The sequence below is a fragment of the Sphaeramia orbicularis genome, chromosome 21 (assembly GCF_902148855.1).
Source record: "Sphaeramia orbicularis chromosome 21, fSphaOr1.1, whole genome shotgun sequence".
In the NCBI taxonomy this organism is placed as follows: Eukaryota; Metazoa; Chordata; class Actinopteri; order Kurtiformes; family Apogonidae; genus Sphaeramia; species Sphaeramia orbicularis.
The window spans coordinates 30,477,147-30,529,247 of NC_043977.1; the positions used below are offsets into that span (position 1 = coordinate 30,477,147).

Consider the following 52,101-nt stretch of genomic DNA (forward strand, 5'->3'; position numbering starts at 1 on the left):
AATGCCCGGTGGAGTGGGAATTGAAACCTTGTTATTGCAATCATGTGAATCCTTTGCTGGCTGACAGTAACATTCATCCAGATTGTGTTATAATAAAGTACTCTCCAGGATGTGCTGGGTATTGTCTTATATGTGCAACTTCTGCTCAGAGACTGCACATAATGTATGATCTAAAGACAATAACAAAGCAAGGTGGTATTGACCAAAAGAATGTGGGTTTTTTTGTACTTATTGATGTTTTAGTATGCAGGCTGACATATTGTACATACTATAAAAAAGGAGATTTATGATTCTTTTGAGTCTTCTGTAGTGATCACATGTACCATGTCCAAGCTACTGCTGTATATCAGTTATCCCCTATACCAAGATTGGGTTTCTGAATGCCAGTGAATGTGAGTGTAGTGCTCATATGTCTAAGTGACATAGAAATACCACATACCATCTCAGTCATAGATAGCAACAGCTCCATAACAACGTGTTACATACAAAATGCAACTTTATTAACCTTCATGCCTCCATTCATATTAATATACATGTATATTTTTGAACTTATTTTAATTTCACAGCTCCATCCATATGAAAATACAGAGAAAAAAGGCAAAACACTGACTGGATACTTAAACAACTCTTGGAGAAAAGAAAAGCGTAACAGAAAAGGACACCTGTTCTTAAAATTTTGAAAAATATCAGGACTAAAAATTTCTTTTACAGATGTGAAACTCCATGAGCAGAATCTCCCTTTTGAAGCAATGCTGAGCAATATCACAATTTTTTTTAACGGTAAGAATGAAAAGATCTGAATATATTTACACTACACTCACTTTACATAAATACAGGAACAACGATTACTGTACGCAATATCAGCAAACTTGAAACATAGGCATTGGCTTCACTACTTAAATCTTCAAAACCAGGAAAGGAAATCAAAAGCAGATGTTACACAGAAAGTAAAATAGATATTGAACTGAGAAGCTTAACATCAGTACTCATTAACAAAGGCGTCAGTCTACAGCTGGAATCCTGATCACAGTGTTTTCCTGTGAGTAAGATTCCTCATTATATTCCACGGAACCGCAATGTTGAATTAATATGATGAAGCTGAAACATCAAGAGGCCTTTGTAACTCAGTTTTGTTCCCCTTAGAGGAAGTGACTTATTGCAAGCAAAGTAATAATGCATGCTATAAACAGCGTGTGAAAATGTTATGGGAGAATGCTGCATTTGACACAATGGCATAAGGCTCAGTGCGAAAACAAAGTTAAACATTAGAGGTCCAACTTGCATAATGTTGTCTGTGCTTTTTCCAAAATTCAGGTTTCTCATTTGAATTTTATTAATTTGAGCACACGTGTTGAAATCGAAACTCTGCACAGAGCAGATTATATTACAAGTTTGTGATATGAGGCACTATTTCATTATTATTGCATAACTTTGACCCTGGTTACCGTTACAAAATTATGCTTTAAAATGAGGAAAGAGATGCTGAAGGGAAATACAATACACCCTGTCCTGTGGAGACACCATCTTCAAGTCTAATTGAGCTTTTAAAAAAAAATGTTGGTTTAAGGCATGCAAAGTCATATACTGAATATGCAAGTACATGTGTTCTTGATATGTGCTTGATCAATATAATTTTTAGTCCAGGTAAAGCAAAATAGCAACACAGGGAATCGAGTACCTTAATATAATCAATGTACTGTATATAAATAATTTGTTAATTATAGCAAACACTGATTCAGCCTTGGGAAAAAACTGATTTGATCATTATCTTACCTAACCATAAACTAAAAAGAGCAAACTGTATGACATCGCATATGATAATTTACATATGATGAATACCATTAGCCCCGTTTTACTGTATATCAAATTAGATAAATTACAGTCTCTGAAAAAGACTTTACATGTATAAATGTATTTCCTGCATCTACTAATCAAAAGCCCTATTTTTCCAATGTATATACAGGCTGTAGAACTTTGTAATAACTTTTATCTTCACTATCACATATATTACAACATTTAAAAAGATCCTTTTTACAGAAAAAAAGTTATATGCAATAACGAAGTGCCCCTCAATCATAAAATGTTCTTATACATATCAATGATAAAATATGATGATGATTATTTGTTTATAAATTGACATCTGAAATAAAATTATTTGAAAATCATACTAATAAACAAACAAGGTGCAGATATGCTTTTGCAAAAAAAAAAAAAAGAAAAAAAAGAAAAAAGATAATACAACCGGGCATAATGACATGTGCACAAACAATATACATCAGTAATGATAACATGTTGTTATCATTATCCATTACACCAAAACGAGTGACACATAATGGTGCATGTGTGGAAATGACTTCCTGGATTTGGCTACTTACTGAGAGTGAGGAGGCTGTATACAAGTGTGCATGTGTGTGCATGTGCAGTGTGTATTATGTGTATGAGAGTATGGTTTTCAAGGTGCTATTATCAAAAAGGTTACCATTTCCTTTTACTGGCTTCAGTCCAAGAAATGCATTTAGCAAGTGCTATCAAATGATATGGGTTGCCCTGATGCTCTAGGGTTTATGTCTGCAGCTCTTACACAGGAAGAGAAAATAATTCAATATATAAATGTCTTTTAATATAACTATAAAATTTTTAAAATAAAGTTCCTGGATAATGCTAAGTGATTTTCTTTTAGGGATATTCCTGTTAGCCAATAACTGCATCTTCTAAAATGTAACCTTACTGCATATACAGGACCACTGCTTACACATGTATATACATATACTGTATAGTACTTGTACACCTTTGTATGTATGTGTGCACATGTGTGAATCCTCAATTTTTCAGCATTTGTAGAACCAAATCTCAGGTAAATTAGATAATAATCTTAACATATATCTGGTCTGAGGTGAGAATGTTTCAAGTGACTTTCTGTATTTGAGATACAAAAAAGGAAAAACAAAAAAAGAGGAAAAGGAGCAAATCACAAACTGCTTGCAGGTTCAAAACAAGACACACATCAAACTAGAGCTTTGTGCTGGAGCTACAAATCAGCCAGTAACAGAAGGGGTTGTGTTACAGAGTGAGGAGATGGCCCAACAAGAAACTTCTCTGCAACGGGCGAACCCTTAGATATTGACATCAGCAAACCGAACAAAGAGGAGGTTGGCGTTCCTTCTTATCAGTTTGTTCAAAATGTATTGCTCTTCTACAGTACATTGTACATTAGATACCACAATGTCCCTGCAACACGGCAGCCGGTGTCAACGTCAGCTTCTAGTCAAGTGCCGCTGTGCAAAACTACAATGCAGATACCTTTCTAAACCAGCTGAGAAAACAGAGCTGAATAGTAAAACAGACAGAATGAAAGCATGAGTCTGTAAGGTGCCTCTTTTTTCACATACTGGAAATCTCCTCTGATTGTTTTAAAGTTCACTGTACATGAGGGGTTGTATTTTTCTGTGTCAAACATAAGCAAAGCAGGCAATTAAAAAAAGAAAAAAAGCAAGAGTCAAAAACAAAACATCATATTGAAAGTATATTAATCCTTTAAGATTGCACTTTACTGATTGCTAATCACAGCACAAAATCCACCAAAGAATTTTTTTTTTTTTAAAGAAAATGCTTTCAAGAGGCTCAACATAAAAGATAGCACTGATGAGATTTGGGGTAATCCGGCCCTGTAATAGGGTAATCAATGGTGAGTTCCTTTGCTGGTGTGATGATATGCATGCCCAGTTTCCACTGTTTGAAAAAACAAAAAAAAACAATGAACAGCTGAAACTAGATGTGTTGATGAGGTGGATCCATCCTGGTTGTGGTTACTTGAATCAATCCCATTAATGTTTGCTGGCTATGGGATAGGTCAAAGTCCAGCCCTCTTTCAGCTTCAACATAGGATGCCTCGGATTTAACAGCAGGCTCCGGCAGGCAAAGGAAACCATACGTGGTGAAACAGTTCCCTCTGCTGGTAACAAATTACAAACAGGGAGGCACGGTGCAACAATACTGCCTGTAGCTCCAACTAAGCCCAAGTCCTTTCCTGTGGTCCATTCCAGGTCCTCTCTCTGCTTCAACAGAGCTCATACAGGAAATCCATTCCACAAAATGGGGTCTTTCACATTATGAATGCTGGAAAAGCAGCGATTTGAACAATAATGAAAAGAAAAGATACCAAAAGAGACAGTTGCGATTGCATTATTTTTTTTCTTTTGTCCAAATGAAGAGTGCGAATTAATCTTAAAAATCTAAGAGAAATATTTACGAACAGTGCTGTAAAAGACAGTTCCCTATTATACTCCGAACAATGACAATAAAAGATCCTGCCGTCTATTCCTTCCAACCCACTGAGGATCCAGAAGTGACCCTGTTTTGTGCTCCACAAGCTCTGTGCACCTCTTCATCTTCTCTCCTTACAACAGATGAGAGTGTGTATGTGTGAGAATGTATGTGCATGTCCAGGCCAGCTGAATAACATTCACAGGGAGATCCCGCTCCCCCGGCTGCCTGTGTAGGTGTGTCTGTTCCACTGATCTTTCTTTCCTTATCCCTCCGTGTGATTCACACCAGCATATGTCTCCGTCGGTGCAGGGCCAAGTGGTCAGATCTGGAGAAGCTGCGGTCACAGTCTGCACACTTGAAAGGTTTGACCCCCGTGTGTTTTCTGTAATGCCTCGTCAGCTCATCAGAACGAGCGAACTTCCACGTGCAGCCGTCCCAGGTGCATTTGTATGGCTTTTCCCCTGGAGAGGAAGACAGCGCAAGGTCAATAGATGGTAGATCACATTGTCAGTGCTGTCACTGGCTCATTTACATATTCACAATAACACAGCCAGTGGCCATACGTCGGCCTCGATACAAATGATAATAAGATGTCCAAGTAATAACAGGCTGTCCCCTCAAAAAGCCAGCACCTTTAAGGTAAACCTAATGTCTATGCACCATAATGCAATGAAAGAATAATTATAATTATAAGGAGTTATGGAAATATATGAATATTTTAAAACAAATACATCATGCATATAAGATAAGATAAGATAAGATAAGATAAGATAAGATAAGATAAGATAAGATAAGATAAGATAAGATAAGATAAGATAAGATAAGATATGTCTTTATTAGTCCCACAAGGGGAAATTCCAGATTTACAGCAGCAAAGCACAAAAGCATATAAGAGCAAAAGAAGTGCAAAATCAAAAATAAAGACAAAAAATAAAAAAATAAAAAAAAGCTATATAGACTATTTACAGCTGTGCACATGCTGATCATACTACAGGTTGGATAGAGAATATTTTGGGATATTTTGCATTTTGGGGTGTGTTTGGAAGATTCGAGGCTTCCAGTAATTTTCGCTCATTTCCTTAAGAGGTGCATGCAGTTTTATAGGTAAATTGAATAATATAAGACTTAAAAGTTAATTGGGTTTTGCCATCCATCATAATAAATAAGTCTGAATTAGTGAATAATTGTGTAATAATGTTTAGTATATTTCACTGGATGCATTTCCTGTGGGATCATTTATGCATTGCTTATACAATGTCACGATAAATGTCATTACATTTATTTCCATTCCTGCCCATGCCATCAAGGAAGAAAAGAAAATCCATCACACTGTTACATTATGTCTTCTCCACCATGTACCAATGGGTGATTCTTAAATAGAGATTCTCAATGGGATTAATGTCTGCACTCTGTGGTGCCCAATCCATATATAAAAATGATGTTTAATGCTCTGTGAACCATTCTTTGACTCTTGTGAATGTTGGTATCGGCGTCTTTTATTGTCTGTGTCATTAGTGCCTAGTCATTCAGTATATTCAGGATCAGCTGACTTAATTTTTGGACATGTAACGTTACTGAACGGAGACCTGACCAACTGAAGCATTGTCAGATCATAACATTGCTCCCACAGGCTTGTACTGTAGGCACTAGGCATGATGGGTAACCACTTCGGCCTCCTCTGTTCTCACCCTGATGCGCAATTACTCTGGAACAGGGTCAATTTGGACTCATCAAACCACATGACCTTTTTTCATTTTAAATACATTATTTACTGCTGTAATTATCCAATGGAGGAATCTGAACTATTTCTTTCTATCCAGGTGGTGACTTTTTTTGGCCGAGTTGTGTATTACACTACTGGTATTCCTATTATTTCCTAATAAAGAGAATCTGAAATAAATGACTTTTTTTATGTGAAATGTGAAACACAAACATGCCATAATGACTGATTTTATTTTTTGTTTAGGAGAGTTTAAGACCGAGTTGGGACACAGTGTAATACACTGGTATTCATGCTTGTAATTTCTCTTTGTCATTTTTATATACTGAGCTGTTAAACTGAGATAACACTGAGCAAATAATTTGTGACTTCTCAATTTGACTTGAGTTCCTCTTTGCTGTTTTTGTTCTACTACAGTTTGAGTTGGACTGCGGTCAACAAGTAATATTATAGGTCTATTTGAGTCACAAAACATCCTATAATTAAAATGAAGCATAAGAAATGCCTTAACACAACATTGCTTATTCATAGAATCTGAAAACATGATGTGTTAAGAGCGACCACGAATAATGATTTAATACTAATACTGCTAATATGTTCAAATAAAACATTATGAAGCTTGTCAGATGTGTTCAGCAACCTTTTTTGTAGGATAGTGTATGCATTTTAATGTAATTTGTATTGATAATGTATGTACAGCCTCAGATCAGAAAAAGCTGGGACAATTGTGAAAATGCAAGTTAAATCTACTCTTACTTATATTTCATTGTAGACAGTATGAACACAATATATTTCATGTTTGCTACAGCTAATAATGACTTAAAACTAAATCACATAAGAATATTATTAAGAACTGGTGATGACCATGATTTGGACTAAAACTAGCTTTAAAATCTAGTTCTTTAAGAGCAAAGACAGGCTGAGGATCACCAGTTTGTCAACACATACCAGACAAAATTAATTAAAAATATATAATAATAATAATAATAGTAATAGTAATAATATTAATAGTAATAACAATAATAATAATAATAATAATAATAATAATAATAATAATAATAATAATAATAGAATTAAAAGATTCAAACAATCTGAGTTTCTTTTAGTGCATAAAGGACACGGGTGCAAACTCACAATGATCCTCAATGATCCTGCACATGACACCATATCACAAACTGTCATTGAGCTATAGCTGATAGAACCACATGGACTCAGGATTACTGAGACAAACCTGTGTAAAGCGCTACAATACAGCGACAAAATCAATTTCAAACTTTTCTGAGCCGAAAAGAAGCCTCAAGTGTGTCTAGAACAATCATTGATTTCTCTGAGCTCTGAAGCATCACTTATGGACCAGTGTATACTATGTCCTCCAGACCAAAGACCAATGCAAGTATCGACATCAGCAAGTCCAGAAGCCAGGGTCTGTCGTGGTCTGGGGTTGTGTCAGTGTGTTGAGCAAAGGTCATTTGCACTTTGGTGAAACATGATTAATGTTGAAAATATATTGATATTTTGGAGCAATGTATGCCCTCTTTATAACAACTTTTCCCAGGGTTGGCCATGCATATTTTAATAAAATTATGCAAAATAATGCACATTCTGCACACATCATCAAGGCATGGCTAAGTAGGAAAAGGGTGCATGTGCTGGACTGGCCTAATGCAGTCCCTGGGTTGAGGGATAATGTGTGGTAATAAATATTCCATACTACTGCATATTGTAAGGTTTGAGTGCAGAAAGAGTGGGACAAAAAAAGTTTCTTTCTTTAGTGTTTTCTGTCCCTAAATGTCCTTTAACTACTTTATATCCCCAAGTATTTTTGGGATAGTGATTTAAGTTGTTTATACCAAAAAAGCAATTAATTTTATGAGGTGAAATGTCAAAAGATGTTTAATTACTGTTTTCTGCTTTAATTTATCATACCACCCCAACTTTTTTCTGATTCAAGATAGCAAAGATATTTATAACTACAGACTTTTGAGAAAATATACCAAATATTAGGCTTCTTTGAGTGTCATGATTTTAGCAAAGCTTATAAATGAATTCATGGCGATCATTTTTCTATCCAACTGTGGTATGGGAAAACATTTCTGCATATCACAGATAAAAATAATATCTAATTTAGTAGCTTGGATGTGATCAGAGAATTTTTTTTGGGGGGTGGGGGGGGTGGGGGGGGGTTGTGTCTGGGTATAACAGGCACTTTGTGCACATAATAGATTTTGTTTGAATGTATATAATATTATGAGAACATAAATGTAATCACTGTTGGATAAGTGTAGACAGATACATTTACAGTGTATAAGTACATATACTTAATGTCACTAACCTGTATGTGTCCTCCGGTGGGCTTTTAAGTGGGAGCTTTTAGTGTACACCTTATTGCAGCCCTCGAAGTCACATCTGTGGATTCTTCTTTTTTTAGAATCTGGTGACTCCGACCTCCGGGGGCGACGTATGCTGTCAATACTGAATGGGGACATGGAACTGCAACAAGATAAAAACACAACAGAGAAAACATTTTACAGACTGTGACAATGACTGAATGATAGTGTTCAGTGACCCTCTCAAATGGCAGGACGGTGTTTTGCCAGCAGATGGCAGTGCAACACAGTTCCACAGCGACTGAGGAAGTATATGAGGTAAGAAAGCTGGTATTCATACTGTTCTCACATTTTCATCAATCAAATGTGGAGACTGTTTTATTTCTCAATGCTGATCAATAACATTAATAACTGTTTAGTTATTTGTTGCATCAGTGCATTTTGGCTTAACATTTCCTCTTCAATAAATAGTCGATATAACTGTAAATTATGTAATTTGTCACCTTAGACTAAAGCCCTGTAGCAAAGAATGCATGTACTTTTGTATTCTTGACAGACAGGTCAGTACTCATGGATTATCAGACTTCAGAACTGCATAATGTCTTTGAATAGATTTGCTCTAAACAAACACTCAAGAAAAGCAATACAGGAAGTAATAAAATGAGGGTAGGGGTGTAAAAAAAAAAAGGTCAAATACCTCAACAGTGACAGTCAACACTGAAGTGGTGAGTATGTTTCATAGACAAATAAATGGACGCTGCACATAGAGCAAACTGGCAAGAAAAAAGCTGCCATAAAAAACATAAAACAAGAACATCTCTGTTTGCTAAAAGGGAGGAGTAATATCTGTGGAATATATTTAACAGGGCTCTGTCAGGAGTGGTGGAACACACATACTTTTCTTTCGCGTACGAATCTCCACTGTGGATACTGCAAAACAGGTACGAAGGTGAAGGAGGAGAAGGAAAGGAGGTAGAATGAGAAAGAACAGGCTTGAGCAACGTTAGAGGGAATTCAAAGAGGATCTGGGTCTGCCAGACAAGCCTTCCACTGAACTGTCTCCACCATGCACAACCCACTTCCTGTCTCTCTGCCTCTCACCAAAGCATGATTTGTCAAATACAGGCTTGGATAAACACGTACTATCTAAACAAAAACACTAACAGCAAAAAAAAACAAAAAACCACACACACACACACATACATACAGATCACCTGTTGCTCTTGGATTATTGCCAAACTGAAGCTGTACAGGAAATGAGCACATGGGTCAGATATGAAGTGAACTCCAACTCCCCTCTCATTTTCTCTCTCCTTCTCACTCTTGCTCTGCAGCGTGTCTCTAAGTTCTGAAAATATCACTCTGCATTGTGACGCAAAACAGACCAATTTAACAAAAAGGTGTCTTCATGATGCTACGTGGAAAATGCATGTTATATTAGAAGTAAGTGAAGGGATTATGAGGCTGTTAACTTGTCTGACTGACATCCAGGATCTGTTGTGGCCTGTGTGTCGAGGGGAGCGAAGAGGAGACTGAGGATTTATAGTGGAAACACTGTGAGTTCAGACATCTATCTAGATGAAGCGGATGTTTACATTCTGACTTCATCCATAAAGCCACTCGATGATATAATTTAGGAAGGTCTGAATACAACAGCCTCTAAGACAAAGAATGAACAACTCATAAAATGCAGTACAAAGGTTCTTACACTGATGGGGATAATTCCATCAACACATTTTTCTTTTTTTTTTTCCCAGATGAGCATAAGAAGTTAAGTAACGTACTTCTATAGACAGAAGCAGCAATAGAACATATTCTAACCACCTTAAAAGAGTGAAGTTAGTTGTCAAAGTAGCCTGGTAGTTCTGATATGAACATAAATGGACATAATGGCTTCAGGAAAGCACTGTCTGACAAAAACACAAAGTAGTGAAAATGTTCTAAATACAGGCTACACATAAACTGACTTTTTAGGTGGCTAAAATACGTTACACTGCTATCAACATCCATAGCAAGACATTATTTAGCTCTTTGACTTGTCAAAATCGGAGAAGTGGTGACTGTGGACGAGTACCTCTTACAACCCCAAAGTAAAAACAGACTATTAGACTGTTCAAATTAATTTGCATGTGGCACATACTGGTGTATAATCTGTATATTCCATCGTCTAAAACCATTTTTATAAGGTGAAAATGCATTAAATAAAGACAAGAAGAATGATTAAAATAGAAAATATTGACACAAACAGAGTAAAATAAAGAAATATAGCATAGAAATAGAATAATATAGTAGAGGAAGATGTATAGTAACATAATCAGAGCTCTCAATTTATCTATTAACCATCTTAGTTCACAAACAATGTAACTATACTACCAGTCTTGAGTTGCCTTTCTTAGTTTTGCAGGCCTGTTTTATGTTGATGTACACAGAAGAGGACAACAGCCCCCAACCATGTCCAGCCTGTGCCATTAAACCGATCAGGTTGGACATAGCTGACAAAATCAGCCCCTCCCCCCCCCTCCCACACACACACACACACACACACACACACACACAGCTCACACTCAAGGTATAAAAGTTTTCTTGTGTGGAGATATTGCATAAAAAAAAAGATTTAGTGGTTGCACAATGAGCTTTTCTAAACTGAATAAGTTTGCACATAAATTTGAAAAACATTGAAAATATCTTTCAAGTAGATATTTATCACCGCAAATCCTGTGGTATGTGTCATAACTGTTGTATAAGAATCAATGCGTCTTTGTTTCTCATGTGAACCCAGCGGCAAACTCATAGTGCTTTGAACCCTGTGTCACAGCTCTATTTTACAGTAGCGATGTGAATGCGTATGTTTGTGTCTCCCAAAACAGCAAAGAGAAATAGGAAGTTGAGCTGAGAAAGATTTCAAACAGAGCTGACCTCTGTTCAAGTTCCTTTGTTTTTGCTTTTTTCAAGCCTCCTTATCCGCTCCTTTCCATAAGAATGACAGAAAAACTATACAACAGAAAGTGTGTGTCCACATGTGTGTGTGTGTATCTGTGTTACCTGTGTCACAGGGGTTTCCCACCATGGAAAAATACAATACAGTTTGCATGTTTTTTTCTGACTACTCATAGGAAGCCGGATCATAACAACTAGCTCTCAGCACAGCAACAACACTACATGGTTTTTATACCAGACCTGATTGTGGATTTATAAAGAAAACAGGATGGGGAGAGTGTGAGACTGAATGTGTGTGTGCTGGACAAGAGCCCACTGGGCATTCCTGTACCTGTCTGAGAATACTACCCCTCATCTCACCTCCCTCTACTTTCCTCCCTTCCCTCCACCTGCTCTACTCTGTGGCCCCCAGGTCTTTGGGGACCAGCCAGACTTCAGCAGAGACAACCCTTCCAACACAAACCCCTGCCCCCCAACACACACACACACACACACACAAACACAGACACTAATGCATACACACCTTCTACCCCTCTGCTCTCTTTCTCTGTCTCGCTCTCGTTTTCACTCATGCTCTCCCACAAAAGCCCATGCAGCGGTCCCCAGGGAAACACATGAATATGGAAGAGGCTGCCCAAGAAGCACATGACACACTCCCTCTCTCCCTCTCTCTCTCTCACCCTCTCCCTTCACTCATTTATTTATATATGGATACCTGGAATGGATGCTGCAGGCACTCCCATCCTCCGCCCTTACACCTCTCTTCACTAGTGCTCTCTAGGTGGCTGCTTGTGTACATGTAGATACCAAATTACATAAAGCAGCTCCTTCTATGCTCGCAGTGTACACATTTAAATGAAAAGAAATACAAGAGCACAACAACACAACAGACTGATATGTTTCAAAGTAGTGCTGCCGGCTTCTGTTCCAGTGCAGATGTCCATAGAGCACATTTGCTGTGTCAATACAGAATGCACAGTCTTCCTCTATGTGGCCAAACCGGCGTGTAACTCAAGAAGACTACAGACTGCTTTGTTTTTCACAGACAAACATGTAAGTCTGTGTTCCTGTTGACAATGGCTGACCTCCTTCTGGAACCAGCTGTTCTGTCCACTGTGCAGAAACACGTGCATGCATACAGTACAAACACACATACACCCAAGGATTAATACCTACAGACGTGCACACATACTTTTTCACACGCAGTCACATACACATTACACAAACAGGAGCACAGTTTCCACATAGCACAGTCTGCACTTTGCACACAGAGAAGTGAGTGTGTGGGCTGGCCCTGGCAGGGCATTGCTAAGCCTGGCTGGTGATTTATCTCCATAGTGAAAGCTTGGGCAGTGAAAGGTTGGGTCCTGCCAACCTCTGTTCTCCTCTGACCACCCGGTGCCCACGTGTGGCACTCAGGGGCACGCCTGTCCCTTTCAATAACCTACACTGAAACCTTAGTCCTCTAGTCTGTGGTTGTGTGTATGTCTGCCCTGAAATATAGTAACCTGGCTTGTATCAGTGCAATAAGCACACTAACATACAATTTTTACCACAATGGGTTTCACTGAGCTACAATAATAATGCACTGACTTTCATTATTATAGATATTCACAGAGCCAGCAGTGCACAAACAAAAACACAGTGTCTTGTACACAATGTCAAAGCCATAAACTGGACTATTTCCACAAAAACACAGCCAGTTGGTGCTGAGCTACTATCAGGCTCAGGCTTGTTAGTGTTGGTACATTATTAGCAGGATTCTCACAGAGTCCTGGAATACTTTCCTTACAGTTAGTCTAAATAACAGTCCTGTGGGCATTAACTTGAGTCTGGCCAGGCTGCTCGTTATGACTGTTCTGGGTTTATGGGCGACAGAGGAGGAGGCCACGGCTGAGCCAAATGTCTCTCTGCATATGATTTCCTACTTCTGATCGGGATACTGTAAGCCGTCATCCACTGGAGAGTGAAGTTTTTGTTTTTTTTTTCATTCAACACAGATGGACTGGCACTACAGGAGTTGTGATGTCTGTAGGCAGAACAGGGCATAAAGTATGTTTGAGCCATATGTATACAGGCTACAGATGCTCACCCACGCAGATACATCCAAATGTGGAAGAGCATTTGCAAACCCACACACAAATGCACATTATATTGTCTTGTACTAGGTTAATATGTAAATGATGCTCTTATCTAGGATGATTTACAAAAAGCAATGTCAGAGTAAACTATTAGGACCTCTGTACCCCAAACTGTGATGCCTGTGCTAAATTTGAGCAATAAGTTTTAACTCTTTATAAAACTATATTTTTTTTAATATTTTAAATAAAAAATAAATAGGAGAAAAATATTTTAAAAGTAATACTATTATGGATCATATCCACATTTACAAACCCACACACAAATGCACATTACATTGTCTTGTTCTAGGTTAATATGTAAATGATGCTCTTATCTAGGATGATTTACAAAAAGCAATGTCAGAGTAACCTATTAGGACCTCTGTACCCCAAACTGTAATGCCTGTGTTAAATTTGTGCAATAACTTTTAACTCTTTACAAAACTTTTTTTTTTTTTTTTTTTTTTTTTACTTTTTAAATAAAAAAATAAATAGGAAAAAAAATATTTTAAAAGTAACACTATTATGGACCATATTCATTGTTAGCCTCACACAGACAGATATCTAATCAAGATTAAAAACAAACGTCACTATGTTTCTACCAGATTTGCTATTTTATAGTCATTAATTAATGTTTCTATGTAAATTAAAAAGGTAAAGGAGTTCAACTGAACACTGATGATGCAATTATTTACAATTTGAGTGAATGATAATGCAAAAAAAAAAAAAAAAAAAAGGAGTATGAATGGAGCATGAAGATCAAGGCCTTCATAAGTTTCCTTTGACAAATCTGAGCATAATGAAAAGAAAGGTAACTGTATATATCTTTATTAAGAGGAGCAAATGACACAGTGACATTCATCATTTCTCACACACGTATAGTGATAATAACACTTACTCTTGTACAGCACGGGCTATAGACAGCGCAGTAGAGCCGGTCTCGTTAACACTGTCCAAGGTCACATTTGGCAGGTCATCGTCATCACTGTCACTTTTGATCTGCCTTGGCGACAGGCCGTTGGGGTCTGTGTGTGCTGTGAAGACCGGACACAGACACAGGAGTAAGAAACATGATATTGGAACTGGTGCTGGAAACTTATAAGGGATATCAAATTATGTGTGTTGGAAACAGTTTCTAGTGGTAATGAGGTAATGCATTCATATACTGTTATTTCATCCTTCTTCTTTCAAGGATAATGACGACAAATATCTTCAAAATGGTTTTGCTTGTCAATATGTGAGGTCATTTAAGATACAGGTATACGATATACATATATTCAGTATATGTTTGTATCAAGGAGATAGCCTCGGTGCAGACATTTTTAGTCAGGAGCTGTCATTCAAACAGAAATCTCCACTTAAGGACGGAGCAGCCAAGCATGACACTGTACCCAGCAGTCATACTTCCAGAGGAGCATGCAAATAAGCAGTCACACATCTGCACACCCGCACTCACACATATTCTTTATCAGTCTCATACCGCAGAGATAAGGAGCAGGGTGGAGTGTTTTTTTGGGCCCTTTTGGTTCTCTTTTAACAGTTTGTGGGAATACTTCTGTTTTTGACATTGCACAAAGATTACATGTATGTGTAAGAGTCTGAGTAGTGTGGCTTGTGAGTAAGTATTAAAGGCGGCTGATCATGAACCGTAGCATCCCTGGTTCAGTTCCCAGTCTGAGTAACCTTTGTTGCATGTCATTCCCAACTCTCGCACTCTCTATTTTCCTGTCTCTTAGTGTGGACTACGAAATAAATGCATAAAATTATCCAGAAACAAACCTGTAATGATATAATACAATCATAATGAATAAAAACACTTCTTTTTTTTCTTTATATTTTATGTTTCACGAGTGTATATCTTCTGTTTTCAATCTTTCCTGCACTTTATTTTTGTATTTGCTGCTGTCAGTTGAGAAATTTCTCCATTGTGGGCTCAGTCAAGTCTATCTTATCATATCTTATCTTCATAACATTTTGGTTTGTTACATACTACATGTGACATTTCAAGTGGCACAACATGAATACATGTCAGTAAATGAAAATAAAATTAATGAACAAAATACAACTTAAATACATTACGTCACCTAGATTTACATCAAATAGATTTGGATGGAGGATGAAAACAACAACTACTTAACATCATCATCAAGGATTTTATTATTGTTTTGGATGAGAGCAGCAAAAATTACATAGTGTGTTGCGTCATGATGATCACTTTAAATTTATCAAATTAAACCCATCGAGACATTACAAGTGTTCTGATTATTAGAGAAAAAAGTTTGTCTCTTCAGTCTCACTGAATCGTTATTTTTGCAAAGTAAACAAGATAAAAACACAGTGAAAGTTTGGTTGACCCTTATACTTTTAACCATGACCCATAGCCACGTAATTTAGCTATCTCTGTCTCCTAGGCTGTAAAACAGTCACATCTACTTTAAAAGTTTTGACAACTTCTCCCCAGGTGAGATCACTGATAATATTGCCATAATCTGTGGTTATTCTATCCTTTACAAAAACAGTAGATAACATACAAGAGGAAAGTCAGGACCTGTCAAGCACCCCCTCTCAATGAAAAGTTTGCAATCTCTCTATAATAGTAGATAATTAAAATCATTTAAAAAAAAAAAGAAAATGCAGTGAGGAATTCTGACAGTCACCCTTGATTCTTAGGAGGCAATCATGAAAAACACTGTATGTATCATGGTGTATTTTCCACTGAGTCCCTCAGATACTGTATGCTTTTACAAGCTATCAGGACTTCACCTCTGATACCCTCTCAGCCGAGATTGTGGTCATAATGGATCATAATAAGGGTCTAGCAGTATAAGAGCAGACATGGTGTTATTACAGAGGGGGACACAGAAATAATGCTGTAACTCTGTTGGAGCTTTTGCTTTTTAAAAGGTTTCTAACTGTTGCCGTAGACGAAGACATGCAGAGTGGTCACCAGCTCGCCTACCCTATGGAAAACCTGTAATTAGTTAGAAATGCATCGTGTGTTGGAAAGGGGTATTTTGAGCGAGGGACACAAAGGAGGAGTGGTGGAGAGGTGGGCAGAGCACCGGATTTCTTTCTTTCTCTCCTGTTGTTTCCAGTCAAGCCCTGTTTCCATGGCAACCTTCTGCCGGAGACAGGGAGACAGCAGTGAAAAGAAGGGTGCCCGCCCTCTCTTAAAGAGGATGGCCAACCTGTGTGTGCGCGTGTGCGTGTGGGTGTGCAAATGACTGTGTGTGTGTGAGCGCATTCAAGTGTGTTTGTGTCTGCGTTGAAAGCTTCAGTATGACAGACGTGTGTCACTGTTGTATTTTTACCAAGTCAAACAAGATATCTGAGCTTGACCCTCACACCAAACTTCACAGGGGGATGGTGACTTTGCTGATGTCAACTTATTTTTTCCATTACCAACCTACAGATATAGGTCACACGGTTTAAAATAAGTTCAGATCATATTCATCTTCAACAGAATAATGATCTCATGGTACTCATAGATGTAAAGGACTACATTCACATTACATTAGGGCTCATTACATCCACTAAATTGATAAATGTTGTGTTTGTCCGCTTGTTGCTAACTAATTAGAAATGACTGCATCTGCCACACCTAATGTTCAATATTCATTCTCTCAATTTGCTTTGTGTTTGGTGCCTTCAGTTCTGGGCAGAGCAGATGATCAACTCTGCATTTGTACATGCTTGTGTTTATGTAAGTGCCACCCGCCTTCAATATCCATCCACACCCTCTTATGAAAGTCTTGTTTTTCCTGTCCGTCTTTCCTGTGCTCTCTTTAGGAGCAGACATCCAGAGTTTTAAACGCCCATCTCTGAGGACCACCCCACCCAAGTTGGCCAACTGCATGTCTGAGAATATGCTCTAATTACACATGTTTGCTTGTACGCACATGTACAGTTGTAAGTTAAAGTCCAAGTGAGTCTGTCCATACGGCAGGGAGGGACAAGATGCAACTTCTTTTACAACCAACACTTGCTCTGTGTACAGCTTTGAGTTGGACAGAGACACCTACTGAAGGCTCACTCCCCGTGGTTGGCAGTAAAACCACACCCAAAGGGGAAAAGTAACAGCCAAGCCTAAGCCAGCAAAGTCTATTAATCAACCCCTTACACAAGATGGTTGCATATGGATAGAGGGATAGGTAACTGGTGTGGCATCATTTCCTTTTCAGACCCATCTCTTAAATGTGGACATTATGATTGTGTTTAAAAGAGGCGTAAAGAAATGATTTTCCAGAGGTACATTGATAAATAAACTCCACAAGGTGTTTGCTTGTTATTTTAATATCAACTTTGCAGGGTATGGTGAATGCGTTGTACTACGGATGAGAGACTAAATGTATATGTTTCAAAATTGCTGATAAATTTGGGACAGTGTTGTTTTCAGTAAGTATGGGAAGGTCTGAAGGGGCAGGATTACATAAGTTTATACTTCTTCCTACTCCTTTTTGCTCATGTAAATTTTGAGGCTTAAGACGTTGCAGTTTTAAGTTACTGTCTTGTTTTGTTCTCATTCTCTTGATTCTCATTTATTTGCATTTCTGTTTTTAACTGTCATTTACATGATCGAAATAAAGATATCAATGAATCCATCAAACATTTGTAGTGCTCTTACTCCCTATGTGTTGGTGTTGAAAAGACTTTTATTTTGTAGAGACCTGCCGTGCAAGGGATGTTATGTCATCACACAGTGGATCTATGCTGGATGTTGTGAGCTGCTGTAACATGCACTGTTACCAATAAAGTTAGAATAACTTTCCTTTATTATATTATATATGTATATTATTTATTTATACACATCAGTGATTACTTTTGACTTGGTACACTGATAACACACTGAGTCCCAGTTACACTTTATCTATTAAGGATATATCACATGGTCAAGAGCTATTTTATTCCAACTTTATGGGCAACAATGTATTCAAACTAAATATGCCCAGCAGAGGCTAAAGTGAAAAACAAGTGAAGCTGGCATGCTTAAGACTGTCACATACTTCCCCAAAGCACTGTAACACCATTAGACTTTAAATGCACAGTACGGGAGTTGTACCATTATAGGCCTCTTAATAGTAGTTGGATGGAATTGTGGCGTTGCATCATGGGAGCTGTTTCACCATCAGTGTCATTTTTACAGACAAATTATCACTTATTTCCCATTTCACTGACTGAAATTATTGATTATAGACTGCTCTGAATTTGAACACCTACAAAAACCTTTAATGGATTATATTTTTGTATGCATTTCAGCTGAAGAAGTGTTCTATTTTACACCTTTAATAATTGCTCAGTCACCTTACTTGAGAAAATGATGAAGAAGTTTAGTGCAAATCTAAACTGAACCGTGGAAGTCATATTAATATGCCATACATGCACAGTGTAGAGGCTCACCTTTGCCCTGGCTTTTGGCCTCATCCAGCAGAGGTAGCATGATGGCGTTGTTGAGGCTGGAGGGTGATCGAACAGCAGTGGTGTACATGAGGGGAAGTGACTGTACCACTACTGGGATGCGGTGAACATGGCTGGCCAGCTTCCCTGCTCCCTGCAGGCTCAGAGGGCTGGATGGAGGCGGCGGCACAGAGTGCAGAATGTGCAAATATGGTTGACCTCTCACCCCAGATCCGGGGGCAACCAGAGGACCTGGTGTGAGCACCGAGGAGGCAGAGGTGATAACTGACGGAGAGGAGGAGGAGGATGACGACGATAAAGATGACGGGGAGAAAGCAGATCTGAGAGGGGAGGTTGATGAGGTGGTGGGGGTTGTGGACGAAGATGAGGGACGGGGTTTATTGATTGACAGGTCAACGGGCTCGGTCTGCGTGTGGAAGTGCAGGTCGTGTGCGAGCAGGTCTTCTGGAGGTTCAGGTTTTACTCTGCTGAGGAAGAAGGGGACACCGTCCATCGCAGAATAAGGGCGCACTTTGGGTGACTGTGGGAAAAACAAGGCATTCATATTAGATTTCGATGACAATGAATTATATTTGTCATAGAAATGTCTTAACAATTTACATAGTACACAACAGGAGCAAAACAGAAGAAACAGTCTGCATTTATACTTGTGTTTTGTTTTTTTTGTTTGTTTTTTTCAGAGCTGATACTAAGGATGACTAGTAATTAAATAGACAATAACTGATATACAATGCCAAGACAAAAAAAAAACCTACATCTACTTAAGCAAATAGTTCTAATCCCTCTATATAATTAGTGGATAATTACTACAGTGATTATCATGTTTTAGCTGCAACAAGTTTAACCATACGTGATGTACTGAGTAGCTTCTCATTCCTTAAACATCCATCAGTTTCAGTGACAGGACCATCAGGATGAGAAGAAAAGCAGATGAAGTGATTACCCATCATGCCTAGAACCTACAGTAGGACAGTGTTATGGTCTGGGGTTACTTATGTGTCCATAAAATTAGGTAATCTGACTACCTGAAAATACTGAAAAACCAGGGTTTTCCATCAATAAGCATATTCCAAGAGGACAATGTCAGGATTCATGAGGCTCAAATTGTGAAAGAGAGGTTCAGAGAGCATGAGACAGCACTTTCACACATGGATTGGCCACCACAGAGTTCAGACCCTGAGAATCTCTAATTGAGAATCATCCTATTGGAATGTGATAGAGATGACTTAATGCACAGGTCGCACTCCCCATCATCAGTACAAGATCTAGGTGAATAATAATCCAACTCTTGACAGAAATAAATGCTATGACACTTATTATGACATTGCATAAGAACTGCATGAAATAAACAACACCACTGCAAATGCCTCCCGTCATCAAATTTAAAGGCAGTAAACAATATATTTCACCATTGTGTATGTGTGACTGGTCAAAATTAACAGTGTTGGTGTCAAATATAAAAAGTCTAATACAAAACACTGTTGAAATGCCCTTAAGATTAAATCAAATAACAAAAGCAGAATTCGATAACATTTTTAAAATACATATTGTTTGCTTCCGTATCCTCCTGAGACCAAGTAAGTAAAAGTTTTGGGTTTTTTAACATTACATAATTGCTTTGATCACCACAGTTTGTCAGATAATATTGTTTTTACAATTTTTATTTAATGAAATGTCCCTTGCAGAGGACACTTTTTTTTTTTTTTTTTTTTAAATAAAGCTGTGAAACTCTTGTCCACTACAGAGGACAAATGCATTGTTGGGTCTCAGGAGGATATGGAACTGGAGATACATAAATAAATTCTAGTACAAATAAATATTATATTTATTTTTTTGTCTTTTTTCAGTCTAGACAGCCAATTGCTCATAACATATAACTACTCAGATATTGCTGTGACACCAGAATTATGACTACCGGCTGAGACGAGACTAAAGTTGCATATTTAAATGAATTAATTTTGTTAGTATAAGATAATAGTGTACATAATTATCAGTGTGGGACTCAATAATCAGTCAACCTCTACTGTTTGCTATTCATTTTACTACTAACACTATAAAATGTCTCGTCTACCAATCAGACGGTGAAGTCATCTCTTCAATAATTCAGGTATAGTAATAATTCAGCTTTGACAGCATTAATACCACATGATAGAAATGGAAAGGACCAGTAAATTTCCACATTCATTCATTCCACTCATTTTGCGAAGTCCCCTTGCTTAGTATGATGTCATACACAGATGAAATGCAGGAGTAACGATAGTGTCTCTCACACTCGCCTCCTTTCACCGCCTCCCTTCGCTCACTCTCTCTTCTCTCTTGGCGTGGGTTGTTCTCTCTCTTTTCCTCCTGTTTTCCATCACTCCCACAGAAACGCTGCTCTCTTGGCTCCCCTTGTATCTCTCCTAAATCTCCTTTGTGACGGTGGAAAAACATCATATGGGCTCAATTTCCTGACCGTCTCTCTCTGTCTCTCAGCGATGGGCCTCCTAAGGCCAACGCTGGTGGCTCGCTGTATCCCTCGACACATCTTTCACTTAACACCAAGCAGACTGTAACATAACCGCTCCATCTGTCTGCACAAGTTTCAGGAACCTGTGTACTTGGAAAAGATAATGGAGAACATACAGAGCAGAAAAACAACACTCGCTCTGCTACTTTTTGTTTCACTGGTCCTTCTTTCATTGCACAACCATGACTAGTCTATCAGAATGTCAAATAAACCATGGGATGTAGATATCAAGATTCTTTTTTTTTTTTTTTCTATATGTGGGATGGGTGCTAGAGTGCGTGGTAAGAAATGTTGATCCTCACAGTGAAGCCTTGCAGGAGCCAAGAAAAGCCACGGCAACAGCCACCAGGGAGAGAACACGTACAGATTTTTTTTACTGATAGTATTGAAAACACTCATGAAACTTTAGGTAATAAACAGAAAGTACATCTTCACTATTGTTTTTGAGACTGACATTTCTTTCCCCTTACGCAATGCTGGCTGAAAGTGGATCTGTGGTGAATTACGAATTTTTGTGAGTTGCGTTCATGTGTTTGTGTGTGTGTGTGTGTGTGTGTGTGTGTGTGTTCTTTTATGTAGTAGCCTACTATTTTTACTCCAGACTTGTATACTTGTTTTCAGCCTACAGGAAATGTTACGACCCTGTGAATAAAAAAATGCCTCTCACAGTGAAACTCCTCCTCGGTTGAAAAACAAACCCTACCCCATAAAATACACCCTTTGATGACCCTCTGAACCCTGGTGAGGTTCAGTTTAGGGTCATTGGTGTCAGGTCAAGGTTCACAACACATTATGGTTTACTTCTTAATACCACCCAACAAGCATTTTTAGCAGGATTTTTCATTTGCAGGACTTCATATAAGTAAAAATGCTTTGGAATAATAATAATAACTATTATTTTTTTTTTTTTTAAATCAATACCTTTTTAAGGCTGAGGGTTTTTCTTCATATAATGAAAATTTAAAAAGACTTAAGTTCACACTCATGCCTGTGATATCACACCTCCGTCTCAGGAAGTTTTTTTTCCTAGTTATATAGTTCAATATGATACTCAAAAAACTGGCCATTGGTGATAATTATGGTTATATTTGATGGAAAAACCTTTTAGAGAGGACTCTCAAAGAGCAGCAATAAGTGTTGGGACAACTAGTCACATCTAATAAGCACACATATTCATAATTACTGTATTCAGAAAAGTCAGCAACACAAGACACTTAAAAGAAGGAGTCAGGAGGAAGCTGCACTACCAAATTAGTGCAGATATTAGTGGAGTCATAGTGAGAGGTAATGGTGTAAGCATTTCCTGTGTACTAGTATGAATGAAGTGGCAAGCTCTGGGGCTAAATAATGAAGTGCCAAAAACTGAAGTTCCCTGAATAGTCACTAGAAGTTCAACCTGTTCCAACTATAATTGTCTTCTAAGTAATTAAGGCGTGGCTGCTCTGATTGACAGGTGAGTGAATGTCTGTCTATGTCTTCCATCTGGGTATACACAGCTCCTGAGTCACAGTCAAATCTTCTGTTCACTGAGTGAAATATTTTTCTGATGTACAGCTCTATTTTAATTATGCTTAAGATCGTTTCAATTACAATAACTTGCTTAATTACAATAGCTCTTCTTTAGCATAACTTAGCCACACAAGCTAATGCTAGCATAATTTGCTGTTGATTTATATCATGTGTCTGCTAGCCTGCTAACTAGCCTGATTGGTACTTTTATACATTACATAATTTTGGCATTACTGTATTAAACAACTGTATAATTAATAACTGTATAATTAATATAAAAACATAAAAATCAATAATTTCCCCCTGGGATGAATAAAGTTTTCTGATTCTGATGATTGATTGTATGCGTTAACATTGCATTTAAGATACACACAGTATATAAGAAGTGGATAGAGAAAGCATGATGTCACCCATTGGATTGTGAACACCTGTTTTGTAGCCAGAGTTTATGTTTTTGCCGTCGCTATGTTGGCTATTCATAGCCAGAGGTGATGTTTGAACAAAAGTGGCAGAGTTCAGAGCCTGTTGCAAAGGGTGAATGCTGAGCTAATGCTAAATGCTACCTTACTGACACGGTTAAACAACAAACTTCTTCAAGCATTTATAAGGTAATAAGGTCATGTGATGTTTGTGTTAGTGTAACTTAACCATAGCTACAGCTGAGCTACCTGCCAGGGGAAAAAAATATGTTTTATTCGATAAACAGAGGTTCTGTAATTTATCTTCAGCGGGCGAGCAAGCTGTCATACAGACCCGTCAATCAAAGCCTGACATGGCAGACATCAACCCTGAGACCCTCCTCTTGGAATATGCTTATTGATGGAAAAACCTGGTCTTTCAGTATTTTCAGGTTGTCAACTGACCTCATTTTATGGACACATAAATTATTTAAAGACGCACCATCAAAACACTTATTGGAGAGTTCAGATAAAGAAAATGAGTCCAGAATAGCTCATGGAAGAAATGACTTTTTTAAGAGAATATTAATTGAAGTCCACAGAAGACAGGGCCAGCAGCCATCAGCCATACCCTTCACTTAAGTTAACTAATAATTGCTTGTTAAGAAGCTGGATACGGGACCACTGTTCAGAGTCAGACATGCTCAGACTAGCCCACACACCAGAAGACCCTCACAACAATAAAAGAGATGTCAAGAAAACAGGTGACATACAATAAAGGTAAAAAATTACTCTTTTCATTATCGTTTCTAACGTTTAAATCATCTAAATGCCCCCAGAAATAGAACTAAATACTGTGCATTCTGACCACCCATCGGTCTGAGTGGGAAGGCGTGGATGAAGGGTAAAGCAGTATTCCACATGTGTAACAGCCCTAGTCCACATGTGCAATGGGCTGCATAACACGGAAGTAAACCGGAAACCATTAAGTTCTACATCTGTGCACCCTGTCCATCCTTGTTTAGCACAGTCTATATTTAACCAGAGATCTCTTCCTTAGACTATGCAAGTTCCTCGCTTCTCCCTTGAATTAATCCTTGGTGATAAATCAGCAGTCTTGCGTCAAGCCTTTATCTGAAAAACATTTCAAGATTAATATCTCTTAGTCGCTACTATGTATGTTTGTGAAGCCAAATGTAGTCAGTGCTTCTCTTGGCCAAAATCCTGAAGTGCTTGACGTACTCCTAACACAATCTTTTGCTCATGATCTCTACACTTGTGAAACCTGTATAGGACATAAGTGTCACATACTGCCTGGAGCAGTACTGCCTGAAGGCTTTGAACCATTATATCCACAGAGACTGATGTTGGTCTTTCGAATATCTTGCCTTTCGTAGTACATGCTCTTAAAGGGTGTATGGTTGGCTACATAAGTTATGCACTATTGACAGTTTTTCCTACAAGTAAAATTTGAGAAAAAGAGGAAACAAAAGAAAGCATGTAATGGTCTGACCACAATTGCAGCCTTAATATGCTTTTAAAATATTTAATGGTTCGCAAAACACATATTTCACATCCTTAAAGTACAGATTCACAAATTTGAAGTTATTTTCATTTTTTCATCAGTCATGTTCATACACTGAAAACTATAACTAGAAGAGTTATTTGAGTTCTAGCCCATAATGGGAAGTTTAAGTTTACTTAAGATTGTTGTCCTTTATTACAATAATCTGATTTTGAGACTAAAGTCGTCCAGTTTCTTCAAATGACTTATTACAAATCATCAGGAAAAATTCTGCCCTCATTTTAACCTATGTTCTAGTCATTCCATTCACTTTTAGCTCTGTTTTAGTCTTCACCAACTCTGTGGAAATATATGTGCCTTCAGCATCCAAATACATATTTACGGTTTACCAGAAAGTTACTAAATTTGTCTCTATGCAGGTTTCACAGTAGATTTTTATAGCTTCCCCTTTTTTAGTTACAGGCTTTTCTAATATAAGCACTTTCAGTGGCCAGTAATAATGAAATAGCAATCACCATGAACCGTGTATGACTCTGCCACAGTATATTAACTGTAACATTGTGTGATAATTATATGTATCTCCAAGTTCATCACTACAACTGATCCTTTCATACACAGGACATTCCACAAGTCGTGTGATCCTTAGTAAAAAAAAAAAAAAAATACAGCCTTTCACTTTGTCTATGAGCATTATAAGCTAATGGCACAGTAAATTTAAATGACCATAATTAGCTTCACTGTGTAGTATCAACAGATGTACAATATCAGAGTAAGACCAAGTCACCTCAAAGTCAATTAAAGTTTATCAAGTGACACAGTAATATCACATAAACTAAAATATCAAATTTACAATAAGCCACTCTGAATCATATTATCCATTTTTACTAATAAATTCCACTTTTTTATGCTACTCTTCATTCATAAATGTTCATCTTAGATCCATTGATTACGATCATTACAGTTAGATATTTAACACATTACTAACAACCTGCTAAAATTGGTAAATCCTCTGTGGTTCCTGGTTAAAAATGGGAACAATAGTGTGGAAAGGTCAAAACAGTAGTGTTTCACAAAAATGAAAAACAGAAACTCATTTGCATTTTGAGTTTAGACTCTCCAAAACATCTCAACCAGCACAAATGGAAAACTTAAACCGCCCCCACTTTCGCTTTGACAGATACAAACACACTCCAACCTACACTTACTCACACACATAAAGATATGCTCGACCCGCCTGCCTGCCTCTGTCCTCATGCCATTGTCTTTATTAGGGGATACTGGTTAGCGGGGCAGATTTTCCAGCCCCTTGCGGGTGAATAGTCTAACGAGGCAGACCATTTCCAGCAAGCCCTTGGCCCCCCGCCACCCAAATGAAGACCACATTTCTTCAGCAGCCTAAACTGTCTGTCTGTGTCTGCCGTCTAAAGGGAAGCTCAGTCAGTTAGGGCGAGATTGGATCTCAGAGCACTTCAAAGCCATGTGGGCTGCAATGCTCACATCCTGTCTGTGACTGACATCACTACACGTATTGAAAAAGGCTTCAAAACCCAGATATTAGGTTGGAGCAAAAGAACACAACTCCCAAACCCTTGAGCAACAGCTGAGAACAGGACATCTATAAAGTAACCACCTGCTGTCTCTCTATCAAGTCCTTAGAAGCCGAGGGTCAGATTCAATTCTTATCAACAGCCTAGCACCAGCACAGCCAAACAATTCTCTACAAGAACTAAGATAACCTGATGGGTTATCAGCAACTGGCATTTTTCTAATCCATCATCCACTAATACTCAGCAGTCCTTCTCCACAGAAAATACTTTACTCTTCTCCTACAAAGTGCTTGGTGATATATTGGGGGCAAGCAATTATTGATATGTTATGAATGGAAATCAATAATAACTGAGCATTAATTTATCATGATTACAAATATTAAGTGGCCTGCATCCACTGCAAACACAGCTGTGGCAGCAACACAAAGCCCTTGTAACCTAGCAACAGCTCCTCCACAACAAGACCACTTTATTTCTAGGTATGTCGGACCAGTGTGTACTGACACTGTATTGCAGGCCATAAAAGCCCTGAATGAGGTAACTCCATTATCTCTACATGGGGGATACGCTGAGCATAAAACTTAAAAAAAAAAAAGGATGAATTTTCCTGTTTAACCTATTGAGCAAAACAAAGTGGGCGACAGATGCTGGAATAGAACAGTGTTGTGATATTTAGCTTCTATAATGAATTTCATTAAAGTGATAGAAAGAAATACCAGACATGTTTCAAGAGACGTGTGTAAGAGATACATTAGATAAAGAGATGTGGTGTGACAATATTTACAGAGGAAGAGTTGCTTTATTTGTCCATTTATGTGTATTTGTGTAAAAGAGATAATTCATGTGTTTTGTACAAAAGAGCAAGGGCAAGGGTGGATGAAGGGAAATACGGAGACGTAAAGAGTGGGAACAGACATAGATAGATAAGATTTAGAGTTTCCCATGTGACCCTCCTCCCCGGAGCAGTGACTTCATCTGCACAATCACCCCCAGCCAGCATGGACTCTTTTCTGGCCCCAGTCACCTCCCCAAACCCCCCAATGCATTCCTGCTCCAGCTGTGGTTCTCCTCCCTCTCTTGATTCCTCTCCTCTTCCTGCTTACTACCATGCTCTCCGACCACTCCTCTTAGCCCCCACACTCACTCACTTGCTCACTTGCCTAGGCCTGGGAGTGATTATCTGCCCATTGCCAGGAGGAGGAAAGAAGTAAAAGGAAAGCAGGAAAAAAAGCAGAATTGTCTGGAAAACAACTGCTCTCTTACCCCTTGTTCCGATTCCAGGGGCTCAGCTTTGACTCGGACTGCAGGCATTCCGTCAAGCATTAACATCCTGTTTCTTAGGCTGCCTGTGAAGGGACACAGAGGAGGTATAAGACGGGTGTTTTAGCATGACTAAGCAGGTCCAACACTTAGTTATTCACACATAGACATTTACAATGTTGTGCTTGCACCCACTGAGAAATAAAAACATTTTAAACAGACAGACATTTATACTTTGAAACATCAGAAGATGGCAGACAAAAGATGTGTACAGTATAAATTGTCTAAATTCAGTCAGAACACAGCATGACTCCCTGCATACATAAAGATTTCCAACAGACTGTTGGACTGCTGCAGAGCTAATAAGACTTTATAATACTAAAAAAATTCTTTTGACTCTAATGAAAAACAAACACCCTCTTTGGTTCTTTCAACATAGATGGCAACAGCACACAGAAGTTAACACACTGAACAATGATAGTGAGTAGTTACAAATTTTTATACACTCCCACAAACACACAAAAAACTTAGGACACATCTTCAAATTCATCTTTTCCTGTGTCTGCACTCAGTGTCTGTGTAAAGTGGGCAGCAGTACCCAGCTCCTCAGCTCCGTGCTGTGGCTTTAAGAGGAATACTCAGATGGAGCCAATGACAACAATGCATGTTCCGTATCCCTCAGCTGGGGCCGACCTGAGGTAACCCTCCCACTTATTATTTTAGCAGCAGTACATGGAGGAATGCAAGAAAAGGCAAATAGATTCTAAACATCTCTATTACTCTCCACTGCTGGCACCAGCAGCAGGATGTGTGGCCCAATCCAGCTAACACCACTGCGGCCATCATGATCACTCTTATGTGGAAAAAAAATAAAATAAAACCTCAGCAGTCATAAATGACATATATCCCATCTATGAAGCTGGTTCACAGGCCATCAAACTTACTGAACATCTCAGATCTCCGATAGCATCTATGTGGCCTGCCCAATAATTAGGATTTTTTTTTTACTCACCAGGAAATCCATTAAAAGATACTTATCGGAAAAACCTTTCTCTTACGGATAAAATTTGTTTCAACAAAATGTTATACCATGTATTGTTCCACTAGCTCCCTGATTCTAAAGCAAAAGACTAATCCTGACTGTGGTTGTGTGTGAGGGAGGTAGAGAAGTGGGAGGATTTACTCCCTCAATCTGCAACCCCCCCAGATCTCGCCTCTCAGGTCTAAGTCCCTCAGGTACCCTAGCTGTGCTGCTATTGTATTGTTGTCCAGGATGTCCTTCGGCTTCAGGTCTTGGTAGGCCCAGATAGCGTTGCCATAGCAACGGATGGGCGGGTGGAGCTGCAGCCTCAGTCCAGCCTCAAGCCATGTGTTGAGAAGAGGAGAAGAAGAGAGAAGAGTACTGAGAGAGGTAGAAAATATGCTTTATTTTATCATTCTGAGGATGATCACAGTTTGACTTAAAAAAATCCAGTCAGAGGCACTTTAGATAAAATCTTGATTCTGCAATTGCATATTTCATCAGGTCTTTTTTGTTTGTTTACTTGTGCTTTGAGCATCACAAAAGTTCTCATCAAAACACATTTCTGCTAAATGTGTGTATTTTTTCTCCTCAAAAGTACATAAATATACCCTTTAGCAAAAAAACCCCCAAACTTTTAGTTGTATATGGTAGTTTGCATTGAGAAATAAAATCAGCAACCTCTCCCTTTGTGCTTACAGTTAATCCAGTGGTTTGTGAACGCCGTCCTAATGAACTGGCCTGCAGCAGGCTATTCATAGGAAATCAATGGCAAGTGCATACCTCTGCTTGTGGCTGCAATGGCCCACGAGCAGTGAAAGAGACCTAACACAGAGTAATCATCTAAAAGAAGGGTTCAGTATATAAGGGAGGTCATGTCAAAATGTTTTGTCCCAAACCAACTGTAAACTGCTCTCATGAAACAGCCTTCTCTGGGATTTTAGACCAAGAGACAACCAAAAGACACAAATATGAACAATGACTTGGTTGGAAAAGGAGAAAATTTGTTCAAGATAATAAACCACTGTGTAGTCGGTATTCTTTATCACTAAATTTGGTCTGCTGGCAGCAGGCTCAGACAACCAGCAGTGTGCTGTCCATCAGCAGTATGAGGCTCTGTGTGTGGGAGATGGAGAGAGGGAGGGGGTTAGAGGGAAACAGGGTAGATTAAGATCACCTTTCCATTTGCTGCACTCTGAAATGAAATGGCCATCCCAGGTGTGTGGGGGAGTTGGATGGAGAGAGGAGAGCAGTGGAGTGTTGAGGCATCTCATTTCCCACCTACCCGCCCTCCTGTCCCCACCAAAATCCAGAGAGAGAAAAAAAAAAAAAAACTAAGAGGAGCAGGCTAGTTCTTGCAGTATAAATGTTTGAAATATACATATTTCTATGTCTTCTACTCTTTGCTTTTGTGGATGTGCTTATTTGTATTTCTGTAAATGCACTTCCAGTTATAACTTGAAACACCCACAAGATATCCATGACCTCAGGTCCACTATCTTCTAGTTCCCTGATGGCTATCTGATCTGTGCTGATGAAGGTGATAGCAGCTAGCTGGAGTGGAAGGATGAAGCAAACCCAACAGTGAACAGATCCGCTCGATCAATTAGAGGTTACAAACCTTGCTTGAAAACATCTGACCTTCTGAGACAAACTGCTGGCCTAATATAATAATATAACAGTGACATCATCCTCGGCTACACACACATTTACTTGTCCATACACACATTTATGCTCATCACAACAGTTTTAGAATGCAAATTTGTGAATAAAATGACACTAATAATGATGGATTCTATTTAAAGTAATTTTCATATTTAGGTGCAAATGAGGTGTAAATGATGTACTTTGACGGGACAAAAATCTCAAAGGTGTGTGTTCAGTGAGTGGGTGGTGTCCATCAGTGTGAGATCATGTTCTGTGAGTGTGAAGACAGATTCTGCTTAATACTGTAACTGGATGTCAGCTCACAAAGTAATGAAAAACATTATTTCTTTAAGTTAATTGTAAAGTCTTGAACTCAATAGCTGACTACACATAAATGCTGTGATTTTTCTAACATCTCTCTCGTGTGAATTCTTGCAAATATGCATACACACAAATTCCACACACCCTGAAACACACTGTGACAGACGGGCCCCGCCAATGCTTTGTTCCCATGTCGAACGCCCAGAGCAACTGGGTGCATCTGTGTCATAGAGGCTGGACCTGCTGCCATGAAAAGACATGAAAATGAGTGAGGGGAAGGGGCCGGTGAATTATGGGAGATACATGAGGAAGGATTAAGGAAGGTGATAGCAAGAAAAGTGGGATGGGGGGGGGGGCTTGTTCAGGAGCAGAGTTTCTGGCAGGAGCAGTGGTTAGGGAAGTAACGAAGGGGAGTTGAAGAGGTTGAGAAGGGGGGAAGGGTGTTTAGTGGGGAGAAGGAGGGGCGGGAGTCAGAGTAGCAAGAGAGGGTACAGAGGGGATATGGACGTGAGCCAAGGCTCGGTCGAGCGCAAAGCACACGGTGCAAGAATGCCAACAGACCCCCTCACACCCAGTGCTCTAGAGAAGGCAGGAGAGGAAAACAGCAAGGGAACGCATTTTGTGAATCAGAAAGAAATGAGTGATAAACATACAAATACATACATTAAGGGCAGAGCTGCATGTGATGAGCCAACTATGGTGAGATAAGCATTTCCTGTGTATTGCCTGTATTGTGTATCACTGGCCTCTTTGCTTCGGCTCACTTCCCTTTTTGGTGCCCCTGGACACCCCAATGTGGCACATTGGCCTCATAACCAGCCTACAACCACTTGCTCACTAACTTACTCTTCTACTTCCTCTGCTTCAAGTCACTTAATGCAGCAACTTTTAGTGAGAGCTGGGCATGTTGTCAACATGATCATTAAACACTTAAAACACAAGTGTTTGGAAGTGTTGATCCTGAAATATAAGCGTCTGCATGTCTTCAATATATTGTATGCTTACATTATGGAGACTGTAGCATCATTTTTAACCTAAACTTCTGTCAACTTAATGTTCATGTGTGTCTGGATATGATCTAATATTAGTCTTATTCTGGTTCTAAGAACCAATTTAAATAGTTTTTGTAAGGTTAGTTAAATAATATCTAAGTGCAATCACTTAGGCATAATCTCATTTAGTGTGATTAGAGTTTCAGAGATTAAACCTTTAACCCAGAGAGATCAGAGATCAATTATTCTTACCTACATAAAGTTTATTTTTGTGTTACTCTAGGGGGTAATTCTAAAAAATAAACCAGTGCTGTCAATCTAAATTTACTAAAATAAAAGGAACCCAACACACTCTAAAGTTGTTGGATCCTAGATTTGCATTTTCCATCTGATTGTATTTGTTTGTCAGTCTCTCCTGGCCTGATAAAAATCCACATCTCAAACTATTGTCTCCAATTTGAAACTCAAACTTTCTCTTAAATATGTGAGTAAAAAAAAACAAAAAAAACAAAACACCTCTGAGCTGCAGACAGTACTGAACAACTACTTTTACAGTTTTCATTTCCATGACAAATAAACTGACCTTTACCTACAAAATAAGTGGAGTTCCCCTTTAATGACTTTCATACCCAAAACAGCACATACCAGTGTGGCTGCTGTTTTTCTTGTGTGTGCGTTTGTGTGAACAAGGTGAGGATGTGTTTTCCTTTTGACTTCACTCCTGGATGTACTGAGATGGACATAGCCTTTTTTCTAATCCTTCCTGGCACTCTGTGAATGGTCTCAGAATTTCCATTTCATAAGCTGTATTTTCCTTGGCAGGACCAGCAAGCGAAGTCATTTGGATGCTTCTGGGACATTTTTGAACGGGGCTCAAGAGAGCAGAGTGCTGCTACCTTCCTGCTAATAGAAGTGTGGACTTCTAAAACCCAGACAGCCACAATGGCATCAAATCATAGTTTATGTGCATGCCTTTAAAAAAAGAAAAAAAAAAAACTGAAAAAAAGTTCCCTGTAGGGTTAAAAACCCCTTAGAGATGCACTCGACTGATGCACTTTACCTCAAAACAGCCTGCTCTTTTCCTCTGGGAATAAATCAGCTCCACAGAGGAAAACACAGCTCTCTTCATAAACCCTGCTATTATTAGAGAGAATACACTTCTCACGTGTTGGATGTCTTCATCTCTGGGACGTAGAGCTCAACTTGAGGTGCTTATCAGGTTCCATCGATTTAAACTCTCTGACACCATTTATCTCAGATACTATTAAGGCTTCACTTGCAGTTAACTGTAATGTAGCAGCATGCATGACACTCAGACATGTAGCTTTCAATATAAATACAATTTAACAGTTTTGGTTCACGACACGTACCAATACTGCGAAGAAATATTATTTAAGAGGGAGTCACCAACCACAAAATGAGATGCTAGCACAGTGTGTAATACAGAAAGGCCATACAGAGCCACACCTGAGCTTTGCAAAGTACAATAGATTGTGACAGCACCAAACATGGATGCTAAATCCAATTGCTCAAGTAAAAGCGATGGCGTAATGGGTGAATATTGATTTGATTGATTTTTTTATAACTCAACCTACACTGTGCCAAATCAAGAAAACCTTTACAAAGTATTGTTTAATATCAGTAGATGATAGACACTTTAAATGTCATAAAATGCATTTTATTCAGTACATAATAGATATCATAGATGGTTACATGGAGAACAAAAAATGGTGATATTTAAACTCAATGGCCAAACAAACAGATCCTCCCCCTCCACAGTTATGGTATAGTCAAGATTATGACACTAATATTAACTTGGCAAGCTGACCAAAAGATAACCATGGTGCATCTGCTGCTCAATGGTATGTTCTCAATAAAGAGAAGCGCTTTTATTGCTATGAAAATTCAGGCAGCAAATGTGTTTTTTGGTGCAGTAAAAAAGTGTGACAATAAGCCTGACAGTGTTTAAAGGTGTGGAAGCCAAATGGAAGCAGAGATATTCACTGAAGTGTTTTGGACTGGCATACTCCACCTTTAATATAAAATCTGCTCATGAAAATGGGCTGACAGCAAGGTTGTCTGCTTTTTTATCTCTGCACAATGGTCTCATTATGGAAGCCTCTGTACAAACTGAATACAAAAATGTGCACTAATATATATCATATACTTTGTATTCCTTGACACTTTTGTCAACACCAAAGGTAATGACTGAAGAATCAAACGGGTAAAACAGACAGGGATAATATGCATTTGTGAGCATGTGTGAGAGAGTAATGAATAATGTCCTCACTGCCTTAACCACAGAGCTCAGCACCTGGGAGGAAACCAGCTTCATCTGCAGAGGTTTCATACTCGTATAAATACACAGACAACACACTCACACACACAGGCCCACGGAAGTTCCCATATTCTGGTGGATTGCCCTTGGGTCCTTGCTATTTCTGCCAGGGGCAGGGGGATACTGTGTCAGTAATCCTGTCGGGATGAGGGGGATGAGGTCGCCGGATGCAGTTCAAGTCCATTGCCTTCACTAATATGGCACATGTAGACATATGTAAAACAGCAGTAATTTGTATGAGGCTTTTTTTTTTGGGGTGGGCACATACGACACTACAATTATGACAATATGTTATGTTTATACAAAAAACAACAACAACAACAACAAAAAAGACAAGACTGCTACTGAGCAATTAAAACTTTTAAAAATCACACAAACATGTAAACTAAGATGGGGGTCATAGTCTAAATATGCCTCTCAAATCTTTTGGAAATGGTTTATGAAATGTTAGAAATAAAAACAAACATTCATATCTTTGGTGCCTTTTTGTCTATGTGAAAGCTCCCCACCTCTGCCAACAGAACCTCTGTCCTCCTTTCAGATCTTCTGAAACTGTAGGAAATGAAGACGCTATTTATTCTGAGAGGAAACACTCAAAGCGAAAAGAGGAGTCGGTCGCTGTCTGGTTTGTCTGTGTCTTTGTCTGAGTGTCAAATGTACTTTTTATAAAGCTGACTTCCTGAGTCCCTGCTCTGTTCTGCAATCTGGCTATCAAACACACACACACACACACACATTCACACAAACCTTGTGACCTCTGCCTGCACCCACGATGAACCATATTTATCTTAGATTTAGACAGACACACATACGCACACACGTATAACTCTGTCTCTCAATATTACAGCTCTGCTCATGAAAGAAGAATATAGATGCCCATTCAACACAAACAACCACCCCCACACACCTACAGTATGCACACAGAAACATGCACACACCACAAACACTCACAAATACACACACACACACACACTCCTCCACAGTGCTCCGGAGAGAGGTAAACAGAAGAGTCTGACATCCTCTTGCATCATGTGCCTCAAATGCAGCAGAGAAACAGCTAAACAAGCTGTGACTGTGACAGCTCTAAAGTGAGGTGGCATTACTCAACTGAGCCTCGACTTAGAAGTCAAACCAATTTGTGACACCATTCTAGACAGTTTATTTCCAATTGAAGATCATTTTGATGTAATCACGAGAAAGAATAAGTTAAATATTCTATGCAAGGGCTGGATACAGCTTGACTCTAGAGAAACAAAAAAAGGCCACATAATAGTTCCTTAAGAGCCAATATTATATTGTTTCTACATAGTCACATGACCTCAACAACACTTTAAACACAGACCGACACGCTCACTTCAGTAAATGCAGTAGGGTCAGTGGCTGTGCATCTAAAATAGCCTCTGACACAAAAACCTTGTACTAAACGGGGGGGGGGGGGGGTTGGGTGGAGCAAAGCAAAGTAGGATACCCGTGTGCAGATATTGGCACAGCTTTCAGAAAGATATAGCATTCTCTGCAGGTTTTTGTTAAGTTTAAACAGTGGGTTTCTTATGTGCAGCTGATAGAAGGATAGACTGAGAGATGTTGGTTTGGGTAGATCAGTAAAAAACATACACTGTAACTCTTCCCATCTTTTATTTAGTCTCAGAGTGAAGGCTCTATGTTGAGGTGTGTTCATTATAGCGTACTTACCATCTCAAATGGACAGAAATGCATTGCGTGCACAATTTAATATACAATATGCAATACAAACATTGGAAAATCGGTGATTTTTTAATGCATCGATAGCTTGAGTGCAGATATAACAGATATAAATTGGAAATATTGTAGATATTCATCATGGAATTTAAATCCTGAGATAAGTATGTCAGTGAGTCTATGTTTCTCATTTTTAATGCGGTCATTCCATGCAAACTCATCCAGGACCATACAGTTTGGCTAAATAAACAGTAAACACCAATAACTTTTATCAATTAATATTAACATATTCCAATAAAAGTGCCTTAAGGGAACCATAATGATCCAGACAAAACACCTTGAAAAATTACTTTTTCAACTCCAAAGCTTTATTTAGTAAGATCTGTTACAGCGATTTTTATGCAGGACCAAATAGCTTCCAGATATAATGGAACTATGTTAACACTACAAAAAAAAAAAAAAAAATCAATACATGCTGCAAATTATCCTCAGGGTTTCTGCAAATTTCACCCATTCCAGTGAAAAATAAGAAACTGGTGATGCTTGGAAAAAAAAAAAAAAAAAAATACGCACACTAATGATGAAATTTAACTGAGAGGAAAACTTCAAAAAATCATAACTAAAAAGTATTTGGAGTAGAGCTTTAGGATTGTGCAAGATCTCATTAGTTTAATAGAAGTTTTTGCATTATCTATTTATTTATTTATTTTTTCAATACAATCCATGACAGTTAAGTCTGCGAACTGGGAAATGTTCTAAATTCTGGCTGAGTCCTGGGAATTCCGGATGAGATGATCGCAAGGTTGTACAGTAGCTGCTTTCTTTGTGCCGGAGCAGAAGGTCAGAGTGAAAACACTGCTCTCATCCTTTGCCCTCACGGAGAAGTGGGATGCATTAGATTAGCATCCTCGCAATAACCTGCATCCTTCAACAACCGCCCACCTACTCTCAGTCTCTCTCTTCCTCCCTGTGGGGATGACAATACACTCCTGCCCTAATGGGGGGATTGGTTGAGTAGGCTACTTCCTTTTATCCCCCTAGGCTCTGATAGTGTCTGTATATGTGTACATATATTCCAATGTATCGGTCTGAATGCGTGTGTGTGAGTGCGTGTGCATGTGTGTGTGTCGTCCCCCCCTTCCCCCAACATATGCACTTATGTATACATTTTACAATAGGCTGTCTACTGCATGCATCAGAGCACATGTACACTCACATGCACTTAAACATCGACCTAGATGTTTTACAATAACTGTACAATACAAGCATGTAGAGGCACCAGAACCACTGACTCATCTACAGTATCTACTGTAAACAACTCAGGCAGAAAAAATATCAGCTTAAAAACACACACGCACATTTTTTTCCCTCTTTCCCTCCTTCTGACCTTTATTCTCACCGACTATCTCTCGTGAAACAAACACAATCGTGCATACAGAAGTGCACATGCATTTCCTAAAGTGTTTAAAATGTGATGCAGAACCTCCTGATGCAGCATCATGAAGCGCCTACCTTGTCTGACCTCACTATGTGCTGACACAACCATATCCACCCGAACACAGCGGCTCATGGAAACAGATAATAACAGACCAACCAAAACATTCCACTAATGTTTTGGTTGGTCCGTTGATGTAATAAGCCTCCAATGCACTGACAGGTTTTACATTGAATGTGGGCACAGTTATTTTTCGCTCAGTGAGTTTTTCCCCTTGGTTTGACCCATTCCAGCTCTCCAACACCACTCAATAAAAGCCAGCAGCTGTGTTTACCTCTATTACTCATCTACTCATGCCTTCACTTCAATTATTTTTCCTCTCTTTTTGACTTGATGATGTGCCATGCTGATACCTGGTTCAAGCAGCTAATTGAGAAACCTTATGGACCATAGCATGATGGGACATTTGGCTGTGTTGTGGCCAAGCAGCGGAAGAAGTGAATGCCATAGGCCTCCAAATGGATGCCACATGTTTGCATAATTTCCTCTGCTAACATTTGACCTACAGTACAACTGGAAACACAGTTCGGAGTGATCTGGGCAGCATCCTTAGGCGAGCTGGATTAGGTCTGCTGAAACCATCTGCACTGAGGCTAGAGATGCAGATCCCAAAAATTTAGAAGAAAAAATGCTTTCTTCCTGTTTAACAAGCTGTAAATACAATAAAAGATACTAAAAGGCAGACCTCGATTACTCCTCCGTTCTTCTTTGTTGTTTTTTTTTTCTTCTTTTTACATTTCCAACAGATCACATTTTACAAAAGCATCACCAACAAAAAGGGCAATGTCACAACAAATAAACCAGCCCTGCATTGACAACAACATACCATTCCGTCATAACATGGGAACTTGTTGAAGTAACATAAAAACAGTCTGGGGGTAAGCTCTAGTAAATGAGTCACTTCCAGTAAGAGGTGACTGTACAACAGTGGAGATGGTGTAACTACTAGAAAAGCAAATATTGGTGAGGGAACATCTTAAATTATTTTTCTTTTAAGTCTCTTAATTCTGAGACCATTAACAATGATTTTATGGTTGTTTGGTTCAACCCTTAAAGACCTAGGACTATTTTGTGTGGTGACTTCCGTCTACATTTAACCTTTCCTAAGTGACTTATCATAATATTATTGTAATATTATACTGACCATATAAATGTTCACAAAAGCTAAAAGTACAATGAAAGGGTATTATATCAAAACAAAGAAAACTGAACAAAGAAATATAAATATATGATTAACTGAACATTAAAATAAGTGTCTACAACCAAAATGGGCTTTATTGGTGGGTCAATGTTGCAGAAAATGACCGAACATCACTGAACAATGTCTGAATGGGTCATATATGATGTCACTAAAAAGCTGAGAAACTTCATTTTACCTGAATTATTTCAGTGTATTGATAGGATTAATTGTCCAAAAGATATTAAACATTTTACATTAGTAGATATATTTGGTCACCGGTGAGTGTTTAGGTCTTAAAGGGTAAACTTAAAAAGCTTTCAACAATAACAGACTCCATACAGATACAGTATATGAATGCAACAAAAATGTAAAATATTAAAATTGTGATTTGACAAGATGCATTTGTCTATTTTAGGTTGTAGTTCTTTCTGCTGGAGTTCAGTATTTAGACTATCCACATCAGAGTCACTGGCTATTGCACAATATTTTCCATATTCTCTTTCCCTCTTGCTCTCTGCTTCACTCTGCCTTTCTCTCACTCAGTCACAAAACACACACACTCCAGCGCTCCATGTACACCCTTAACTCAAATTTGACAAACAAACGTGGGTTGGACACTGGGGTCGAAGGTTGAATCCACAACAGAAAACGCTTGGGGAGAGAACATTTTGTCATCTTCTGACATGATGAAATAACAGCACAGAGAGTCCTGTTCGCCGCCGTCACCTACAAATATTATCCTTATTTCACACAGACAGTCTGTCAGTGTAAATATTGATCATCAGAATTAAACAATAGCTACTGTATTCATCTGTTCGATAGCTTTTGTTACCTGGTTAGTTATCAGTATATAAAGTCAGTAATCCTCTGACACTTTATGTGTCATATATCAAATATTCACCCTTGACATACTGGACTATTGTAAGGGTCTGCATGTGTGTAGTTACATCATTTTTAGGTCTTTGTATGTGACTCCTGTGGTGGAATCATCTGCTTTGACAGCACAAACAGTAATAGAGACAGAAAAGATATCTCAAATGCACCTTAACCACGTCCTACCTCTTTAATCTGTTTCACCCCCTTTGGCCATGGCTTACACTTGCAGATCCAAATGAATCCAGCCCTATAGTGCACTGCAGTCTATCTACAATCAATGACCATACACTCCATAACACCCACCCGGATCAATGATACAGCGGTCAGTCAATATGCCAGCAGTTAACCCAGCTGATTAGGGGCAATACTGGGAATTTCACATCTCCCCTGAATAAGACGGTGAGCTTACATGTTGTTAAAATGCACATACTAAGGCACACCGCTTCTTCCTGAAAGATTCAATCTGTCAACATGTACCCAATTTGTGCGTTTGTGATCTGTGGCAGACAGATGATGCCTTTAGTCAGGGAATCCTGCCCGGCAATTAAATGTCCCAAGCACAGTGTTGATGGACAGATAGAGTCTGTCCGCTGGTGATTGGCTTTTTAATTGAGTCCCCCACCTGCACTGATCACTATCATAAGCCCTTGGACTGTGTCCGTGGTGGGGTGTTGAGCCATTGAAGGAATTCAGCAGCAGATCAATGCATACCATTAAGACGGATTACCAAAAGGGTGGATCACTTCGAATCGATTGTTATCAAAACGTATCATTTGAATGTGACAATATCTGACAAAATTGAAAAGTGTTGATGTATTCTATTGGAGACTGTGTGCAGCAAAAAGGAGCAAACTAAAGCCCCTGGTTGAGCGCAGGGAGAAATCACATGAGGAGAGCACAACAGCTGATGTGGGCTCTAAAAAAATCTAAACAAACATCACTAGTGCATGCTAGTATAACAAAGTCATTGGCGAGTTGTACTTGTATGCAAGACTTGAAAAGCAATTACCAAAGCAAATAACTGTTGTTTTTCTTTAGATATGGCACTTTTGATGATAGATAAATCTGCCAACTCTTTAAAAAACTGGAACCAGCTATGACAAACATAAAAGAAAATAAATTTTAAAGACAGGAGCAAATGATGCCATCGACTGCTGAAATTAAAATGAAAATTCTCCAGCATTTTGTCATGAAAACTGTTGTGATGTGTTTTTTTTTTTTTTGAGAGAGAGAGACTGTTATTTGCACCTAATTAAAACCTCTGCTGCTCCCTCAGATCTGCTACAAGTGTTACATGTTTAGTCACATCGTACACAGCCTACATGTGTGGTAAGATTGTCATGCTTGTACATGCGCTGAATGAGGACTTCTTTGTAAATGGATTTAAGTGAGAGCAAAATGGGCACTAATCTCACTCGCTGAACACCCTAGAGCTGCAAGGGGTCTCATCTACAACACATAACACCCCCTCCTCCTCCTCTACTATTTTTTTTCCCTGCTCCCCAGTCCTTAAATACACAGATTCACACACACACACCCTACGGCTGTCACACAGTTAAAGGCAAGACAGGGCCTCTCCACAACACGGGGGTAAAGTCACAGAGGTCAGTGCTCAGTTTCCACATCAAACCGAGGAGCAGAGGCCAGAGTCTCATCCCCCCCTCCCACCTTTTCTCCCTCTCTCTCTCCCTCCCTCCCTCCCACTCTCTTGCTCCCTCCTACTCCTCCTCTCTCACCACCACACACCCGCCTCCCCCTTGCTGGATGTACAAATGCCTTTGCTGTCAGCTCTGCCCTGGTCCCCTGTAATTGAAAATAACAGCCAAGGGCCAGCCCCCGGCCACTCTCCCCAGCCTGGTGGCTCTCTGCCTCTCTGACAGCCACCCATCAATACCAATGACTATTACCCTGGAAGTGAGAGCGCTGCCGATGACATCCAAGACACCACCCCTGCAACACTCCCACACACACATACACACACACATACACACCTCCCCCCTAGTGTCCTTCCTCCGCTACCCGAGCCTCCTAATGTTTAACCCGTTGCTAACAGCCTTGTCTCTCTGTCTCTAAGCTGCTACAGTAGGCTACAGTATAGGCAAACAAGCCTAGTCTCACACATACACACCACAACGCTTCCCACAATTGCACACCCACACACACTTACAGACACACTCAACTCTTTCAGACATGCACAAAACTCTGACAAGCAGAAAACTTTTTTCCCTGCAAGAAGTGCTGAGAGAGAGTTTGGTGCGATGCTGTCTTACTTCACACACTCATATTCCCCACCAAGATATCCAATCAGTGTGACTGTACAATACACTGCTGAGCTGAGATGTTTGGAAGTTGATTTAGAGGTAAATAAGTGGGTAGAAGACTCAACACAAGCAAAATGTGAAGACTCTTAACTAGAACCAGCACAGAAAAGTCAGGATGCAGTACAGTCATTCAGTGTATAATCACTTTTTTTTTTTTTTTTTTTTTTTGGCATGACAGCTTATGAATTTACACAGGGAGTCAGTGTTACATGTCCAGTCAGCACCATGCAGTGTCTCTTGTTTTCCCCTTCTGACAGACACCAAACACAATGCCATAGGTGATCTGAGTTGTCATCTGCTTTGACAGAGCAATGACAGCTGAACGAGACGCACTGAACACAAGCACAAAGCCCAGCAACGTGACAAATGAAGCACATAGCAGCCAGCAGAGGAACAGGACGAGAAAAATGCACAGACCTTGTCAGAAGCTGCAGAGCCGTGGAGACTAGGAGACTGTTTTCCTTTCTACAGTCCTCTCTGTCTCCTCTCCTCCTCTCCCTCTCCTCTTCTCTCCTCTCACTCTGCGTGTATGTACGTGTGTGTTTGTGTGTAATTGTGTGTGTATGTGTGAGAGTGAGTGAGTGAGTGAGTGTGAGTGTATGTGAGTGAGCGGCTCCCTCCCCTTCTGCCTCTCAGCTGCTCGGCTCAGGCAGTTCTCAGGAAATGAATGGGAGCGCACAGAGAACTGTTGTACTTGCAAATGACTTACCCCGAGTCACATGATCCGCTAAATGTAGGGTGGGCCGGTGGGTGGAGGCTTCATAAGCAAAGGGAAGACAATATACTCTAAGCTTTAACAGCATGCATCGAATTACACGGGGCCCCACCGGGGAGGTTTCCGACGCGTCCGCTCTCAGCCAGCCCGAACTCCCTCTGTACACCCCTCCCCGGAGCGGAGCGCACAGCACCGGGCGAGGGGTGCGCACCGGAGCACCTCCCCGTTTAAAGGGGACGGAGGAGGCGCACGAGCAAGCGGCTATTCTTTTTATTTTCTGATTGTGGCCAATTTGCCTTATGCTTTGTCTTTTTTTTTTTTTTTTTTTTTTGACAGGTTTGATGAATTCTTTATCAATTTCATTTGGCCCTCTCATGTATTGATAGTTGATAAACTATTGGCGTTTTTGACATAAAACAGTTCCAACTGATTGGTTCTGGGGGGGTGGGGAGTTTACTTTGTGTGTCACAAAATCTTATATCAAAAAATGTGAATTTCTTTCTTTTTTTTGTATTGGACTGTTGGAGATGCACAATGAAAACAGATAAAAATTTGATCAAGGAAAAAAAAAAAAAAAAAACATATCAAACTGGATTTCTTCAGTATCTTGTTTCTTTAGCATGTACACAGCTATTCCTTCTTGTGGAGTCCATGCATCAACAGTTTAACATGTGATAGTATTAATTTTATATGCATAAAGACATCCATAAAGCTCTTTCCACAAAGAGAACATACAGTCGCGGAAAAAATTATTAGACCACCCTTGTCTTCTTCAATTTCTTGTTCATTTTATTGTCTGGTACAGCTAAAGGTATATTTGTGTTGACAAATATACTGATAACAACAAAAATAGCTCATAAGCGTTTAATTTAAGAGCTGATATCTAGCCATTTTCTATGTTTTCTTGATAATAACCAAAATCACTTAAGTTTTTAGATCAATATCTATGGTATTGTACTGACAAAAACAGTGCTTTTAGACATTCCATGTTTTCTTTTCTGTCTGTTTTAGTCCCATGATACACACAGGAGTTAGTACTTGATTGCATAACCATTGTTTTTGATGACTTTTAATGGTCTAATAATTTTTTCAGTGAAAAACGAAATAAAGTGAAATGAATGTTGTGCATTGATGATTATATTCTGGGAAACTTCAGTCACTGTGACAAATGACCAAAACCGTTTGGATTAAACTGTGCACAAACTATTCCCTAAACTGTAGCTCATTAGAGGATTTTTTTTGTAACCACATGTGATGGATTCATTATACAATATATAAAAATAAGATAAGACTTTATTCATCCCACAGTGGGGGAATTCAAGTGTCACAGCAGAATCTACAGTAAAGTGAACATAACTATTAGAAAATACAATGGCACAGTAAGTAAGAGTTGCAGATATTAGTGCAAATTTAGAATTAATTAAAGACTGAATAACTGCCCACTGCAGGAATATAATTCATGAAAGGATTACTACAGCTTGTAAGATCTTTTAATACATATTGCAATGATACTTGTATGGTCTCATCTTACACTACTGTGTTGCATTTCTGTAGAAGAGTAAAAATCAGTTGTTGCAGATTAAGTATTAAATTATGTTATTATATTGGAACACTTGGCATATTTAAGGAATAGGCCATTGAAACTCAGTGTTTTATTTATAAAGCACTTGAAGAACAACCGTAGCTAAGACAAAGTGCTGTACATCAATCATAAAAACACTATAAAACTAACTATAAAACAAACAATGTAAAATGATAAAACAAGAGCAGATTCTCACACTGGTTCAAAAGCCGAGAAGTAAAAATAGGTTTTGAAAATAGACAGTGAAGGGTCTGTCTAATGCACAAAGGCAAGTCAAAATACTCCAAAAAACAGAATGAAATATTTCCTAAGTCATCATTATGTTCTATAAACCGTAGAGTTATCATGATGAGGTTTAGGTCATTTTCATTAAAAAAACAAAAACAAAACCTAAGTCTATTTCACTGTCAATGTCACAAAAGCATGTACCTTAGAAGAAGCCAAATTCCTTGTGTATTCATTGTCAGGTGTGATTGTGGTTACACTGATGGTGATGCAGGAGTTTAACCCTTTCATGCATAGTGGTCACTACAGTGGACAGTTATTCTACAGCTGTTCTCTTGTACATTCATGGGTTTTGTTGTTTTAGTTGCATTTCAGCACAGTGGACGCTTATGCATCATCCCATACGCTGCAATTCATACCATTACTGTCTTTTTGCATATTATCTGCATGAAGTTAGTAATAACTAGTGTTAGAGTATGTTAAAATCTGAGAAAACATCAGATTAGCTGCATGAAAAATGGTTTTATTTCATAGTTCTTGCACAGTATCTCATTTTCTGATGATGGATTTTAAATACATGGGGTTTTTTTTTCTCTTCAAAAATTAAATGCTTGGTGTCCAGCTGAGTGGACATCTTTGTAACTCCGTGAAAAATAAGTTCTTAAAAAAATTTCAATCGCAATTTTTTTCCATGCCCTAAAGAGGAATAAAAACACTCAGGAAAAAAATTTCAACTATGGTTCTCATAATTCATGCATGAAAGGGTTAAGGACACAGCTGTGTGATTCTGTTGAATTTATAGTGCCTATCCTAATCATTAAGCCAATATTAAAGGTAAAAATGTGTAAGAACAGCAGGATTCAGAGTATGAACATCATGAAACCAAATCATGTCTTGGGCAAAAAAAAAAAGTTCATATTTTCAGGTCTGTCAGGGGTTCTAATAATTTTTTGCCACCACTGTACATTTCCATTAGTACAGTTAGTACAGTTTCTATAGTCAAAACATGGTTCATGAAATTGTTGCACATGCTGAAGCCCCACTGAGTGACATTGAGCTATATAAAGAAAAGTGACTTGAATCTAGACATATTAACAAAGTTTGTGTGATTAAATATTCCCTTATTTCTTTCCCTCTGCTCGATGTTTAAATGCCCAGCCTTGAATAACACGCTGACATTTTCTCATAATGACTGCTTTTAAATTCCGTTCCATATAGTCGCCTGAGCCACTGTACCCGTGTCAGTTTTGCTCCCAGTGTTTTTCGGCTCTCTGTGGTATAAGAGGCTAATGCTGATGCTGTTCAGCACCCACGGTCGGTCCCCTGGGAGCTCTAATTAAGGTAAAGGAAGCAGGACTCATCTGCATGGCTGATGGAGCTCATAACACTTTACAAGGCACAGGCTTGTGGAGCTGAAGAAGCATGATTGAGAAAGCCAGGGATGATAAAGTGAGAGGGAAAAAAAAAAGAGTGACTACAGTAGTACAGTGAGTCTGGTTCAGCTGCTACTCAATTAATATTCATTCTGTTTTACTTGAGATATTGTATGACTTCTGTTTGCCATGAATGGAGGATGAAATGGTTGAGTGGAGATGAGAGGATGAAGCGAATGGGATGGGGAAAGGAAAGACTAGATTAATAGAGTGGGATAGGCTGGATAGAGGGCTGCCTGGGCGTAGAAAGGGGAAATTGAAGTGCTTAGATAGGAGTGGCTGGAGGTGTTCAATACAGGCTGAAGGCTCGGCTGAATGAAAAGGTTGGAGCGATGGAGAGGGGGGATGATCTGGTCATGGTCCTAATTGTAATGGTATATAGTTGTAAACTGTAGGCCTATTCAACTGTAGAAGGATAGTTCAAATGTGCCTTTTAAAGCATAATAGTATAACGCAAATATTATGGTAAGATTGTATGTCTAAAGAGAAAAAAATATAAATGCAGAAAGAATATTTGAGTTCTATTATAATATATTTCTATACAAATTTATTTATTTATTTATTTATTTATTTTCTTGGTTTCCATGACACCTACTATAACACCTACCAGCTCACACTAGAAAAACCAACTGCTCCTTGAGAAGAAAACTGCAAATGAAATTAATTTATGAAAAACTTGATTCATATTCATTCATATGGTATTTTTCTTAGAAATAAACATGTTAAAGCATAAAAACTGTGGGAACAAATGCATAAATATTTTTGAAAGAAGCAAACAAAACAACCAGATTCTCTTCTCAACAATATATTTCAGCCTTACACTTACCATCTACTTCAGACTCTGGTTTTTGACATATTAATACATGCTGTAAGAGTGATCAATTAGAGATTGATAGGAATTTTCCCAACCACATAGGAAAAAAAACCTGATTTGTATGTTAAAACTATGTTAATAGGCTCTTTGAACGCTCCGTGTGTGATGGAACACTAATGTAATATTAGCCGTAAGGCCTGGTGATGATCCTTATAATGACGTCCTGAGGAGCTCTTTCAGATGAAATCTTCACTGTGTAACTGGTGCCCCAGGAATCCTGGCATGTGTTGAAGGAAGACAGGCACAGTGCAGCACAAACAGGCACTTCGAAGGAGGTGGAATAGGGAGGAGTGTGGATTAGGAAGGGGGTGGAAGCTGTACGGAGGAGAGTGAGGAGGAGGATGTTTTAGAGAGAGTGATGGAAGAAGAAAGTGGTCTGAAGGGGGTCGGGTTTTCATGTCAGGGGTCCACAGCTCCATCCTTGCTTTCCAGTGCTGAAACCATCTCCCAACAGGTTGCAGTTCAAAGTCATTGGATGTCTGTGGAGATCATTTGTGGAGTGGCATAATAGGCATGTAAGACATCAAGATGAGAATTATCATGACACACTTCTTTCTTGCATCATCTAACCCAATCTCATCAAATTATTGTAACACCATTCATCATTTAGTCACACACCACAAATGTCTACACTGAGTGGGCGAGAATTCTTACCGTGCAAAGGAAGCCTGTATTTCCCTCAGCAAAAAAATGGGAGAAAATATGTTGTGAAATGCTGAGGGTGAGCCATGTAATGCTCCACTCAACTGAACTTTAGACTCTGGACTGAAAGATCAGACAAAGCAGAGCAGGAAGTCGGGAGCAGGAAAATTAACTGCAGCCTGTTGCTGTGCAGACAATAGAGAAACAAGTGTAGGGGGGAAAGACAAGAACAATTGTTTCGGAGAAGATAATAATCTCAATCAGTATATTAATTCTGTTGTCCAATCATGTTTTTTTTTTTTTTTTAATGAGGACATCCTAATAGCTCACCTGGTAGAAAGGTACAGTGAGGTCTTTCTGTTGTCCATTTACAGCTTTCCCTCTTTACTTTAACTAGCAAATAGTGGCACAAAAAGCCTGAAGACAAATCTTAAAAGAAAAAAAAAAGACAAAAATTTGATGGTTTGATGGTCATTTCATTTCAAATTTATTCATACACCACCAATCATAATACTCAATTGTCTCAAGGTACTTCACAAATTAAAGTCAAGTCCTTTGAATATTATACAGAGCAGAATTTACAAAAAAAACATTGAAAACACATTAGTTCATATCATTTCATCCTGGTTCAACTAGTGCAAACTCCTGCCTTACCTTGTACACCACAAAACATCAATAAACTCAAGCTAAATCAAAATACAGCAGACGGACTCATGCATACCCTGAGTGAGTGACTGTGGAATGAGCTGACAGGTTATGTGAGGCTCTTTATTATTCATATTAGTAGTAGTAGTAGTAGTAGTAGTGGAAGCAGTATTGTGGTATTATTATTTTTACATTATTTGATGTAACATTACAATTGCATAATTATTTTATTATTGATAGCCTAGTAGTAGTAGTAGTAGTAGTAGAAGTATCATTAGCATTAGCATTATTGCACTGCAAATCAAGTAAGAAGACATGACTAAAATGTGACAGTCCATGTTGTGTACCTTTCAAGTATTTTACTTTCTCCAATAAAAGAAGGAGAAGGACACTGAATTGAATGTATTTTTCAGCTTATTTTAACTATTTCACATCAGCTTTGAATGAGTTTTTAAAGAAAAAAAATAAACCATGATAAAACTGACAGCATGCGAATAAAAAGTAAAATACTAAAAGTGAAGTGGCTAAGAGGAAACTGAGAGCAAAGAATCAACTTGAAGCCTTGAAAGTAGGATGGACAAGAACACTAAATATTCATACTCACAGACAGCCTTGGTTTCCAGGCAATAAAGTGCTCACCTCTGGAACTTCTCTTTATACCCTGCAGTTTCATTCTGTCCTCACTGTGAATTCACAGACACAATAGGACTACATGCACTAAATGAGAACTGCTTGCTCTGAACTTCTTAAGTCAAACGAAATGTACAATACGTTGGCCATGTTTTAGTCTGTGGAATAATACTGGTCACATTCTTTCTGTCCTTCTTTGTGAAGGCATATAATTATTATGTAGACTTTCAGTCTATACTTTGGTGACATAATCATAACATTAAAATATGCAATTTGAGGCAAGTCATTCAGTTTATTATATTTTTTCTTATTATTATTTACTTATTTATTTATTTTGGATGGGTAGTTGAAGATTATGAAAGGTTTTGAGGTTTTGCTTTACAAATCAAGTTACAAATTTCCAATCTAGTCAGGGAATGAGGATCATATTGTTTCTTTTTTTGCACAATGACATGAAGATTATGTTTTTTCATAGTTTCTTATGCATACTTAGAACATGCTTGTTTTTTATTCTGTATCCATATTTATACTTTTCTTTGACACAGTTTGCACTATGCACCACTAGAGAGCTATCTCTTTTAATTTCATTATACATATGTATATTGACAATAACGGCATATCTTCTATTCTATTCTATTCTATTCTATTCTATTCTATTCTATTCTATTCTATTCTATTCTATTCTATCTATACACCGTCATCATACGCATCGTATTTAATCTGATCATACCATAGTGTTGTATCTGCATTGTGGGAAATTGTACTTTCCATACAGTGCATGCTTCATACTAATAAACAATGACAATGTTATTTTTATACTCTACAACAGTCATACTAAAATAAGTTGTTGCATTAGGATTGCATTGTGTCGTCTTTCATCTGGTCCTGAAGCTCGTTCAGAGGAGCCACGTCATATATGATGCAAGTCCTTGACGACTTTAAAATCTGTAATTAAAGTTTGATGATTTGTTTGATTGATTGCTAAATTTCCATAGTGAATTCTACCATTTGAGGGTTTGAATATTGATATAGCGCACGCTTCAGTGTTGCTGATCTCCACTGAATTAAACCTCCACTGGGACCTCCGGATCAGACGCATCCAAACTCCCATATGTATTGACCTCTTTTAAGTCATACACTACATAGATATAATAATGAACACTCAGAGAGAACTGCACAGAGTAAATTATTGATTTATACATACATTTGTGCATTTTTCTATTCATATGTATCTGTCATCAACTAATATATTCCAAGTATTATGCACGTTATGGTGCGTGACATTGGTTGGTTCACCACCTGAAACTTTTTTGTGCTTAAAAGTGGAGTATAACACTAAGACTTCACTCTACATCATTATGCAATTGGAAAATGCGAGAACCTGCAGCAGAATTGTAACAATTGCAATAGTGATGATGGAGAAAATGCAGAATAGGGGTAGATGATGAACATAAAAATGAGCAAATTAAGTTGGACAAATAAATGGAATAAATATAGGATGTTGGATAAATAGAATAATCAGCAGAAACCCAGAATAAAGGTAATTCACAGAAATGGAGTGTTAGAACATCTGCTTGCTCAGGGGGCCTCCCCTGGTCTAGTGGCTGTGTGTGTGTTCATGTATGTTTGTCCAGGCGTCAGTACACCTGCACAGACTGAGTGGGTTGGCTCAGTGGGCTGGCGTGAAGCTCCGTGGATCCCCCTCCAGGCCAGCTCTCTGTCAGGCCCTGCCAAGGTCAGCCTCCTGCCAGGGGGGGAGGGAGGGGAGTGCGGGGGCGAGGAGGGGAGGGGAGGGGGATGCTTCAGCATGACCACCGGGGCCTCAGCACACTGTGTCTAATAGCAACTGCAACGCTCCCTGTCTCTCTCTTGTGCACACACACGTCCAAGAATGAACTTTAACACCAATACAGACACACACACACACCAGTCTCACAAACGAGAAAGCACTGACAGATATTCAGACACATTTAAGGAAGGGTCTGCCTTGAGCAAGCCTCTCACATTTTGTACTCTGGACTGCAAACAAGATAAGACAAACCAAAAAATGCCACGAGACAGAAATAGTTTGGATTAGTTGACAAAGTAATATAGCGCCGGGGCTTAACAGAATGAAAGGGTAGCTGGGAAAGTAACAAGAAGACCTGTGTGTCCTAAAAGTGCTTGCACAGTATTATGTCCATTCCATAGATATCCATTACCAAGATCATCTTACTGAGTGGCTAGACTCAGTGTGGAGCCTACAACACTGAAGTACTCCATTCACTAATGTACACACTTAAAGGTAAAGGTGGTAATTCCATTTAAAAACTGTAGAAAAACCTAATACAATCACAACTGTCTTGTATGTTGTAGTTGTCATTTTTCACTTTGTACTTGTCATATTTTTCTTTAGTGTTATTTATCTGATCGTACAATAGCAGATAAACAGACAAAGATGTGTTTGAGTGTCTTTAACAGCTATTATTGTATTAAGTCGTGGAGGTATATGTCTTGTATAGTTGTGTGTTCTTATTGTGATCTCTCTTAATGTATCATATGTACACAATTTGGACATACTGTATATGTTTAATATCACATGTTTATATTATTATTTGACATTATGTGGTTTGTAGTATGGATTGTGGGTATTTAAGATGACGTAGGGAATAACCTTGTGCACAAAACATTACACAGAATATAAAATCCTCAGTGGGAGTTGTATGAATCTATTGTGTTTTCTACCTATTTTAACGTAAGTAAAATATCAGACATCGTTAAGGTGATGTTTCACTGTAGCACTAGTGACAGTAACTTAAACAAACCCTTAAAGAGTGGGATGATGACAGTATCAATACTCTGGTTTAGTTGAATTCTGTAACAGGTTACAGATTAATAGCTGCATATGTGCAACAGTTATTTAATCACTCCATTAAAGCATATGTACAAGTCAACTGTATGTGACAAATTAGATTTTTTTTTTCTGATTTTCTGATTTTAGAAGGAATATATTCTTGTCCAACAACATGGCCAGTCACCCTATAACCTTCTTGCAACATTATTTTATGATCTGAATTGTCCTTGCATATAACTAGTGCCCCCCTACACTGGTTGAGCTCTGGCTTGCTCTGAGTTTACACTAGAAGATTCCGTGAGTGGTGGTTGAGAGATTAGGCTTCTTGCGCCGCAATAGAGGTACCTGAATTGTATGGCAGCACCGAAGCAATTATCCACTGCCACTCCTCCACATCCCCCCACAGCTGTCAACCCTGTCATAGACACTGGTGTGTGTGTGGAGCAGGAGCTGATCAGCCACCAGAGCCCTCAGTGTAGCTCTTTTGTTGCTCTTTTCCCAGCCAGCAGCCCTTTGGTTTTGTGGCAAAGAGACCTTGTGTTGTTACCCTTGGCAGCTCGACCCCTCCCAGACCCCACCGCCCCACTACCCCACATCACCACCACCACCGCCACCACCTTCTTCCTCCCTCACCTCCTTCTCCCTCACCACCCCTCTACTCCTACCCAGGCGTTGGATTGAGAGGGAACAGCCAGTGCTCTCCAAACACAAGGACAGAAGCTGCCAGCAGGTAGCCATGGCAACAGCTTCTCTCTCACCCGCCACTTCCCAGCTCGGTAAAAGAGAGTGTGGAGAATCGCAGGGCCCCCTCTATCCTCTCTCCTCTCTCACACAGCCCAAATTAGACGGGTCACAGTATTTTTCTGGCACCCGTTTAAATAATCATAGAGATGGATGTGCGTAGAGAGGGAAGGAGGAAAAAAAGAGAGGTGAGGCGGGGGCACGCCAAGGAAGTAGAATGGGGGTGGTAATCGAAAAGACGCAGATTGCTGCACAACAAATGATTTTTTCCAGACATAAGACTCTAGTAGGTGGAGACAAGGATGCTTGCGATATTTGTGAGCCACTGTGCAGAACTTATCTGTCTAAAGCAAGTGCAG

The 52,101-nt window shown here is 38.9% G+C and overlaps 1 protein-coding gene across 2 annotated transcripts; it reads right to left on the bottom strand.

The window, feature by feature from the left end:
* Positions 1-478: 478 nt before the first annotated feature.
* On the bottom strand, positions 479-42,281 carry klf12b (Kruppel like factor 12b). Of its 2 annotated transcripts, none has more exons than XM_030125218.1 (6): positions 42,132-42,281; positions 27,537-27,619; positions 18,768-19,305; positions 14,269-14,404; positions 8,319-8,476; positions 479-4,727 (listed from the first exon to the last, which is right to left on the bottom strand). In XM_030125218.1, exons 1-6 carry the CDS (start codon positions 42,223-42,225, stop codon positions 4,546-4,548), a joined length of 1,191 nt encoding a protein of 396 aa, XP_029981078.1. In that variant the 5' UTR covers positions 42,226-42,281; the 3' UTR covers positions 479-4,545. The 2 variants fall into 2 exon arrangements, with proteins under 2 accessions (XP_029981078.1, XP_029981079.1); XM_030125219.1 differs by lacking the exon at positions 42,132-42,281 and adding an exon at positions 41,840-42,102.
* Positions 42,282-52,101: the final 9,820 nt, after the last annotated feature.

Coding starts and splice junctions, on each gene's coding strand:
- klf12b (XM_030125218.1), bottom strand. CDS start 42,225: ATGCTGTTAAAGCTTAGAGTATATTGTCTTCCCTTTGCTTATGAAGCC. Junction 27,620..42,131: donor AGCGGATCATGTGACTCGGG/GTAAGTCATTTG, acceptor GTCCCTTCACAG/GCAGCCTAAGAAACAGGATG. Junction 19,306..27,536: donor CCCTGGAATCGGAACAAGGG/GTAAGAGAGCAG, acceptor TTTTTCCCACAG/TCACCCAAAGTGCGCCCTTA.